A 71,036-nucleotide genomic window follows, 5' to 3' on the forward strand; every position below is an offset into this window, starting at 1 on the left:
GTGGATATTACAATTTTCACTAACTTATAAACATTCATTCATTTGGTGAACACTCATTCACCAAACTGATGATCAGTTTTTATTAAGACAACATTGATCGTTTTATACTAAATATTTTCATATATATATTTCAAAATATAAGTATTTCATGCTTTTCAGAAAAATGTAACGCAATTATGAGCTTGTTTTTATAATATTTTAAAAGTTCCACATGTTCTTGTTAATGTTGCCAGAGTTAGAGATTGTCTTGCGAGACCAGTTAGTTGAGAGTGTGTGTTCCCGGGTCCGGTTCTGTTGTTGTGGTTCTTACGGTGATCCACAGGTCACAAACGATCTCTGTGAGTGGTCTAATAAAGAAAAAAGACTCGCTATAACCAAGTCTATCATTTGAATGTGTGCTTGCCTACTGTATATTGGAATAATAAGAACACAACTTTTGCTTCCTTTGATGCTCCTATTGCTGTATCTTGATCATTCAAATGTAATGACAACACATTTTACACCATGCCTACATGGAAGTTGAATGAATGTATTTTTCATTTTTTAGCTTATGTTTCTAAAGGCGGGACATGCCTGTTGAATCAAAACTAATACTTTATAAGGAATCCTGGATCCAGATGGTAACCTGGATCACACCAGATGTAAGGGTCCTGTACCGTTATTTATTTTACAATATGCACTACATACACAGATGTTTACAGTCCAGGAAACATAGAGAAGAGAATAGCAGTCAGGTTGTTGGGGTACGAGAAGGTCAGATGTGGTTAGGACTCTTCTCCGCCTAAGATCTAGGCTACAATGAAGTTTGACATTAAAGCACCAAACATGTTAAAATATCACTGCAAACGGTGTCATTTACTAAACAGCTGTGTATGTTATGTTGACTGTAATCTTTCATCACAGATAGTGACCTGGATGTCTAAAGTTACCCAGTCACATTTGTGCAAGAGCGACTCTCGCACCAATAAACATGTCACAAGTAAATCTGCAAATGTCTTGTAATAGATATAGATATACATCTGCAGCAGAAGTCCAAGCGTCATGAGAAACTTATCCCAAATAAAAATGATCAAGACAGAAATAGCTTGGTTTGTGCTAATACTTGTCTGGGCAATGTGGCCTCTGTATTCCTCCATGTTTACGACTCTTCAGGCTTTGGAACGAGGAGGCAAATGTTCAAACACCTGTCACGCTTGTTGCTACTGGACTTTCCCTAAAAAAGCAGCTCACAACCAGTCAAACTGCTAAAATGAAGTTATTCTCTGAAATGTCACGAATCTGTGGGGAGCAAACAGGCTCCACGCAAACACACAGTTAAAGTCACAGACAGGCTTTTAAACCTTAAGTCTCCGGTTGCATTCCAGCAATCTGGCTCCAGTTTAAAAATAGTGCTGCAAGCTTGACCTTTACCCTAAGGAGCATGTCCAAGTTGTAAGTGAGGCTGGATCAAGAGTGTGTGCACAGGAGAATAAAGAAGAGATCAAATTAAATAAATCAGGAAAAGCATAAAAGTGAACATAGAATTAACAACTAAGAAATCTTGACCAGATTTTAATTGTTTTAATCATTGCCATTGATTGAATACTATATGTTTATTAAGGTTATTTTCTATCAGCAAAAGTATCATTTTTCATATAAAAACATAAATGATGGTCACACACTAGATCTTACATGTTCTGGCGATGACAGACTGTTTTTTAAGTAGCATCACTGACACATATGACATCACTCTAGCAGGCGCCATGGTCTCAAGCAGGCAAGATTTATTTGCTCATTCGGTACTTAGATTAACCTCACCACCCCAAAGAACTGAACTGATCCTTATTTTATTTTTCTTAAGTTATATGAAAACAGTTTTGTCTTGTCATAATACTAGTCTCATGTAATTGTTCACCAAGTCATTTGAGTGCCTCATGTGTGAGGTTAGTATATCTCTGTACATTGTAGGAGATGTAGTTAATCCAATCAACGTTTTTATTAATCTGGACCCACGGTGTTATCATCTCGAGTCCTGCTCTTCTCTCGTCTTGTGTTTTATATTCTTGTGGAACACCCCGTGGTGATTCTGCCCAGTTCATATATGCGGAAATGTATCCTTATCAACCTCTCTTTTATGCCTTTTCAATGTATCTAATTGGCCAGTTATTTTCAATGCATCTTATATTCCAACATACACAGCCGCTGCAGACATTCTGAGTCGAACCAGTGCACATAATCCCACCCAGTAAAGTGGCAACGCGTTGAGCAAAATGTTATCTCCACACATCCAATAACTGTCCGCAATCACTATAGTTTGCGTTATCATGAATGATGGTATCGGGTTAGTCCTTGTTATCTTTTCACAATTCTGGTCTGACTTCGTGTGATTCTCATACCATACTGGGGTTCCTAAAAGTGTTGGTCTGATGTTTGAATGTTCGAACGATGATATTACCCATGTGACTTCTCAATTAACCGTTGTGTTTCCGTTTCATATGCTCCACTCGTTTAGCATGCATATTCGAGTAATTCATTTACCTCATAATTTACAGGCGGTTCTTCCTGTGTTGTCTAAATTTTAAACTTTCGGCATATTTCCTTAATTCTCTCATCTAGCTCCATATACTTAGGGTTAAGTTTAGATCCGTACAACATTCTGCATCTTATCCGACACATAGGAAGTTGCAATATTGTGTGAAATGCCGATTTAGTTATACGAACAAATTTACCATTCTCATATTGCTGTAGTAGTTTTGTTGGCGCATGTGTACAAATTATGCATTCTTCGTTTGTCATTCCTTTTACCCCGTACCATGCACGCATGTAGCACCCATTTAGATGGGCCTTTCCCTAAAGTTTGTTGTTCTTTGGTCTGACAGTCCTTTGTTTTGGAATACATTTTTCATTTAGCGTAGTCACTTCCTCTATTACTTCCTTCTCTGTATTCTTGTAGTCATCGTGCATGAAAGAAAATTTTCCTTTTTTAACCTTGTGTTTGTGTGCTCGCTGTTGTTGTTGTTGTGATTGGCTTTTAGTTGGTTTACGTGTATCTATTACAGTTCTGGGTTGTAGAATAGGTACTGCCTTTTTTACTGTACTTTCCTTCTGTGTGTTTGCTCTTATTGGTTGTGTTTTGTTTTAACTGTTGACACCGGTGCTACTTTGGTTGTCGATTTAGTCGTAGTATGTATTGTTGCAGAGGTTGGCTTAACCGCTGTTATCAGTGCTCTTTTAGAGGTTGGTTTAATCGTTGTTGTAGGTATCGTTGTAGAGGTTGACTTAACCGTTGTTATCAGTGCTCTTCACTTCCGCTTCCGGTGAGCCTTTGATCAGCCTGCTTGAACGTGAGCTTTTGCAATAATTACCGAAAGCAGTCGTTTTAACGACTACTTGCTCATATCACTAAAGATATGTCTCAAGCATCTCGGATCTATGATCGTGATGCTCTTTTCAACATCAGAGAGTCGATGGAGGATTTTAATCGCAACAGTTACCAACGTCCGGTGAATATGTTTCCGGCTCCGCTTCTCATCGACTCGGACTCTGTGGAATATCGTTTGATCTCTCGGGTACCGGGTGATTTTCACAAGCAATCGAGTCGGTCTGGAGTACAGGTCAGGATGAGACGCGCAGTCACGACTGCTCGGAAGAACTCTGACGTCATCGGACGTCATCGATGTCTGATCGACATCCCTCTCGCTGAAGAGCGTGACGAAACGCCAGCGCTGCCGTCTGTCCAGACATCAACGAAAGGTGGTAAAATTTCCTCTCTTTCATTCGGCTTTTACTACCGAGTTGAACATGAGTGACAACTGGTACCCACGTGACCGCTGCTGTTCGCTTCAAAATATCCCGCTCTGCGCGCCTTACAGTGACACGGCGTCGTCAGTGACGTCATCGGAGCTGAATGTAGGACTTCTGAATGTTGGCTCCATTACTAATAACTCCTTTATTCTTAATGATCTTTTCACAAGAGTTAATTTGGATTTATTATGTCTTTCTGAGACTTGGCAGAGAGAGGAAGAGTTTATTCATCTGATCAAACTCTGTCCAGTAAGGAGCACTGTCCTGGGGAAGCCTCGCCTCTCTGGTCGTGGGGGAGGTCTTGCTACAGTCTTTAGGGAGAGTTGTTCTTGCAAAGTGATTCAGACACAGGAATTCACTTCTTTTGAGTCTCAGATGATCTTGGTTGGTTCTACAAGACTTTAATCTTCATGTTGATGACGTCACATCTTGTTCTGCTAAAGTACTTTTAACTTTAACGGAAGCCTTTAATTTTGGGCAACATGTTTCTGAACCCACTCATCAAAAAGGCCACATTTTAGACTTAGTTTTTACTCTTGGCCTGGGCATTTCTAATGTATCTGTACATGATGTCCATCTGAGTGATCATTTTCTTGTCTTGTTTAACCTGGACTTCATCATCTAAGCCTTTGAAAGTTAGGTCTCAAAGGCGTGTCATCTCTGCCGATACTGCAGACAGTTTTTCTGCTATGTTTGACGCTCTTTCCTTTGATGACTGCCCAGACGTGGACAGTTTGGTTTTTGTTTCACTACTCATTGTGTTGAAATACTGGATCAAGTGACACCTGTTAAATCGAACTTGAAAATTCAGAAAAAACGGTGCCCTTGGACAAATGAAGATCTCCTGAGTCTGAAGAGACTTTGTCGAAAGACTGAGTGTCTCTGGAAGTCCACTAAACTTGAGGTGAACAGACTTCACCTCAGGGATCTGATGTCTTCTTACAATGAGATGGTAGAGACTGCTAGAGCTGATTTCATCAGAAAACTGGTAGCAGCAAATAAGAAAAACCCCAAAGTTTTGTTTGACACGATTAATTCACTCGTGTCTCCTGCTCCTCAAATCACGCCTGTCTTCTGTGAAGCTGACAGCAATGCATTGTTGAGATTTTTCATTGACAAAATTAAATTGATCAAAGAGAAAATCTCTCCCCCTTTGTTTGGAACCCCTACTGTTTCTGAGCCCCTCTCCTCCTCTTGGTCCTCCTTCACTGCTGTATCTTTGGGTGATATTTCAGCACTAGTGAACAAGATGAAACCCTCCTCTTGCTCAGATGACGTCCTTCCTTGTAGGCTTTTTATCAAAGTATTTGATGTAATTGGCCCCTGGGTTACCAATATGGTGAACCTCTCCCTTTCCACAGGGGTTTTTCCAAATGCATTTAAACATGCCATTATGGAGCCTCTGCTCAAAAAAACAGGCTTAGACCCAACTGACCTCAGTAATTTCAGGCCTATTTCTAAGCTCTCTTTCTTGTCCAATATCTTGGAGAAGGTGGTGTCTGAGCAGCCGTCTTTGTTCCTGGATCAGAGCGACATCCATGAGAAGTTTCAGTCTGGCTTCCGTAAACATCACTCTACGGAGACAGCTTTATTGAAAGTGGCCAGTGACATCATGATGTCGGCTGACTCCGGTAAATCCACTGTTCTGGTTCTCTTGGATCTGTCCTCAGCAGGATCTGGTGATCAACTGTGTCAAAGGCTAAGTAGACTGAGGGATGAAGTGGGACTGTCTGGGTCTGTGTTAGAATTGTTCTCATCTTACCTTTCTGGGCGCAGTTTTAGTGTATCTGTTAAATCAAATGAGGTCTGAATCGGCAGATCTGTTGTGTGGAGTCCCTAAATAAAAAGTAAAGTAAAATCAAAATCACTAAGAGATTTCCTGATGTTTCTTATCACATTTTTGAACTGAGCCCCAGAGGCTGAACAGCTTAGTCAATTGTTTGCTAGAAATCAAACAATGGCTGAGTGAAAACACTCTACAGCTAAATGTGGACAAAACTGAAACTCTGGTGATTGCTCCTGATGATAAGGTTCCAGGGTTGAGTCAATACTTGGGTGACTTAGGTCAGTCTGTTAAACTGAGCCTGAGAAACCTGGGTGTTGTATTTGATAAAGACATGTCTCTTGTTCAACACTGCAGAAAACTGACCAGAAACTGTTTCCTTCACCTGAGAAAAATCTCTAAACTTAGGAAAATGTTGTCGGAACATGATCTGGAGCTTGTAATCCATGCGTTTGTTTCTTCTCGCCTGGACTAAGGTAAGGTAAGGTAAGGTAAAACTTTATTGATCCCTCAGGAGGTCTCCTTCGGGAAATTGTTTATTGTAACAGTTTGTTTTCATGTCTTAACAAGAAGGAGCTGTCTCGCCTGCAGTTTATTCAGAACTCTGCAGCGAGAATTCTAGCCCGCTCAAGTAGAAGAACTCACATTCTATTCATGGTCAGGCTCCTCCTTACATCACTGATCTGATCCAGCCTAACACCCCAGCTCGGGCTCTGAAGTCTGTGGATCAGAATCTACTGATGGTTCCACGCACACGGTTGAGGACCAGAGGAGAGAAATCTTTTCAGGCTGTTGCTCCTAAGCTTTGGAACAATCTTTCTCTCTTTGCGCTTGATGGAGTCCACTTACTCCTTTAAGAAACATCTTAAGACGTTTTTATTTGTTCAGGCTTTTCCTTGATTTTCTGGAACTCCTGTTGTGTTATCAGTTTTATCTTGATCTTTAAAATATATACTTTATTGAATATTGTTTTGATTGTTTAAGCACTTTGTGACCCTGGTCTGGAAAAGCGCTATATAAATAAAAATTACTTACTTACTTACAGTTGGTGCGACACAGAATATACACCGGGGATGCACTGCCGATGAAAACCCGACCTCGCCACCTTCCCCTGGTTTATCGCAAAGCTGCAGTAAGAGCAGTGGAAGAAGTGCAGCAGGCTGGCATCATAGAACCGTCCGACAGTCCGTGGGCCTCTGAAGTGGTGATGGTATCATCAGAAGTGGTGATGGTATCAAAGAAGAACAGCGCCAAGATGAGGTTCTGTGTAGATTATAAACCACTAAACTATGTGACCAAAAAGGTCTTTGGACATGGTTTTCTGGGTCCACCTGGTTTTCATCACTAGACCGGTGGAGTGGATACTCGCAGGTATCTCTTAGTCCATCAGCGAGAGAAAAGGCTGCATTTTGCACAGACGGGAGCCTCTGGAAATTCCGGGTCTTGAGTTTTGCTCTCTGCAACGCTCCAGCAATCTTAAAGCGGCTCATAGACAATGGTGCTTGCAGGTATTCCCCGTCATGAATGCCTGGTGTATCTGGATGCCATTCTGGTGCACCTTGTTCTTTTGCCGCTGTCCTAGGGACTTTGAAGCAGGTCCTACAAAGAGTGGAAGCAGCAGGTTTAAAAATTGCACCCCAAGAAATGAGATCAATGGTCAATCTGATTGGTCGACTGCTAGGTTTAGCTAGCGAATCAGCCCAGGACAATGAAACGGAAATGACTATTGTAAACAATAAGCAGCGATGGCATGGATGAAACCACAGTAATATTATCATGTGAATGAAGCAGATCAATGCAGCAAAGTCTAGACATGGTAATCTGGTCCTTTCACATGCATCCAGCATACATTATCATAACATTGGAACCCATCTAATAATTATACAGAAGGGCAATATTGTTGACATGACTCTAATGATCATTCTAGATAATCACATTATTTCTCTATATCTTGCTTGACACAAATACAGAAAAGCCCTCCGAGCTGCCGCTGTTCCAGGACTTCACCCACTTAATGCGTTTTTCCTGCGACGTCTTTCTTCCACAACAAGAAGACAAAGGACTGACAATGCCAGTCACTTCATATTCATTTTGTTATCCATCGTATTTTTAAATTATCTTTTGTTCAACAGGTGAAAACAAAGACCGTTCTCGACTAGTCTCAAATCATTTCCAGTTTCCACTTCTCTCTGACGTCAACATGCTGCAGCATCACTCACTGTCGCACATGCGCAGAACATACACTTTTGGCATTTTTTTCGAGAGACGGGGGCAAAATATGTCAGACCAAGAGGACAATCGTTTACCTGGTCACCAGAATGCCAGCAAGCCTTCATCTCTCTTCAGGCAGCACTCACAGTCTCCCATCCTTGCTTCCCCTGACCCGGAATTGCAATTTGTCCTCAACACAGACGCTAGTAACATGGGAATGGGCACGGTCCTGGCACAAAATGGAGCTGAAGGTGAGAAGGTGGTGGCATACTTCAACAAGTCCTGAACGGCGGTTTTATGCTGAACGGCGATATTGTGTCACAAGATGGGAACTTCTGGCCTTGATTTCAACCATAAAACACTTCAAGTATTATCTGTGTGGCCAACCATTTGTCGTTTGAACTTCATATTCTGCACTGCAGGGGCTAATGTCATTCAAGGAGCCAGGTAGCGCGGTGGATCGAAACGCTCCAGTCCTATGATTTCACAGTGGTGCACAGGGCCGGAGCTAGACACACAAACGCAGATGCTGCGAAGGAACCTGCTATCGGAGTAGAGAGGTGGCAGGTGATAGTTCCTGCCTCAATGAGGGATGATGTGCTGACTGTTGGTGCAGGTCATTTCTGGGTAATGAAAACAGTCTGTCGGCTTCGACAAGGATTTTATTGGGGCAGGATCAGACGTGATACAGATGACTTTTGCAGATGATGTGATCTTTGTGCAGCCTACAAAGGACCACCTGAGCATTTCAGAGCACAGCTTCAGCAGCAGGCCGCCGGGGCTCCCATTGAGAGAGTGGCTGTCGATGTCATGGGTCCATTTCCCTGTACGGACAAAGGGAACCACTACATCTTTGTAGCTATGGACTATTTTACAAAGTAGCTTTGACATGTTCTTGTTAATGTTGACAGAGTTACAGATTGTCTGAGTTGAGAGTGTGTGTTTCCGGATCCGGTGTTGTTGTTGTGGTTCTGACGGTGATCCTCATGTCACAAACGATCTCTGTAAGTGGTCTAACAAAGCAAAAAGACTCTCTATATCTGTTATTTGAATCCTGCAAATATTTAAGTAGCAGTCTAATATCTATATTTATTTAAACTACTGATTTACAGTTTTATTCTTGTAAAACTCAATTTTAAGATATTTCAAATAAGCCCATGATCGTCCCTGTAAATAAAGTATTTGTGTTAATAACGGTGTATGTAAAATATAAACATTTTTGTTGTGTTTGCATGTGTGGTGGTGGTAATTAATGTTAAAAAATAAAGTTTTCTTTATTTTCTCTTTCTAGCGATGTATAGTAACTGTATGTCATTGTTCATTTTAAATAAAGTTTTAGGTCATGTGACTAACACATAGGTACGTGCATGAGTGATGAGGGGGGAGGGCAGATGCATACTTGATTCAAAGCACACGACGAACAGAGAATGCAGCATCTGTATTACTCTCCTCTCCCCTTAAAAGGCTGCTACACACGTCTGCACTAATTTAAATTTCATTTCAGTTCAGTTTATAAGTATGTGATCCATTTTAGAAATGTTTAAATGAACGAATATATACTGTTAATCCAGTTAAAATTCATGTTTTTATTTGTTTTTTTCTGATCGCGGAGAGAAAAATCTCGGACTCTGGTTCATTTAAATATGTAAATTAGGGCGTGGAAAGGGACGAACAAGGCTGTGATTCATTCCACTTTGATTGGGATGTACAAAGGAATTGTGCTTTATTTGTGTGTACGTTCAGATTCATACATAGGAATATAATTGTATGGGCCCCATTTTCTGTATTTGAGTGCATGACCATTTTTAGTAGAAAATCCACAAACTTATTTGTACATGAGGCCCTGGTCTCTGTTTAAGCAGTTATATACATATTGTTTCTCATCTGCTGTTAGAACAGGATAACAGCAAAGTCATTGCTCCCCAGTGCGAAGTTTATCATTTTATCTAGAAAGGACTGTTAGTACGTCATAAGAAAACTTGTTCTCTGACCCAAAGCAATTTGGTGGTCATGTTACACTCACAAAATCTCTAGCCGGGTCGTCCAATTTATGAAGTGAACAACATTCAAATAGCTAAAACGTTTCAATGGGAGTCATGACTTGAACAGACCATATACAGCTAACATAACACAAAATGTTATTCATGGCCATTAGTTGTTAATTTAGATAGATGTACTCCTACATATTCTCACAGCGCACACACAACAAATAATAGAACCAACACTTTTATTCTAGTAAGTGCCTTCATCTATACTTATACAAAAGGTTATCATAGAAAAAGGATACAAAAAAATCAGTGTTCAGTAACTATTTGGCAATCTACTCTCAACATAATCTTTTGAGAATTTGTGTGATTTTTAAATCAATATTTGGTTGTTAAGATTAATAACAATTGATTAAAATGTTAAAGGAAAACTGCTGCTACAGACAGGTGCAGTTGAACTGCTTCACCAGAAAAAGTGCAACTTTTACTTTTTAAAAACATTTGACAAGCTCAGTAGTTATAGCAACCAAGGTAAACAGGTTTTTTTTCTAAACATTTGCACTTCAACATAGGCTGTGAATCCCAAGACAAAAAACTTTAGGGTGACATTTATGACCTAGTTTCTTGGAACATATTGTAATGATTTTATCTAAATCACTGCACTTCTTTGTTTGCCCTGTTTTTGTTTAAATATAATGAAATAATGGTCATCGCTGCTCCTCCAGCCAGCTTTAATCACGCCCCACTTTGTTTATAAAATGAGACCTTTGGAGGTGGAGAATTCCGGGATTTAAGAGGCACAGTGACAATCCTTGATACCTGACCAATCATCACAGCTGAGTGGGTGTTGTTATGGTAAACAAGTTTTCATCTGCAGGAAGTGTTTTCAGTGGGCGGGGCTTAAGATCATTTTCTAATGTCATTATTTCAATTAAATGAGTACAAACATATACACATACTGATGAGTACAATAGAGCTCCAAGATCTATTCAAGACACACTTAAATCAAGACATTAGTTGCCCTTTATATGCTTAATATAAAAATAATTTTCTCTTGCAGAGGCAGCTTTACCACTAATGCTACATATTCTGTAACCTAAATGTCCGGGTGAGAGAAAATATCCCTCCTGACAATCTTAAGGCACCATGAATTTAAATGAGTTAATGATAATAATTAAAAATCAATAAAGCTATACTCCAATGCACGACCAGTACATTTTAACTAGTCTTGTTTCCATCCAATGCCCACAGTTCATTAGAAATTGTCCGTTTAATATTTTAATATTAACATTATGTTTATCGTCATTATCTTTTGTTGTCAAATTTAGTGTTGTTTTTATTCAAACATATTCATATTCATGTGTGAATAATTTATTTTTGCCCATTTGTAAACATGACAAAGTAAGTGTTCTTGTTGAAAAGCCTTCTCAAAAAACTGATGACTTTAGTTGGAGGAACAAACAATAAAAGAAAGCAATGATACACCCAACGGTATTAAAACTAAGATGACATTGAACGTTGTCACCGTGTACCACAATAGTTGCCTATAAAATACTATAGGAATAAAATATAGCTTTTTGTTGGACCCTCACACAAAAACCTAACTCTCAAGAATAAACATGATCTTGATTAAAAACGCATTATAAAAAAGTGATAGTAAAACAGCTCTATTTGAAATAAAAAGCCATTTTGGTAGGTCCAACATAATCCAGCAGAGGGAGTCAAAGAGTCAGTATGTTTCCATCTTTTTTGAGTTCAAATAAAAAAGGTTGTGCCTACATGAATAACTTTCTGGGGCTTGAGCCTCTGAGGAAAAGCCCTCATCGCATTACTACGACAACAAGGACACAGTTGACGCCCCTAAAGACAACCCTGAGTCACAACGGCTGTAGGAGCTGTGACCCTCTGCAAGTCCTGCAAACGTGGAGGAGGAAGAGGATGATGGAGAGGATGAGGATACAGGTGATGAAGAGGAGGTGCTTTGTGTCCTCAATATGGCATCGGCAACACTACAGTGGGGTCGCGGGCCAGGTTCAGGTGTGTAAGTGAAGGTCAGAGCAGTGGAGTAGATTATCCCATCATTCCGGACGAGAGTGACGGGAACCTGCACCGGCTGTCTCACCCAGCGCCAGCCCTCCCTGAAGGCTGAGATGTCTGGTACCACACAGAGGACACTCTCGCCACATCTGAGAAAAGGTTAGAAATACACTCAGGAATGAAATCATCAAGACTAATACAAACACAGTTCTTATTAAATATAAATCCCTTTGTTGCCATCTGTTTTTACTGCTTAACCAAAAGTTAGTGCAAACATTATGCAATCCAATTTCAAAATGACAATTCAAATAAATAATTAAAATTTTGGGGTCATTATAAGTGAGCTGTGCCACCGAGTAGCAGTGAGTAAAACCAGGGGAAAGTGTCAACGATTCAAATGATTAACAAATTATTAACAATGAATTATCAAATGATGCCATTATTCTTTAAAACACAAGCTGAATCATCGATGTTATCACCGAGATCCCCCTTCCTGAACAGGTGACGCCCGGGTGAACAAATTTACCTGTACATCGTGTCAGCCTCGATGTCACCGAACCAAACTCTGAGATTTGGAGTGAAGTTCTGTCCCGTAAGCTCCAACATGGCTACGTCTCCGCCGCCATTTAACTACAACCGAAAAATACTTAGTTTAACAAAGAGGTTATTCGAGTGTAATAGAGTAAGAAAAACTGACATTTTGAGAAAATGTGGATCCTGGGACCAAAAAAAAGACTAGTACAATTTGGTGAGGTCGCAGTACCAAAGATCATTTGATTATGTCTATTTGTAGTAGCAGTAGAGAGAGCTGACAGCACAAGCTCAGACAGGGTAGGCAGGTGAGGCAGTGTCTCAATGCGCAATCCATCACAAACTGCATTGATACATGCAATTGACGTTTGCTGTATCTCTGAATGTCGCCAATATAATGCTCACAGATACGTTTATTTGCCTCGGTTTTCTACAGTCTGTTTGATGTCTTTAACCAATAACGTTTAATGTTTGTAAGGGTCTTGTTTAGTTTCGCTGATCGGAAATACAACCGCAGTGAAAGGCAAAGCTTGAGGCACACACTAATGAGCCTCATCAAACTACGTCACATCTGCAATGAGGCGGAGAGACTTTTAAAACTATAAGAAATAAGGTGGACTTTTATATCAAAGTAACGGAGGTTTGTGTGACAAAAGATAGATACATGGACTTAATCTACAGATAAAATTGAGACCAGAAACGGTTTTAATTTCAATCGTATAAAAAAGATAAAAGACTAAGGAAAATACAATAGAATATTTAAAAACTACCTTTTGGCTTTAAATAATTTATTCTTTGTTTAATATGAACAGCAGTATAATAAAATCATGGAAATCGTATTTAAAAAATTTAACCCATGGGTATGTGTGCGTGTGTATGCGTGTGTAAAGAATGCTATTAAGATATGAAATAACCAGTAGCCAATTGAATAAGTTACCCTTTTGGGTTTATATACTTGTAAAACTGACACTAAGGTGTCAGTGTCTCATCAACCATGAACCTCTGGATAAATCGGGTTTAATGGAATATTTGCTGGGTGTGAAGGTCAGGTTGAGAAAATCTTTGTATGCAAGGGTTTTGGAAAAGAGTTCCTCATGTTCCTAAGAATGAGTTACCTGTAAACTCTCCACAACGGGTACAGGAGTGACAGCTGAGGGGACGGGACCCATTCCCTCGAAGAATGTATATTCAGCCTTTTCTGTGCTGATGATGGTCCAGGAAGCTCCGTCATTTATAATGTCTTTGTTTGCCTCTTTTGAACATGGTGTGGCCTGAAATGTAAAAGGAATGCTCAAACGAAGTATAGCTGAAGTGGTTATAGTGCTAATCAACTTCAATATCTTAACATTTATTTCACTGCGATGAACACGTCAATATAGCGCTCCCTGGGTAATCACTGTGCAAGCGCAAACAACTTGACAACAGCATGATTTGGCTTAGTTGTGCTAAAATGTTGTCAGGTTACAATGACCGGACCACGCATGCAAGTATTGATGATGTAACGAAAGATAGACACCAAGACCTGACACAAGGTTACTTAAAAATAAGCACAGGCTGGTTTATGAAACACATGTTTCCTTATACTGCCATCTGTTGGTTAGATCTCGCTATTATAGGCAGATTTGTTTGTGGTCATCAGCTGTTATTTACCCTCAAATGGCCAAAGACCCCGTGACCAGGCACCAACAGTGACATAGATGATTTCTAACACAAGACCCGCAAGAAAATTCTAATAGTACCAATTTTACTTTTTGTGTCTTCATAACACAAGTGTTAATGAATGACAAAAGAAGTAGGAAAAAAATTACTTCTTGCCTACCTGAAACTGAATGATCCTCTCCTGTGACAGACAGAGATACATTCGTTCTGTATCTTTGAGGTAAAAGGCACATTTGTGAAGCTGCGACACTGGATCATCAGCATCTAACAATGCAGTTTGCTTGTCCACTTTACGAATAACCTGAGAAAAATTAACATCATTTAATAGATCTCTTCACGGCAGGTACATTTGTGAATGTTCATCAAAAGCATACCAGTCTGGGAAGAGCCATGCCAGTAACAGAACAGACCAGTTTGACCGTCTGCCCGTAGTGAATGTAGCCATCTCGAACTGCAAACTCTTCTCCCTCTGACTCTTCTTCATCCACTTAAAGAGAAAAAGTTTGTCAACTACTTTAAACTGTAGAATGCTGCAAGGCTCTTTCAACGTTGAAACTAAGTTAATAATAAACATGCAAGAAGGCTGAGTGTTTCAAGAAGTTATCAAGAGATATTCGACTCACAGAGGTGAATGTAGAAAGCTCCCCACTGTTGGGAACTGGCATGAAAGTTACCTCCCTCTACATGGAGATACCTGGTGCTCACTGTCTGCGAGCGCAGGCGGTTAAACAAAGCAATCTTTGTTCCCGATGCTATACACACTGAGAAAGCAAAGGGGAAAATGCCTTATTTTACTCAGAATTCAGAAAACAGAATGCGTTCCAACTGTTTCGCCAACTCACATTCTGCATTTTTTAAGGACTGTTTCTTCTTGGAGGGCTTCGAGATGACTTTGATTCTTTTGCTCAGAAACAGGCCGATGTTTGCGCCGCTTCCATACTGCATCTTGACAGACAGCATGAAATGTTTTCTTTTATCAGAGTCACTGATAAATAAAGTCTTTGCCGTGCAGAAGTGCTAAAGGAGAGGAAACATGTGGAGGTTAATACGGTTTTGCTTAATTCATATTTTAAAAGTTATACTTTATGCATGCCTTGTAAACTCATAAATGCAGCTTTAAAATGTGAACAGCACAAATTATATACATTGAGGTTTTGAAGGATATTTTTCACACTAAACATTTGCCAACTGAAACTGGTAATTTGAACTTATAACTATAAGCCTCAATGGGTCGGGGGGGGGGGTTTAATTGGAAAATGATCCAATGGGCCGCTTTCTTGGCCGTACGGGTACTTATAGCTTTCATTAGATCAACCTGCTGTCAATAGGTCTCTTTTGGTGTCACCACTGGCAAAAATATTGTCTGTGCTGTGGGCCTTTATTAGGTTTTGTCTTCATCTGCAGTTTACCCATTTACGTTGAATAAAGGTAGCATTAATACATTTTCTAAATTATATTAAGAATTATTTTTAAATCTCAAGAGGATTTTTAGATGTTAACTGCCTTACATATCAGATTTTAGACCGTTACCTCATCAATAAAAAGGAGTCAAAGGTACACTTGCGTGCCATATTTCACTCACTTTTCCCTCTAGATTGAGCTGCTGCATCTCTTGCTCGCTGTTGCCAATCCCAATGAATGCACATGGCTGCACCTCCTGCTCAGTGCCGCCCTCCTTCTCCATTTTCTCCAACTTCTTCTGCCAACCACTGCCCATCAAATACACACAGGGTGGCGGACAGAAGAACCTAAAATGAAAAATGTATTGATGAGGATACATGTTACACTCTTTCAAGAAGTATTCTTTATAAAGGAAAATTGACCTTTTTTCGTTTCCGTATGACTTTTGTGCAACTTTTGCATGAAGTATAAGCACAGTCTGGTCATCTTTCTCTTTCAAATAATTCCTCATTGCCTCCCTTTAAATAAGAAGAAATGTCAGCAGATTGAGTTTTGTTTTAATATGTGTCAAGGGATTTACAAAAGTCTGGAAATTTAAGCATACCTGGTTAAGCGCTGGTGTTGTTGTCTGTCAGCAAACTTTCTGCAAGAAAAATAAATATATATTATTACTTCGTTAGTCGTATTTTGAGGTTCTCAACTTCCTCTTCCGGCTGAGCTGAATTGACATTTGGGCATTATATGCATATCCATACGACGGTCGTGAAAAGGGGCTCACTTTTCTTCGTCCAAAAAGAAACACCAAATAATATCCAAATACCGCCTGCATATTTGTAACACACCTTTTATTGAAGCCCGACATGAAATATCGTCCATTAGATCAGTCTAGAATTTAAACTTGTTTTAAGCGGAAGCTTTCATTGTCACATGGCTGTAAACTAAGACACTTGGAGCTCCCCGGGTTCATTAATACAGTACATCATCAGCCTCAGTTTTAATCCACAAAGCCTCTCTCTGGTTGGTTCACAAACACCTTAGAGACAAGACACATACTCTCATTTGTACTTAAATATATCTCAGTTTTATCAAGTTTCTTGATACATTTTGACATATAAATCTGCCTGCGCAGAACAACATAGACACTTTCCTATTTCCTAGCCTATATGTTTTAAGCTAGTGTGGGCCCCATAAAGAGAAGTGGCTAGCAGGATTTGAAGTTTGACATACAGACAAGGTTTCTGAACAAAGTTGTCCTATTTGACTATTAGGTGTGTGTATTGACAAGAATCTAGCCATACCATGCATGTCACAATAAAGGGTCATTAATACAATAAGTTGCAATATTGTGGCAACAATGATATATTTGCAGAATTGCCCCGGTACTTGACTCTGGCATGGTAGAATGTACCACATGACTCCTGACAAAGTTGAAACGGATTTAATGTGTTTGGAAACCCCATTTTGCCCAAACATCAGCTTAAAAGATGCAGCAGTTTACTGCATCCTCTTGTCCTCAGTCACCACCAAAATCTTACGGGATTTCATTGTTTCTTAAGCTGCCGAGGACATAATGACTGCTACTATCTAAATATAAATATATGAAAAAAAGATATACTATGATTTGAAAGCCGAAAACATTGACACAGTGCTGTTGAATATTAACAGATTATCTTGGAAAATATATGTGTATATGAATCATCACACACCTCTTTTGACTACATATCATATATGTGTGTATGTAGTTGAGTGTGCGTGTGTGACGTCACATTACCACGTACATATTATAACCAACATTGATAACGACCAATTGCGGTGGTGAATCCTTGATATAGTTTTAAATCGCTGCATAGATGAACACCAACATTAAAACTAGGTTGACAGGAAAAGATGGAAAAACGATGGGGAACGATACATAAACATTACGTTTAATGCTCAAGTTTAGTACTTAACAGCCTATCTGGGATACTTAAACATCATAAACGGAGTAGAAATAGTTCAGTTCTTCATTTCGTAGGGACTTAAACGCATCACGGTAGTTCAACAAATAGCACGGATAGCTCGCGACTGAGTTAAGAAAAGTTGAATTTAGAATACTAAACCCGAAAAGCTAGAGAGGACCCGAAAGAACTTGACGAGTCACGACACATTTTAAGAGAGAAAGTCCCTTTTCTGAAAGCAATATTCAAGAATTTAGACACTTACCCCGTAACAACAGGCGCCATCTTCCAAAAAAACTCGCTTACCCCCCTCGAAAAAACCTAACAATCGCGAGATCCGTCCCCGGCAACAGACGAAGCAGGCTGGAAGGAAAGCACGGCATGAGGGGAGGGGGCATCGGGACGTGGAGGGGTGAGAGGAGGCACTGGGAAGAGACGGCCAGAAGGGCAGACGCCTTAACAACAGCCGTGGGAAAGTTTTGAACTCGCGCGAGGTTAGGAAAACTCTCACAATAGACATACATGAGGAGAGTCCGGTTCTCTCGCGAGATTAAAAGGGACTTTCACAACCGAGTCGATCCCAGGATGAAACTCGATTCCCACGCTGTTGAGCAACAGTAACACAGACTTGGCTCCACTGATAAAAGGAAAAGGAACACAAAAGTATACGCGTACGAGGACGCACAGGGCACCATTAAAATTACATTGGTGATTTAATTTGTGACTTTGAAAAAGGCCAAGCTATTTTGGCAATGAAAATTTTAATAAACAAAAATGTTTTTCCTCCTAAAGTGAGATTTCCCGTTCATATGTTTCACCGGGCCTTGCGGTGCTCTTTCTTTAAAATTTCAAATGGGAAACGCAATTTCTTTCAACCAGTGTCCCAAAAGATCTCCTTCCTTCTGAAGTTACCAGAAGGACACACGCTGATAATATTCAATTATCTAACATATCCTATTTCACTGACACACACAGTCGTCTACCGTACATCGTTTTACATTCATCAGCTTACAGAATACAAAAAAATTAATAAGAGGTGCATTCTTAAAATTAAGAAAGAAATCAAACGTCCCTCAATTTATTGAATATTCTCTGACATTTAGAATACATCAAATCAATTCAATGTTATGACGTTGAATTAATATGATGCCAATTCAGAACAGTTTTAATTAATACTAAATAAGAGAAAAACAGGACCCAGCATTTTACAATGAGCAAGCATTTGGCAACAGGTGGTGAGGGGAAACCGCGGGCTGAACCAGACTTAGCATGGATGGCCTTCTGCTAAGACCGGCTGGGAGGGAAAGGAGAGACAGAGGAATAGAAAGAGAAGGAGAGGGAAGAGAGACAAATACAGGTAGATAAGAGAGAACATAGTGGATAATGGGTGGCAGAATCCTGATTCTGGTGGCACTGTCAGGGAAAGGCATAGAGGGATCCAGCTACTCAAGAGGTGCTGAGAAAAAAGGTTGATCACAAAGGCTCTGGGTTAGAGGGGCGAGTTAGAACTGTACAGATGATGGGACATAATGCACGAAATAACAACAAAGAGAAAAATAGAGATCTCTGTGTTACATAGTAGATTTGCCATCATTAATAGCTGGTTCAGACAGAGCCTGATTCAGTTCGATAAGCTTTATAAAAAGTTTTATGAAGACTCCTTAACATAGAGAAAGTGTCTGCCTTCTGCACTGAGGCCTGTCATTGGTTTGACAAAAGACTTGATAGCTGAAGGCCCTGGCTCCACATCCAATTTTAGAGATTTGTGGTGTAACATCTGGGTTTAATCATAACATCCTGGAAGTATATGTTTGGAATAGATCTGTGATATATGTTGGTGCTGGACAATTTGTGGGTTAAAATATTGATTTTAAATTGTATTATAAATTATACTGGAAGCCAATGTAAAGAGGAAAGCACAGGAGAATTGGATCAAGCCTCTTAGTCTTAGTCAGAACACGAGCGATTCAGATGTCATACTGAAGTTCTGAATGAGCTGAAGAGTTCTGAGAGACTTTGTTGAGTATCAGGACAGAGTTACAGTAGTCCAGCCTGAAGGTAACAGAAGCATGGATGAGCTTCTCAGCAGCATCCAAAGGAAATAAATGCCTGACTTTTGAAATGTTACGAAGATATTTCTGTTATGTGTGAGTTAAATTATAAGGCTTGATCAAAGCAAACACCCCGATGCTTTACAGTGATGCTAGCAGCAGGAGCAAGTCCATTATGAAAGGCTATGTTATATTTAGGGTTTTTAGTAGAATTTCTAGTAGAACCTTGATTGTATGATATCAGTAACAGAACATTTTGGGTCATCTAGGATTCGATATCTGTAATGCAGGATTGTAGTAGTATAAGCAGATAACTTTCATCTGGCCTCATTGAAAAAGAAGTTGTGTTTTGATAGTTAAGACTTAAACATATTATTGCAATTAACTGTTACTATGTAGACACTCACAGCTGAATGGTGACGTCAATAACTATCAAATACAGTGTCAACAAAGAACACATTTGTGGTGTTGTAAAAGCCACACATTAGCTATAGAGATTTATTTGGAAGATTACAAAAATATTAGCATTTTACAAGAGAGAGGGGTACTACACATACTTTAGTCATCATAAAAATGATTTATGACCCCCTTGGGACATTTGATGACCTTTTGACCCCTGGTACCAGTCAACTTATGATGACCCCTCCTCCTCCTATGCCCCGCCCCCTGGTACACCAATTGTGCACTAAACCATTATGAACTTAGTTTAGAATTTTAGAATTGTGCAGTTGTCAGTACCAGACATGAATGGAGTGAGCATAAGTTACTGATACAGGAAAGTGTTTTTGTTCTAGGCTACAAGAACTACACATCTGATATTAATAATGACATAGCTAACGTTAAACGTTTTTCTTCTCTCAAGAAATCACCAACCTCTTTGTCGCCTCCTTTAAGTGGAATGTTACCCTCACACGGTGAAAAAACTCCTTTTAGACCTCAGAGATTCTCCAAATACAAAAACAGAAAACGTATAGTCCACTGATAATTTCTGTCAAACTGGTAGGACTGGAGGCTTAGTCGTTAATTTTCTTATCTCACAGCTAAAACGGAGCCTCTGTGAAACTTTCCGTCAAACTTTATTTACACACATCTTAAAGACATTTGTTCTTACAGATTAAAATATCTATGCGTTTCTTTTTAAAGGCGAAATACCAAACCAGTTTTCAACTTCTTACAATATTGTAATAACTTATTTCCAACTGTCTTATTCACACACCTCTTAAAGACATTGGATTCTCATTCAGGGTACGAACAGAACAAAAACACTAATCTTGACTTCTAACTATACACAACTACACAAAAATATTAGTCAAACATTCATGTTCTAACTAGGAAAAAAATGGAGTTCCAAGTATTAATACAAAAATATTCCTTAAGAGAGAGAGGATTATTTGAGATATCTAGAAGTTCGAGACTACTATAACCGAGAAATAAGCCAATATTTTAAAATGTAACATCTGTAGTGTTACACTTACATCCTCAGAAGAAGCGTCCAACAGCTTGGACAAGAAATGAAAGCTAACTTTCGGTGCCTCAACATCAGTGATGACACAAGAAACTTAAAAATAGAAAAAGTAAAATGAAAGTTTGTGTAGTGTCAGTATAAGGTCCTACCAAAAGTTAAACAAAGGTTTTGAGTTAAATTACTGATCCAGTTACAAAACCATCATGAAGATAGTTTAGAATTTTAGAATTGGGCAGTGGTCAGTACCTGACATGAATGGAGTGAGCATAAGTGCCTCATACAGGAAAGTGTTTTTGTTGTAGGCTAAAAGAACTACACATCTGATGTGTAATAATGACACAGCTAAGGTTAAACTAACTCTTAAAGATGAAAATGAATTTTAACCCATTAAAGTAAAACAAGTTCCATTAGGCTCATTGTTGGGCAGAATTGAGTCATAGTTTAACACATGTCTCTGCAAGAGTAAGGTCAAAAGGACACCGTGCAGCAACAGGCATCCCTCTATAATATACATTTTTCCTTTTTCCTTTTTGTAAATCTTATGTTAAAAGCTTAAAACAAAACCCACATTGTATCATGAGATAAGAACTTGGGAAACCAATTTTTCATTTTTAGACTTTATGGAGGTTAATTCCATGTAAAAGGAGAATTAATTGTTTGATAATCATTGACGAGTTTTAAATTGAAATGCATGTTTTCTGTGTTTTTACTTTTTTTTTTTTATTACAAAAGTGCTCTTATACTTTTTCTTCTACAACTATGACCAAAAATCTTGAATAATGCAGACTTAAAAGTAAAAGGTACTTTAACCTTGTTTTTTTTTATCGTAATGACAAAACCACTAAAGAGAAACACAACAACGGGTTAAGAAAAGTTATCAATTATTATTATTTATCTCAACTTTTACAAATAAATTTGATTTTTCTTCCTGTTTCTGTATTCAAATGATGTACACAACAATAACTATGTAACTTTTAATGGTTTTCTCAACACGATGATGGAAACATTTAATCCATAATGTTTATCATGGCTATGATTGTAACTGTTTTTGGAATTGTAGGTTTTTTTACATGGTTTTTAAATGGTTTATTGTTTTGGTTTTATAGAATTGTGTCAAGACAAGTATCAAGTGATTGACATCAAGAAACACATTTATGTCTCTTCTAGTTTAAGTTGTTATCCATGTGAAAACTTTGTAAAAAGTTTTGTAAACCATTATTTTTCCCCCCATTGTGTTTGGAATTACATGGTTCAAATAAACAAACATCAAAAACATAGTTGCTCATCCTAGATGATGGAGAACAGGAACTCACAATAGTGTGTGCTTTAGAGTGCACAACCTAGACTGGGTGTTTCAAGGAACCTTCTTCATGATGATGTAGGCCTGACCCTGGTGTGAAACTAGTGTGTGAACTATTTTATGAGATTTTACTTCAGGTACAACAATTGTTAGACACTGTTACATGATATTAGAAGTGTAACAATGCTTTGTCATGTCAGAGAATGGAAGGAGGTATTCATTAATAAAAACTCAACATCCCTCTCATCTACAGTTTAATGTTTATTCTTATGTGTTAACATCAAAACAGCTTTTTTACAGAATCATTTGACTTATCCAAACATATGTTGCATTCACAAATCCGTCTTTGCAAACTTCCACCATTATAGGGCTTCCAGGGTTATCTAGCTCTCATTTTCACCAAAGCAGGATCGTAAAAGATTCATAGGGGTAAAAATGTGTTGGATTTCCACAACCCTTGACTTATGGGTTTACGCCACTTTAATATCAAATCGATATACAAATGAAATCTTAAGAACAATCAAGGAAGAATACTTACTTCAACACTGAACACAACATACTCTGTTGAGTGTGGAGACCTAGATTTGTTGTTGGACAATAGCAAGAACTGTAATGATACACAGAGGATTAAAATATCCCCCTCGATATGGCCCTCACCACTCCTTCATGACGCGTCAACACAACTCCACTATAAAGAGTCATCGCCAAAGACAGGATTTCACCGCTCAGATACACATTGGAGACAATCGTACCAACCATACAGAAGACGTCTAAAGTCTTCCTATTTGGGCCCTGTGTCAACCGAAAGCATGGGTGCCTATGTGTCAGCCTGGTGTCTGACCACTATGATGCCAGAGACTATTTATTCACAAACAACCCTCAAGGAACCCTTGTCTGACTCTAATGTGATGATAAAGATGTTCAGACTGCGGATGCTCCTTTCAACCCAATCCTTGTTGAGGGAGAACAAGAGACCTCCCAGACCCTTCCTACTTCACCAAAAGAGGAGGTGGATGGTTGGATGCCGGATGTCCCGCTAAAGGTTGAAGACCATCGTATTTCATCTCTTGCACCGCACTCTGCGCAAGTTCACAGAAGAGAAATGCTACGGCTGTCAAGTCTACCACCCCGGTCAGTTGTACCACAACTATCTGGAGGCCACTGGCATGGAGACTGTAGAATACTTTTACCTGCAGAAGTTTCACTCTCTGCTGAAGAGGCTGTACACTCCAAATACTTTCTGACTGGAAACAACATTGAGGCCGATGACCATTATTACAGAAAAGATTGTTTTGCTCGAGCTGAAATTTTCTAAATTCTTCTTTCCTGCGCTCATCCTTTGTGAACACAGCGGTGTGAAACTACAGATGGAGGATCTGCGTCTGAAGTCTGGGAGAGAGCTTGATTTTTCAACCACGAGCAGAAGACGAGATGGGTCAGCTCTCCGAGACACTCGACTTTATTTCCCCAGACATTCCCACTCTAGAGAGTTTGTAGGATAGTTGAATAAAGCCATTGGAAACAAATTTTCATCAGGCAAACACGTGGAATTTAAAAAGTTGGAAATCATGTTGGAACAAGTACGATTACTTCACCGACATCATTGGGATACTATGGTGCGAACCACATCCTCTTTATGTTGAGGAGGATTTTCAAAAACCTTCAAAAATATTTTTAAAGAACTTGGAAAAGAGACAATTCTCAATGGGTGGTTAGCGGATAGCGAATAAGATCTGGGCTGAGGCTGCTGCCAGTCAGAGCCTATATGGATGACCTTACGACATTGACCAGGACTAAGGCTTGCACAGTACTGCTACTTGGAAAACTCCAGGACAACATTGAGTTGGTTCGCATGAAGATTAAGCCGAGCAGGCCCAGGAGCATCTCCATTGTCAAGGGGAAGCTGTCAGACCACCGCTTCCATATCATATATCATATCAGAATCCTTTATTTGTCCCGCGAGGGGAAATTCGGTTTAAACAGAAATATACAAAAAATAAAAACACCCAGAAATAAAAATGGATATTGGTGAGGAACCCATTCCAACGGTCTCCGAGAAACCTGTGAAGAGTCTAGGTCGCTGGTATGATGCTTCCCTTAAAGACAAAGAGCAGGTGGAGCAGCTCAGGAAGGAGGTAGCCAGTGGTCTGGAGAACATCGACAGAACCCTGCTTCCGGGCAAACTGAAGCTCTGGTGCATGCAATATGGACTACTCCCACGTCTTCTGTGGCCACTAACCCTATTTGAAGTTCCGATCTCAAAGGTGGAAAAGCTGAAGAGACGGGTTAACTCATAGTAAGAAAGTGGCTTTGCCTTCCCAGATGCCTAAGCAGCATTGGGCTCTACAGCAAAGGGATGTTACACCTGCCAATTTCCAGTCTGACTGAGGAGTATAAGTGCGCCATGGTCCGACTAGAGATGATGTTGCTGGATTCGAGCGATCCATTTGTAGCCCAAGTGGCACCCATCCTGGCCACCGGAAGGAAGTAGACCCCGTTGACTGCACCTGACCAGGCAAAGGCAGCACTCAGACACAGGGACATCGTAGGCCAAGTTCAGGAGGGGAGGAGTGGTCTTGGTCTCTGGGCCAGTAACGGCTGAGAGACGCAAGCTGGTGGTCCAGGAGGTACGGCGGGAAGAGGAAGCAGGAAAGCGCGCACAAGCTGTGACGCAGGCAAAGCAAGGGCAGTGGATGGCATGGGAAGGAGTGGAGAAGAGGAAGATCTCCAGGAAAGATCTGTGGAAGATGGAGACATTCAGGGCAAGCTTTACCATCAGGGCTGCCTATGACATATTGCCCTCTCCTGCGAACCTAAGTCAGTGGTATGGCGAAGACCCCACGTGCCCCCTATGTCCAAGTCCGGCAACACTGCGGCACATCTTGGTGGGATGCAGGAGCAGCCTCACCCAGGGCCGTTAAACCTAGCGGCACAACCAGGTAAGCTAAGGTGTCTTGCAGCAGTGCTGGAGGCTCAACGTAGAGGTGAGAATGCCCTTCCTCCCCTGTAGTCCCGTTGGCAGCCATCACCATTTGTCCGAGAGGGACAGGCCAGCCTCGCCACCATAAGAGCTGACACTGGACAGCTGGGCAGAGCACGAGACTGGAAGCTGCTGGAAGACTTGGACAAGAAACTCTGGCCAGTGGAACATGGGTTACTCAGGGAGTTGGGAGTGCCGGGGAAGGCCCACAGACAGGCAGTCAATGACCTCTCTAGGGCTGCTGAGAAAGGGAGTCAGTGGCTGTGGATGAAAAGAAAGGCTCATACCTGGGCCTTCAAGTGAGCTGATGGCATCTAGGAAGTGAACCTAGGACGCTGGGTCTCACTGCTGAACCCTCTGGAGGTTTCGTGGGTGTCCCACTTGACAACCCGAAGGATGCCATCACTCACTTGAATTCCACAGTCTCTTCGGTTCCTTAAGTGTGACTGTATTGAGGGATATCAACACCTAGTCCTACACAACAGATCTGATCATCTGGTCAACCAGTGACTGCTGTGAAAGTGCAGCTGTCAGACCTTGCGACGGTGTTGCAAGCAGTCTACTCCATCAATTCCCACCAAGTCCAGAAGGCAGACAGAAATAGACCGCCTAATCAAGGAGAGGAGGCAGCTGAAAAAGCAATGGAGGAAGAACATCTGATGACCGACACCAGGAAGAGGCTACACTTTACTGAAATGCCAGCACTCAGTCCACCAGAGTACGAGCCAGACATCAGTCCGCCCAGGAGCGAAGTTGACAAAACCGTGCGTAGAGCAAGGGTTGCATCAGCCCCAGGCCCCAACGGAGTCCCATATAGGCTCTACAAAAACGCGCCAGATGTCCTGCAATGCCTCTGGAAGCTGATGAAAGTTGTGTGGCAAAAAAAGTAGATACCAACATCCCTGCAGAGGGCCGGAGGGATCCTTATTCCCAAGGAAAAGGACTCCTCAGAAATCGGCCAGTTCCGCCGGATCAGGCTTCTAAATGTCGAGGGAAAAATCTTCTTCAGCGTGGTCGCTCATAGGCTGGCAGAATACCTGCAAAGAAACAACATGATTGACACGTCAATTCAGAAAAAAGGAATTTCAGGCTTTTCAGGATGTGTGGAACACACTAGTGTCATCTGGCATCAGATTCAGGTTGCCAAGAAGGAGGGGAAAGATCTCCATGTGGTGATCCTGGATCTTGCGAATGCCTTTGGCTCAGTCCCTCAGAGTGTACAGCCTCTTCATCAGAGAGTGAAACTTCTGCAGGTAAAAGTATTCTACAGTCTCTGCGTCAGTGTCCTCCAGACAGTTGTGGTGCAACTGACCGGGGTAGTAGACTTGACAGCCGTAGCATCTCTCCTATGTGAGCTTGCACAGAGTGCGGCGCAAGAGATGAAATACAAGATATAAGATTTCATTTTTGATATCGATTTGATATTTAAGCGGCATAAACCCATAAGTTAAGGGATGTGGCAAACCAACACAATTTTACCCCTATGACTCTTTTACAATCCTGCTTTGGTAAAAATGAGAGCTAGATGACCCTGGAAATCCTATAATGGTGGAAGCTAAAAGTCTGCAAAGACAGTTTTGTGAATGAAACATGTGTTTGGATCAATTCAATTCAATTCAATTTTATTTAAAGTGTCTTATCATAACAAAGTCTCAAGACACTATACAGTTGAAATAAGACTACAGTTGATTAAGGAAAAATAGATCCCAGCAATTCAACAAAGAGCAAGAAACAAAACACTGTACAGTGAGCTGTACAGTGAGCAATGGCGAGGAAAAACTTCCTTTTAGAAGGCAAAAACCTCGAGCGGAACCAGACTCATTGTTGACGGCCTGCCGCTTTGACCGGCTGGGAGGAAGGATGGGGGGGTAGACAGATGGATAAGGAGAGGAGTGAGGGAGGATATAGTGAGAGAAAAGAGGAGAGTGTAGGAGGGTCCATGGGGGTGCTGGAGAGAATTCGGGATCTGATGACGTGGTGAAGATCCTGGATCAGCAGCAGCTCTGGAGGTGGATCCCTGGATCAGCAGCAGCTCTGGAGGTGGATCCCTGGATCAGCAGCAGCTCTAGAGGTGGATCCCTGGGGCTCCGGGAGAGAAATAAAAAGGTGTGGGTTTGGGACAAATGTATACAATACACAGGTATACAGACTCTGGTGACGGGTGAAGATATATAGAGGGGAGAGGGACCGAGTCAAGGAGATAGGGATCCACCACAGCAGCGGCGACGGAGCCCCCCCCCCAATACCCTGCGGACACGGCCAGTAGCCGGGTCGAGTGCCGCCACATGAGCCCGGGGGAGCAATGGCCAGGCACCGGCCCAGGTCCCACGGGTCACAGGGGGGCCACGGTTGTGCGGGCAGGGCGGGGGCAATGGGGCTGCAGCCGTCCGGGAACGGCCCCCAATCCTCGAACCGTAGACCGTCCCCAACAGCCGCAGCCCACCTCCCCCATGTCATGAGGGAAGTTTGGGGGGCCAGCAGTATTCCATGGGCTGTCCACGGCCTCTTAGGTGCAGAGGCCCCGCCCATCACACGTACTGACCCCCAGCCCCCGCCCCCACCCATCATGCAGCACCCAGGGGGACTCCATCATCTAGGATGAGCAACTATGTTTTTGATGTTTGTTTATTTGGACCATGTAAAGCCAAACACAATAGGGGGAAAATAATGGTTTACAAAACTTTTTACAAAGTTTTCACATCTTCATCAGTGCAATGACTTACGATTGTTCTTCATTTCAGCCCCATAAGCTTTTAACGATGACTAAGGGGCTAAATAGTTTTGAGTGGAGCTTAACTTCTTCTTCTTCTGAACAAATGGAAACCTCTTGTGGAAAAAATGATTTCTGGAAACCTTGAACATGCAAGTTTTTTCATGGATGACCTTCATTTAGAAACAGTAGTTACAAGGACAGGTGATATTTTAAAAGAAAATCTGTTTTTGACATACATTGTTTAAAGTAAAGTTAAAACGATATTGCTTTTGCATGGCTTCTGTAAAGTTACCTTAGGTCAACAAATTGATAGTAGTCTTTATTTCTTCAAAATAAAACTGAATCACCGGTAACTTTCACACACAACACATGAACTCCATATAAATTATGACTGTAAGCATTGCGTTTGTCTGCTTCAAGAAATTAGGGAGTTAACTGTCAGGAATTCGTAAGAGGAACACGACATCTGTGACCTTGAAGTAAAACAACTTGAACTAGAAGAGACAGAAGTGTATGTCTTGGCACTTGACACTTGTCTTGACACTATTTTATAAAACCAAAACAATAAACCATTTATAAACTATGTGAAAACCTACAATTCCAAAACAAAGTTACAATCATAGCCATGATTAACATTTTAAATGTTTCCATCATCATGTTGAGAAAACCATTAAAAGTTACATAGTTATTGTCGTGTACATCATTTACAGAAACAGGAAGAAAAATAAAATCTATTTGTAAAAGTTGAAAATGTTTATTGATAACTTTTCTTAACCCGTTGTTGTTTCTTTTTGGTCGTTTTGTCATTATGAAAAAAAACAAAACAAGGTTAACGTACCTTTTACTTTAAAGTCTGTAATATTCAAGATTTTTGGTCATAGTTTGTAGAAGAAAAAGTATAAGAGCACTTTTTACAGACCGGTGGCACTGACTTCGCAGCTGATGAAGACACTGTCCACAAGTCCAGCACGCGCAAGACCCCCTGCAGTTTGCCTACCGGCCAGCAGTTGGTGTAGAAGATGCCATCCTTCACCTCCTGCATCGGACCTATTCCCACCTGGATAAAGGAAGTGGTTCAGTGAGGATCCTGTTCCTGGACTTTTCTAGTGCCTTCAACACTATCCAGCCCACTCTGCTCCAGGACAAATTGACACAGATGCATGTGGACCCTGGTCTGGTCTCCTGGATTACAGATTATCTCACTGATCGACCACAGTATGTCAGGCAGAAGGACATCACGTCTGACACTGTGGTGTGCAGTACAGGAGCACCTCAGGGAACAGTACTGGCCCCTCTTCTCTTCACCATCTATACTTCAGACTTCTGCTACAACTCAGAGCTGAGTCTCATCCAAAAGTATGCTGACGACACTGCCATTGTTGGATGCATCAGGGACAACAGCGAAGACGAGTATAGGAGTCTAATACGTGACTTTGTGGACTGGAGTGAGAGGAACCACATGCAGCTGAACACCTCAAAGACCAAGGAGCTGGTCTTGGACTTCAGGAGGTCCAGGACAAAGCCACGTCCAGTGTCCATCAGAGGCGACGAGGTGGAGATAGTTGACAACTATAAGTACCTCGGCGTGTGGCTGGACAGTAAACTGGACTGGTCCTGCAACACAGACCATGTATATAAGAAAGTTCAGAGTAGACTGTACTTTCTGAGGAGGCTTCGATCATTTAACATCTGCAGGAAACTCCTCTGCATGTTCTACCAGTCTGTGGTGGCCAGTGTCCTGTTCAATGCTGTGGTGTGTTGGGGTGGGAATGTGTCCAAGAGGAGTGTCAAAAGGTTGGACAGGTTGATCAGAAAGGCTGGTTCTGTGGTTGGCATGAAGCTGGACTCACTGGTGACAGTTGCTGAGAGGAGATCACTGAACAAACTACTGTCCATCATGGATGATGACAGTCATCCTCTCAACACTGTCATCAGTGAGAAGAGAAGTAGATTGAGTGCACGAATGCTCCTTCCCAGGTGCAAAACAAATAGACTCAAGGACTCATTCATACCTCTGACTCTTAATTTGTACAATTCTGAGTTCGGGGCAGGAGTGGAGAAAAAGTATCATGATGTTCTATTCTATTTTAGTCTTTATATCCTTTTCTTTGTTATTTTTCTTTGATCTACAGTATGTTCTTTATCTTTATCTTTAGACTTAGATTGTATCATCTTGTTCTTTCTCTTTTTTTCTCTTTGTTCTTGTTCTTATTTTATTTTGATTTATTTTTTATGAAAATTGCTGTATTTGCTGTGGCTAGTTGGAAAAAAACAATTTACCGAAGGAGACCTCCTGAGGGATCAATAAAGTTCTACCTACCTACCTACCTGTAGTAAAACAACAGAAAAGTAAAAACATAACACAGCACGTTGAATTGTTCTAAGGAAATGTTTACAATTGCAAATTCTTAGAACAACAACTATAAAAACTTTATCTTTAACAATTCTTCAACCAATACAGTATCATTATTCCAACACAGAAAACATGCATTTCAATTTAAAACTCATCAATCATTATCAAACAATGATTTCTCCTTTACATGGGATTAACCTCCAAAATGTCCATAACAATTATCTAAAAAAAAATCCTAAATTCTTATCTCATGATACAATGTGGGTTTTGTTTTAAGCTTTTAACATAAGATTTACAAAAAGGAAAAATGTATAGTATAGAGGGATGCCTGTTGCTGCACAGTGTCTTTTTGACCTTACCCTTGCAGAGACATGTGTTAAACTATGACCCAATTCTGCCCAACAATGAGCCTAATGGAACTTGTTTTACTTTAATGTGTTAGAATTCATTTTCATCTTTAAGAGTTAGTTTAACCTTAGCTGTGTCATTATTACACATCAGATGTGTAGTTATTTTATCATATAACAAAAACACTTTCTTGTATCAGGCACTTATGCTCACTCCATTCATGTCAGGTACTGTCCACTGCCCAATTCTAAAATTCTAAACTATGTTCATGATGCTTTTGTTACTGGATCAGTAATTTAACTCTAAACCTTTGTTTAACTTTTGGTAGCACCTTATACTGACACTACACACACTTTCATTTTACTTTTTATATTTTTAAGTTTCTTTTCTCATCACTGAGCACCAAAAGTTAGCTTTCATTTCTTGTTCAAGCTTCTTCCGAGGATGTAAGTGTAACACTACAGATGTTACATTTTAAAATATTGGCTTATTTCTCGGTTATAGCGATCTCGAACTTCTAGATATCTAAAATAATCCTCCCTCTCTTAAGGAATATTTTTGTTTTAATACTAATATTTTGTATAGTTGTGTAGTGTTTTTGTTCCGTTTGTACCCTGAATGAGAATCCAATGTCTAAGAGGTGTGTGAATAAGTTCCCGAGTTCTCTCCAGCACCCCCATGGACCCTCCTACACTCTCCTCTTTTCTCTCACTATATCCTCCCTCACTCCTCTCCTTATCCATCTGTCTACCCCCCCATCCTTCCTCCCAGCCGGTCAAAGCGGCAGGCCGTCAACAATGAGTCTGGTTCCGCTCGAGGTTTCTGCCTTCTAAAAGGAAGTTTTTCCTCGCCATTGCTCACTGTACAGTTTTGTTTCTTGCTCTTTGTTGAATTGCTGGGATCTATTTTTCCTTAATCAACTGTAGTCTTATTTCAACTGTATAGTGTCTTGAGATAACTTTGTTATGATAAGACACTTTAAATAAAATTGAATTGAATTGAATAAGACAGTTGGGGAAAAAAGTTGTTACAATATTGTAAGAAGTTGAAAACTGGTTTGGTATTTCGCCTTTAAAAAGAAACGCATAGAGTTTTACTCTGTAAGAACAAATGTCGTTAAGAGGTGTAAAAATAAAGTTGACCTTTGTTTAACTTTTGTTAGCACCTTACACCGACACTACCGTGGTACATATTCAAATGCCTCCACCCCTTTGTTCATCATTAATGTTATGGTACAAAGGAAAACATAAGGATTTCCTACTATATGTTTTTTTAATTTTTTATTTCATTAATAAATGCTGGATTTAATGTATTTTTTCTGGCATACACGATACAGCATCAAAAAGAAAATTCTAAAACAGTACATATGTTTTAAACGTTTTGAAATGGGTCTTGAGCAAAATCATCAAGATTTGACGTTTCAAAAAGTACAATGTGTAGGTAACATCCCCTCATTTAAAAGCCCAACCCTTTGAACAAAAATAATACAGCACAATTCCCATGAGGCATATCTGAACCTTCAACATTTTTATGGCTTAAGACCCCACTATTTACAATCACAACATCTAAACCTTCCAAAATATTTTTTTCCTGAAAAGCACATATGAGATAAGGACCCAAATTGAAGTTGCTACAAGATTTTGAGCGAGGTGCTCCGCGTGTGACTGTGTGTTTGCCATGCGCCACCGAAAAGGGAAGTAGTCTTCAAGCACTTCATGTCCAATATAGATGAGGATTGAGTTCATACCTGATAAATGAGAGAAAGAAATTAAACAAATGTTAATACTTTATAAAAGTGTACCATTATTTTTGTTTATTATACTTGTATCAAGTTAAGAGCATTTTGTATATTTATATTTAGGTCATTATTGTTCATGGTTGTAAAAAATAGATTTCCAAATGTGAAAACTTTGAGATATTAACGCTTGGAAATATATGGATTTGGATAGACTGAATATTTTGGCTTAAAAGACAAAAGCCCCAAAGGAAAAGTATTCCCAAATAATAAAAGGAAGTTTCAATAAGGGGTACTATTTACCAGCATAATAGAAAGGACCTCCTGACCACCATCTCCTTACATCGACTGCGTAATAGACAACAGCGAGCAGCACAAAGGCGAAACAGCCAAGAGTCGTCACATAGGACAAAGACCTTCACAAGAAAGAGAACCAAAGAACCATTGTATTAGACAAGAATATGGAATATATGAATTTGGAAAAAGCTTTTTATAAAAATTGATAACACAGCAATAGAAAATCTGCCTATAATAATGCATGGACTACGGAAATGTACTTCGAAAGAATACATCATTTTGATTTTAATGATTCATTCTTATTATTCCACCTTATGCATATTATTTATGTTTTTATAATGATCTGAAATAAAAATAATTAAAAAAATGATAAATTGTGTCAACGAAATATGCTTCTGAAGAAAGAACCTACCAGAGATTCTTGTTGACAGGAATGATGCCCTCGTTTGTGGAACAGTTGGTGAGAACTGCCGATATGACTCCCTGTCAAAACATCAAATTAGTCAGCTTGAAATTACACGTTTATATACAAATTGAACCACAACATTGTCGCTTGTAGTTCCCATAAAACACTCCAAAATGTATCTACTTACCAATAAAAAGCCCCAAATAAGGAACCTTGATAAAATACTGTTGTGAAGATCTCTATAGTGTAAAATTATTTTTCCTGCCTGTTAAAGAGGAAATATGATCCGTATTAAAAGACATTCATGGATAGAAAATGGCACAATATAGAAAGGACCAACCTGTAATCCAAGAAACCCCAGGACAACTGAATTTATGCTTCCCAGGACTCCTTCTGGATCATGCGGCATTTGAGTTGCATAAATGACCTGAATTGAGGTCAACATTAACATACTTCTCTTTAAACAACATATGATATTTCCACTACAAGCACAAATCACTAGACATATACGTAAGTGTGTAGTCATTTAGTGAGCTTCAAAAAAGGAAGAGCAAAATGATTTCGTTCAGTTACCCTAGATGAGGGTGTCTGGTAGATGTGACTTTCCCCAAGAAGCCAACGGTCAATAAACGCAGCTGCACCACCAGTACAGTTGAAGTATTGGCCCATGTCTCCAATTCCGCCAGGTCCAAGATAACCCCTGATGAAAAACAGAAATAAATAAGGTTTAACTTTAAATGAAGAACATTCAAGCATGTTGACTTTAATTAAGTCAAATACTTTTATGTGACTTACGCTGGACAGCCTGGTACCGGAAGAAGAAAAGTGAGACAGAGCCAAAGCACCTCGAGAAGGACCACACACAACCACGCAGGCCAGTAAAACAAAATGTCAAGAAATGGCGACCACCATGCATCCTGGGATTACAACAACAATGCTTTAGTGATATCAACATTAAAACTGAGAATGAAAAATATAACATACCGCTGTAATGATATCAAGATGGCCCCGGGCAAACAACAGATCCAAACAAGCTACGACCAGGTAGGACCATGCCAAGCGCTGCAAGACGCCCGGGATCCGAAGGTTGTCCCAAGACACTGGTGTGCAAAAGCTATTAAAGTCAAACATCAAATGCCACGAGAACACAAGTGATTAAGCTTTTAACTCACATGGTCCCTGGCAGTAATTTGGATTTACGATGACGACACCAATAACAAAGAGCTGCACGCTTCTCCAAAGAACTTTTTTAAGAACGGAAAAGCGGGTAACACCAGCACGGAGTTGGGAGTTTATAGAAAGTGCAATAGATGTCCCAATTATGAACACAAACCTATAAGACAGAGAAAATAAAATTCAATGAATGTTGCTATTCAAGGTCAAATGTGAAGCAATTCATACAGATCATATGGTCTCTATGACTATGGGAGTGGTTAAATGCTATCTTTAGAACAACACAAATGCTAGTTAATAACATTCTACTTGCCAAGGGAAAACCAGGTCTGCAACTGTCAGGCCTAAGAAAATCAAATAACACAGGTTAATCTCAAAGTCAAAGACTAGCTCTTAAAGATATACTGTACATGTCTCACCATTCCAACTCTCATGTCTAAAAAACCAATATCGTCCTCCGCCATAGTTCACAAACACCATAATAACCAATGAGATTCTGAAAAAAATCCAGCAAAGATATCTTCACTTAATCAATTGACTTAAACTTATCTTATAATATACCCTCTGAAGGTATCCAAAGATTGTAGCCTTTTGCTTGGACTGGGTAGAGGAGGGAGGATTGTGTCAGTTATGGGTGGAATCCCTCTTCCAGACGGGCCCAATTCCTGGAGGATAAGGTTGGTATGAAAGGTTTGAATAACTGCCTCTGAAATATCACAATTACGCACAAGAGCCATTGTACGGAAATCCTTTATTAGCTTTAGAAGAATTTAATGAGTGATTGAAACTTTGTGTATCACGTGTTATAAAATTAGTTGTTGCATTTGGCTACTCCTTACAAAATAACAAGGATCTACATAAATGTTTTTCAAAATGTAAACTCCATGGAGCAAGAAAGCATTAGTGCCTGGAATTCAGAGATACTTACAGAATTTATAAGCCTCTCTGCTTCCATGGTTCCACTCATTCCAAGAAGAATCCTTTTTAGAAAATCTAACCTGAAACAGATAAACAACTTAGCCATACTTTTGATTAACATGGAAAAAAAAGAGAAAAATAAATGAATATCCGGTCTCACCTAGTAAGTGTTCTTGAAATAGCAAATAACAACACAAGACCAGCATATATCAAGAATGCAACCAAAAGAGCTGGAAATAGATTAGAATAGAAAATTGTTTTTTCTTCATGACAAAGCTTTATCTGGTTTGATGTGTGTGCCTGTCGGTATGGTGGACTTACGTAAATAGCTATTAATTGGGACAGCATCAGTGACGATGGTGCAATTGACTGCGGATGATTGAGAAAAACTCTTCACCCAGAGTGAGTAGTTTCCCAACTCGCCAAAGTGGAATGGAACTCTGTGGTTGAATGTCAACAGTGTGTCAGACCGTAAAACAATTGATGCATCTTCATTAAGTCGTTTTTGAAAAAATATTAATACTTTTGGTTAGTCTGATTGACTTGCACAGGTGCTCACACTTACGAGCAAAAGACTTGGTCTTCAGCGGTACTGTTAACCATCAAAGTAATTTCATGCTGTGTGCCAACAACAAAATCTCCTGAACTCTGCTGGCCAGGGGTTGGAGCTTTAGGTAGCACTCCTAATTGCTGGTACAAGCACTCGTAAAAAAAAAAAAAAAAAGTTAGCACATCATGAGAAAGAAACTGGGAAGGAGATCTTAAATGGCATCACTGATGTGAAACCTTACCTGGTGACAATGATTGGAAACCCAATACACCACCACATCACTAGTCAGTTCATTGTGAATCTTCAAAAGGGCCTCATCCATCTTTAGTATTTGGTGACGATAACCAGCTGTTGTGGCAACAAAAAGGACAAATATTAAACCTTTATATAAATACACTACTTTTCTTCTTTTGAATACGAAATGCAATTACAACAACACACAGGGGCAGGAGTGGAGTGAGAGTATCTGAATGTTCTGTTCTATGTTAGTCTTTGTATCCTTTGTCTTTGTTGTTTTTCTTTGACCTATGTTCTTTGTCTTTATCTTTAGACTTAGATTGTGTCATCTTGTTCTTTCTCTTTATGCAAGTAAGTAAGTAAGTAAGTAAGTAAGTAATATTTATTTATATAGCGCTTTTCGAGACCAGGGTCACAAAGCGCTTAAACAATCAAGACAATACTCAAAAAAGTACATACTTTAAAGATCAAGATAATACTGAGAACAACACAGGAGTTCGAGAAATTCAAGGAAAAGCCTGAACAAATAGAAACGTCTTAAGATGTTTCTTAAAGGAGTCAGTAGACTCCATCAAGCGCAAAAATGTTCTTCTTATTATTTTATTTTTTATTTATTATTTTTTATTGTTTATGAAAAATTGCTGGCTATTGGAAAAAAAGAATTTCCCGAAGGAGACCTCCTGGGGGATCAATAAAGTTTTACCTTACCTTACATTCTATAAAATATATCATCCATAAAAGAAATTAGTATGAAAAGATTGATCATCATATTAGGGGAAAAGGAAACACAAGTAGGGCTATTATTAAATAGCAGTAATATGCTCAAGGACAGTGTTTTTCAAACTTTCTTTAGCCAAGGTACACTTTTATCATTGAAAAAGCAAAAGCCACACTGCCAGCCAAAAAATTAAAAAACATTATACCGTGCAGCCTATATTAACAAAATGTTGATCACTGTTACACTAGCTAGGTACTGCACCGTCATTTTTGAAGAAAAAACGTGTTGATCGCACGTAAACAGCGAAATTGGGTGAAAGCGCCTCAGATGAGGGACCGTCTACAAATTACTTACAAAAATGTAGTGTTGAAAAATATTGTCTGATTTAAACTAGCAGACTTTCTTTCAAACGTATTTTTTCTACAAATAACTAACCTTCATATATTGTCACACCAATCGTTATATTTTCACATTTTAGTGTATTGTTTTCATTATTTAGTTATTACATATGGGTAATAAATAGTGCATGTAATAACTCCTGAGGTACAACTGTTATATGCAGCACATTTCTGCCACAATCATCCATATCATGTTTCTTTACTATTTAAAATGTCCTCTTAATTCCTTCATATCTATATTTACATGGAGTCTTTCATAAACATGTTGTAATATAAACAAATTGAAAGCGCTGATGGTCACCAAATGTATGTCACTTATGGAGTACCTTTATATCAAGTTACTACACTCATTAGTTTTTTTTAAATTCTGTAATGACTCTGTAATTGTTACAAGGTTATTAAAAAATGTATGTGAAATACTGCATTAAAATAGTGATATAAAATATTTTAGAGGAAAATTGTGAGTGTATGTGATATGAATTTGGTGACCATCAAAGTTGTAATTACAAAGCTATTGCAAAATGTATGTGAAACATTGCACAAAAATGGTGATTTTGAAAATGTAAAGATGAAATTTGAAAAACTAATGAGTGTAATAACTTGTATGTGAAGGTACTCCATAAGTGACATACATTTGGTGACCACCAGAGTTGTAATTACAAAGTTATTACAAAATGTACATGAAATATTGCATGAAAATAGTGATATAAAAGATTTAAAAAATAAACGTAAAAAACTAATAAGTTTAGTAACATAATATGGAGGCCCTTCTTTAGTCACATGAAGATGGTGACCATAGAACCTAAAATGAAGGAGTTATAAAGATGGGAATTAAAAGAAGTCAACCCTTTTTGGGTGTTCGTCTATTGGAGGACGGTCCCTTATACGCCGCCTGCATAGAGATCCGTGTATTTTATCAGGACAATATGGCGAAATATACAGTTCAAACGAGCTTGTAGTCAATACAGCAGGTGACTCCGATTAGAAACAGGTACGATTTGTTATTCCTTAGCGTTCCCGAGTTATTAACGCGTAAAGATCGAATCTGCCAATATCGAGCCTACTTGAGTGAAGGGTTGGACTTTTATGTCGCAATGTCTTGTTTAAAGCTAGTGTTAATTTAAGGACTGTAGGCGTTATTTATAAAATATAGTATTATTGTACATCAGCTTCAATAATCACCTATTTTGCAACATACCTTAAAGCTCTCTTATGAAGCACAAATCCAGACAGGCGGTTGTTTATTTGAAAAGGGTATCAGGGCTTTGGGTCTCTCATGCCGAATGAAAGCATGTGAGAAGGATGAACTGAAGGCAGCAGGAGCTGAGCGATCACATGTTGGAATAATCCGTACGAAGTTCGCCAGGAGGGAAGTTCAAAAAGAGCGATACAAGTCTCCAAAGACTTGAAGGCATGAAGTGGGTCAACGTGAACTCTGTTTAGCTTGACGCTAGTCAGTGTAAATACGGCATATTCCGGTCATCATCATTACTGGTATCAAATTGATCTATGCAGTTTGGTTTGTTTTTCAGACTTTTTTCGTGAGACACATCCGTCAACAGTTAGCTTTTAGCATGCTAGCATACAAACAGTAGCTTCAGTACTATACTTACAGGCGGAAATCTCTGCGGACAACGGTGCCACACAAACGGACACCATAAAAACAACGAATGACAAACGAACCAGCTCATATCTCCCTGGGGATGTCATTGTATTACACACTTGTGTTGTCTTTGCCGTGATGGAAGTTGCATCACAAGTTCTATCCGTTATGTCTCCATGCTTTGACATGACGCGATAAATCTTGCGCATGCGCATTATACAGGCTGTCACCCAGGCTTACAAATCGAAAACCGAGGCAGAGAAGTGTGTTGAGAACCAGGAGTTCCTGCAGATTCTTCAGTTGGATTTTAATAGCAAATAAACAAGGATTTGAAAGGTCTTTAATCGATCTTGGACCTCTATTGTACTAAAATACTTTTAATTGAAATATAGTAGCGGGTACATGGGGGGTGGTCTCTCACCCGGATGATGGGTAGTCACCCACTGAATGTTATAAATGTTTGTGCTGTGTATGACATGTGCGGTCTGATCCAACGGCCTGAAACATTTAAAGGAAAAAGCAAGCAAATTGGGACTAGCGATCCACACTCCAGACCAGTCGGTGGCGGTAATGCACCATCACGTTGTTTTCCAACCGCAATAACAGAAAAAGAAGAAGAACGCCTGGCGATTACTGATCCACAATGACGGATAAACAAAACGCCCAGAAAAGGTATAGAATCCTTAAATGGAAAATAACTAGTTCATAAATCGATCATATGTTAAAATTAGATATGCATCGTTGTTTGAGATAACGTTTTCCCCTTCTGGTCTGGGAGGCTAGCAGGTGAAGCTAGTTTACTCTCATCACAGTTACTCGTTTCTTTCCTGTGATTTCCAGCGTGAAAATAGCCACCGGAGCTGTCGTTTGTGTTGAAAGTGAAATCAAAGGGGATGTCACCATAGGTATGATTTAAGAAGTGTTTTTTTTTATATTTCTATATTCTTATAATTTGATCCCCTCACTCAGGTTCGCGGACAGTGGTTCATCCGAAAGCTCGGATCATCGCCGAAGCAGGACCTATTATTATAGGGGAAGGAAACCTTATCGAAGAACAAGCTGTCATCATTAACAGGTGTAGTGACATTCTGAGTAAACCCATCTTTCACGTAGAATTCTACTTCATCAAATACTTAACATGGTATTCATTTTTACGCAGTCATCCAGAGAACATCCCTGAGGATTCAGAAGTTGAGCCTAAGACAATGACCATCGGTGTCAACAATGTTTTTGAAGTTGGCTGTGGTATCCTTTGTTTTAGAAGCTTCAGCATAACTTTCAAATGAGAATTATTTCCTCTTAACCCACAATACAGTGTCCGAGGCTCTGAAAATTGGAGACAATAATGTGATAGAATCGAAAGGTAGGGCACTGTTTATTCTTTGAAGTGAACCTCTTAAAATGATCTTTATTGTGTCACACAGCTGACGTCGGCAGGAATGTGATCCTGACCAGCGGGTGCATCATTGGGGCCTTCTGTCAAGTGAATACTTGTGAAGTGATTCCTGAAAACACAGTCATCTATGGTTCCGGTTGCATGAGGCGGGTTCAGACTGAGAGACCACAGGTATGAAATGTTTTTTTTCCAATGACATTTAGAGTTAAATGTTCATGCAATATCTGTTGAAGTATGTATGCAAAAGCTAAGTCATTGTTTTTTTTTACTGTATTGAAATTCAATTGAACTTAATTGTTAAAGCCACTTTTAAACGGCACTCGGGTAATGAGCTCTGGGCAGCTTGCTCAGAAAAGATTGGCCTAGTAAAAAGAAAATAAGATTGAGACAAAGCAGGCATGCATAATTGGCTTGGTGTATAATTGTTTTATTTTCTGCATTAGCTGTAAGTCACTTGTGCATTCTGCAGTAAAGTAGTACGTGTCCAGAAGAGGTATGATGCAACTTCAGCCTATGATTGTATGTGAATGAAATTAGATTTTTTTTCTTAATAAAGTAATTTAAGAACCATCTCAACATCAAGCTTTGTCATCCTTTTAATGCAAATCGTAATTAAAAAAAAAACTGTACTTTTTAATTGACAAATGTTTTTCTTCTCCGACAGCCTCAAACTCTGCAGCTTGATTTTCTGATGAAGATATTGCCCAATTACCACCATCTAAAGAAAACTGTCAAAGCTACTCACACCACCACATAAGACCAGTCCTCGTCATTGAAGGCAATCAGCCACTACAATTAACAATTGTTTCTAAGGATTACTATATTAGTGTGTTTTTTCCCCCCCTATCTGATAATTTATGATTTTGCTTTTTTATAATTCATTAAACAATCTTGAAATGCCTATACTTACTGTATATTATTTTTACAATGTCATGAAAAGTTACGCAATTTGCGTGTTTAACCTTGACAGTCCAAAATACCAGATCTTTACCATGGGATGTTTGTATTGATTCCTGCACATGATCAACATTTTGTTTCCAAATGAAAATGGAACCTTGGACTTGAAGGTGCTGTTCATTATTTACAGCTCTCTAAAATGTAAATGGAGGCATTAGAAAACCCAGAGCTGCTCAAAAATTACAAAGGCAATTATCGCTTTAATAAGGAATAAAAGTCAAGCAACACAAGTTTCTTTTTTTTATATATGGTCTGAAAGCTGAATTGACACACAAGGTTAAGTATTAAAATAAAAATATATTTACAAGCCTCAGCCTTTGGGTTTTAATTTCATGAAAAACAGGAACTACAGTTATTCCAGCCCCTGCAGTTTCCGTTTCCAGGATCTTTACTGCTGAAGATAGGTAGCAGTAACCGTACATCACTTCTTGGTCGGAACACCATCTGAATAATCCTCCAGAATCTCCGCCAAATGATGATTGTGAGTCTTGAAGTGGTTTTTTCTCTGTCCACTTTGCTTCTTTCTTTTTTTAACTGGCATCTGTTCAAACAATGAAAAAGACATCATTTTTTTCCTGGTTTGTATGCATTACATCAAAAAAGCTTTGTTTGACTTATACAAATTGCGATTAGTCATGGGTATTGAATATAGCAAGAATAAGAAGAGGAAATAACCAACAAGGTTAATGTATGTAAAGGAGGAAATGAAGAGGATATATGTGACTAGGACGAATGAAAAACACTTCACTTGTTATGGCAGGTGACTTGCTGTGGAAAAGCTTATAGATGGATGGATAAATTATGGTAAAGTTTGAAAGACAAAGAAAATTCAAATTTAAAACAAGAGAATTCATCAGCACTGACCACTTTCTTTGGTCCCGACTCCTGCATGGATGTGATGCCTTGTTTTTTCAAATACTCCTCAATCTTCTCTTCATCCATAGAATCCACAGGGACACTTCTCCACAGCTTCTGAAATTCTGGAATATTAAAACATTTTTTTTAACTTAAAAGAGCAATACTTAACAATACAAATCCAAAAACACCTTTTTAAAAAGATCTAGAAATTAACTTTTTTGGGGTTAAACATAACTTACCCTCATCCACTACAAACTGGCAGTGCTTGTCATTGTAGAACAGGATCTTCTTCTTATCCGGTCTTGTCACAAATATGATTTGATCGCCCAATGCCTGTAAAATGAAGAACACTTGTATATTAACACAATACTAAGAGCTACATAGCAATAGTAAGAAATAGTAATAATTATTAATAATTTTACCTTGATGGCCTTGGCAGAGTTGGGCAGACCTTCCTCAACATCCTCCAGCAAAACTCCTCCCAGGCCCAACTGGTCATGTTTGTCCAGCAGTCTTAGTAAAGCTTTTTTGTCTTTCAGGTTGTACTTGGGTTTGAAGCCATACGTGCCATCTCGGGCGTCAATTTTTGGGTTGTTAACAAGAGCCTGATTAACAACACCGGCCAAACATTTAAAAGCCTGACCTAATTTTCCCTCAAAGAAATAGTGATGATCAACAATAATGTCAATGTATGTTCTCCCATTATATTAATCCTCCTTTGAACAGTACATTAAATATACAATTATATAAATTGACTGCATATTTTGAAATTGCCCATCCAAGTATTTTCATCTTTATGCGAAAGCATTTTGTAATTGGGTTCACTCACAACTATTGTAACATCACAAACAGTAATTTAACACACATTAAATGATGTGATAGCAGTTACGTGACAACAAATTTGATTACATGACATTATATATAGTTTGTCTAGATAGTTGTGTGACAACCACAATCAGTTTAAATGAGTATTCGCACGAGTAGTAGACATACCTCAGACATAAGCCACTGCTTCTGTTTCATGCCTATATCAAGAAGTTTGGTCTCATCCAGGATCTCCTCAAGGGTCAGGAAATGGGTGTCACCATTCTGATGCCTTGTCTAAAAAAACATGTACAAAACACAAGTTAAGGTAAAATAACAAGATGATTCAAAATAAAGAAAAATGTTGAAACATTTAACTTGGGTAATACCGTGTCTCCTACCTACAAAATACTGTGGGGGAAAAAACCTTATGGTTCACCTTGACTTTCACAAAAATAGAAAATAGACAGTTCCAAATATCCAAAATGATTCTCTATTAGGTATTTGCAGTCTCATAATCTTAAAATATCAACTAAAAAAAATGTGATTTGATGCATTTTAGTTGCTCACCTTCATGTAATTGACTATCTTTGCCAGGCAGCCAAACTTGTACCCGGAACTTGTCTTGATGTTAAAATTGCCATTACTTGACTCTGTCATGGGAAGGAGAACATTGTGTTAAATTTAAGCAGGAAAAAAAACATGTTGATAATGCCCAACAGGGATAATATAGTTAGGATAATTGGTATTGTTAAGCTCTTCAAGTTTCTTATTTGTTTTTAAACAATGCTATACTTAATGTCTTGTGGCTTCATCTCACAGTTATAAGTATAACATTGTCTTCCTTAAGAGGAGCATTTAAGACATTTGGTCTTAATCTCCATCTTAGCTAAATAATGCAGACCCACTACAGGAAACTTAGAACTGAACCCATGGCACAAACAGGAAGCAGATATTAAATCATGAATGACTCAGTGTGGGCGTTACCCAACGTTGCACTGAACACTAAGGGGGGGCAGATACTTCTTGACAGACAGTCGAACAAATGGTGCGGAGGCTAGACTACAAGGAACCAGCCGACGGTTTCAGAAAACCTGATGAAGGCGCTCGTTTAGTTTTAAGAGGAAGAGAGACAAGAGAACAGCAAAGAGAGACGGTCTAAAAAAGGATGAAGGTATAAAGGTGAAGAGAGGACAGGCTAGTTGCATGGTCATAAAAGCAAAACAAGATAAATTGGTAAGTTTACATCTTTTTATCTATCATGCCTGTCTTGCATCCGTTTGGACTATGTTACAAATATTTAGGTTTCTGAAGCCTGGCAATTTATCTTAAAATGAAGACCCAGGACCTAAATATTAATGTCTCTGTCAACTATTCTCTACTTTTAATTGACAAACAAGTGCGTTAGCAAGCATCATCAGATCGAATAAAGAGACATTTTCTGAAGTAATCATGTGAACATTGATTATTCTGTGTGCAAATGGAGGGATACACTTAGGTTGCAGCAGGTAATTGCATTTAGCAGTTTCATGGCAACCCCTTTGATGGAGTGCTTTTAGTGTCAACTACAAGAAAGACACCTTACAACTCTACATCACACAAAGGTAGTGTAGATTGATCTTTTCCATGTTTATTTTTAGCAACTAAAATGGTTAAGCATGAGGATCATTTGCCTGGACTGGCTACTAAACCGTCTCAGTTTTCATATACTTGTAATCTGGATAAAAAAACCATCTATGTCTAACAGACCAAAATTGCATGTGCTCACTTTGGAAATTATAAATGCGTCAATATTGAAGTTCTAGGTGGAATTATTATTAAGATGCAGGCCGTTCATGTCACTCATTAACTTAATATCCAAGCATTTTTTTTTTTATAAAACTAACCAGTAATTTCTCAATTTTTTTCTTAAAACAGCAATAATGGATAAGAACCTTCATGATTTCAATCAAAGTGTGTTCCCCCAAGCATTGGAGCCTATCCCCGTCTCTCAAATGTCTTTTCAAGTCCAGGGGGTGTACCCCTTTCACGATGGCTGGAATCTGGCTTGCTTCATCATCCTCCTGCTCTTCATCTTCACCATCATGTCACTGGCGGCCCTTGCTTTGCTGTACGAGTTATTGGACTGTGGCTGCTGTGCAAAGGGGACAACACAGCACCAGCTACAGGAGGATGGAATAGGAAGCTGCAGCAAATCCATAGCTGCCCTTTGCAAAGAACCAGATTCACTAACTGAGATCGTTTAGACAATTTCTTGCTATAGTATTTCAACAAATTTAAAGTTGATTCTTATGTACGAGAATCATGAAAACAAGATGCTAAATGTATATCATTGGTACACATTATCTTGTTTTGTCTTCCTTCTACTCAATCTACAAGGCACAGCATGGCCAAATTTTCTTGGGTGCAAACGTTCCTCTCCAGAACAATTTCTGAATTCCTTGGTTATATCCATAGCTTGTTTTTTTTTTTAAATTGCATTTTGTGCAACCTTGGATGCGTAAGGCAATGCAGTGATATGTAAGGCAATATATGTATATATTATTTTATAACTATGAAACTTTTTTTGTTTTCTTAACAAAGGGATATAGTAAATGTTTAATTTGGAATCTAAGCTTTAAAGTGTCGTAAAAATGTATTTGTTTTAGGTAAGAATTGGGAGACAAGTCCTTTGCTTGTACACAAGTTACATTAAAAGTAATCTGTGAAACAATGTATTTAAATGTCTATAAAGACACAAGTTATGTTTAAGATCCTAATGTTCTCTTCAGCACACATGCATGTTTATCAAAACACCAAGTGTTAAAACCTTCACCTAGCTTGTTAAATAAAATTCCATTTAAGATGTCTTATAACAGATACTTTGAAAAGTATAACCGAAATACATGTAATCATACTCCGATCCCCTTTTCCCATAAATAATCAACATAATAAACATGTTAATGTTATTCGGTTTGCGTCTCCTAATCAACTACGTATGTTAATAGCGATAATAATTCAACCCTTCAAAACATCATTGGGGGTCTCAATGGTTGACTCCTGATAGCCACGGAAAGAGGAAACTCCTGGATGTAAGTAAAAACCATTACAAGGTGAGCACCTGACCATTACCACCATTTTATTGAAAATGTGTGGTTAGCTTTATTAAAGTGATCACACAGAATTAAAACTTCACTCATTTTCTACTCCCCCTCATGTCAACCAAGGCTTGGGATTATTTTCAAAGTAATCTGTTCCTTCTTAGAGTTATTGGAAAAAAATATGTTTATTTTAATGAAGCAAATGATGCTCAGTGGCCGCGAGCCAGTGTCAACAGTAGACTGTATGGGCTTGCGATATTAACCCTACTTCCGGTTTATGTCACTTGTTATCCTTTGAACGATTCTTCTCGTCAAGGCTTCAATACAAGATGGACATTACAGGTTAGCACCACAGAGGTATTTGGATGTATTCAAGTATTTTAGTGGAGGAAGATGACAACCACTGGGCTCTTGCGCGACATTAAAATTAATATAAATGTTTTCCTGTAACTCTCAAAGGAACAGATTACTCTGAAAATATTCCCAACCCATAGTCGACATGAGGATGAGTAGAAAATGAGTACTTTGAAATTTTAATTTTTAACACTTTGTGTTTGATGCTTAATAATTATTCAAATACCCAGGCTTTATACTTTACAAAAATCACTGGAAAAAAAAATGTAGAAACTTAGGGTTGAGAATGACAGTGTGTCCAGGCACTCACTTGTCTGGGTCTGCACTATTTAGACACTGCGACCCTACTTTATACTAATGTGTTTACTATTTCCATTCACTTCGCGTCTTGTAGTTAAGGGTATACAAGCAAGGCCATGAAACGGCAACATATTTTTTGTGCCGACGGTGGGATGAGCCACACAAATATTGACAGTATTTACAATGTGTACATTGATAGAATCATCCCTTTTCTTAAGAGTTAACATTGACTGCCGCCAACTCACCAGTACTGTGTTTTGAACTAGAGGAGCTCTCCTTTTCAACTTTGGGCTTCTTCTTCTTGTGCGAGCCAGTGTCAGAAGACGCTTGTCTTTTTTCAACAACTGGGTTGGACAGAGCCCTTTTCTTGAAGAGCTCCCGTTCTCTCAGTAAAGCAGGATCCATCCTATTGAATAGTACAAAGAGAAATGTTGAAATTGATGTGATGAAAGTTAAAAGGAAGGTGACACAAACATGGTCAGTGGACGGCGATGTTCACGTGTAACAAGATAGTGAGAGTGTACAAAACCTTTTTTATTCCACGTGAATTAAGTCGTAAAAGGCATGTAAGACGTTTTTTTCGTTTGCTAGTAGTCTAAACTCTCGGTTATTTAGCTTATTCGCACGTTAAAAAGTCGATACATACATAACACACTTTGATTTAAAAAACAATTAGTCTGTTAGCTTCGTAATGTTGTCAACACTGAAAGCGAAAAACGCTGACCTGAAGTTGACGGAAATCACAGAAATAAAAGATGTTTTATCAGCTGAACAAAATGCCCCTGATACACAAATGTTGAAGACAGAAAATCGTCAGTCTCTGGCTAATTTCTCCGTGAGATCTTGGCGAACCAACTTCACACACACATCCCTTAGCCGCTTTGGTGTGTTGTATTTCCGGTACATGTGTTGAAGCTGTCGTGTATGACCATTACTGACACCTGGTGGTGAGAAGTGTAATGTCGCTTTGAATTTATCGAATTGAGGAGGCATTTTTACGTTATTTGACAAGGATGATCAATGCTCACCTCAAGTGGGCGGAAACGTAATATTGAAAGTATACTAAAACGTTGATTATTTCCACCTCTATATGGTGTAAATATGAAATATTATTATTTTCTCCCACAAGATCACCACCATCGTGTTAATTAAAACTAATAATCGATCAAGTAGGCAAAAGCCACGTTTCCTATATTAAACATTTTTTTATTCAGTCCAACTCACAGGCTGATTTTTCTTTACATTGTTCTCCATGTAGAACAAAAATGCATATGCTTCCCCACTTCTACATTACATTTAAATTATTTATTTTACAGTAAATCTATTTTTGATTTGAATCTATTGTGGGCCACTCAAAATATTTTGGTGGTCCTCAATTTGCCACTGGGCAAGATTTTGACACAATTTCTAGAATGAATATAGACAAATTATTTAATTATTAATTCATTAAGAATAAATTAGTTATTTTACTTCTTCATATCTTGTCTTCTCACCATATTAATTATCAAGGTGCAGGGGCCTATGACTCTCGTCTTATAAATAATCGACCTAACTTTCATATGCTACAGAACTATGTAGAGAAATGCCAAAGAGTTTATTAAAACTCATTGAAAAGTGTAATTTGAGGGATTCTGCATTTTTATAGAATGTCTCCTTAGATGTTCACGTTTTGTGTGTTTTTTAGGTTGAAGGAAATGTAATTAAAATGTAAATATTAATTCATTTACATTTATGAGTATTATTCTAAATTGAAATTTGTCAGAATCCTTATGTTTAGTAGGTAAGTACAAAAACATTTCATATGTATTTATTATTGAGATATAGCCATAATATAACAATATATTAAATATTAACACAAAAAGATACAATGGAGCCAGTAAAAAAACATTTGTGGTGTGTGTAGTTGTCCTTTATTTATTTATTTTATTCCATGCAATAATTTGTTCTTCGTGCATTTAAATATGATTCTTCTCCAATCTACTGAAATTGTTAAAGTTAAGTTAAGAAGCAAAGCAAAACTAAGGAAACCTTGCATGCACTGAAGGAACCCACATTCTGCTGAATCACACATTCTGATGAGGCACACATGATAAGACCAAAGCTTTACTTTGAAGCTAAAAAAGCATCCTCAAGAAAATACATTATTGTTAATTATTAATTATTCAATTAACCTTCAACCTGCTCTGTATATGGACTAAAAGATTTACAACAAATTGGGTTTCTGTATGCTTCTTCACATGAAACAAATAGATCAGTGGCATTATACAACGGCATACAACATCTGTTAACATGGTAAATCCTGTTAGAGAGGGTAAAATCCATTCAAAAATCATATTTTCCTTCTCACCTGCGCATTTGAAACTCCCCTGCTTGCTTGAATCCAGTTTTGTTAGCCACTGAAAAAACATGAAGACCAGAACACAATCAAGAATCACTGACGTTAGGTGCTGATGATAGGCTTGACTGTTTATTGATTGATTTTCCATTGTCAATTACCTGAACTTGCATCTGGTTGTCTCATTTTCTTCTCAACCCTTTCCCATGGAGGGCATTTATAGACCGACTGCTCTTTCTGCATGCTGAGATGCATCTATCCTTATTTAATGTCTGATGCAAGAGCAGAAAAAGAAGCTGGTTCAATTGCAGAAGAAAAAACATGAAAAAACAAATCACATCCACATCAAAGACACACACAAACAGAGCTGGAGAAAAAGTATATGCCTTTACTTGCATTGACAAAACTGATAGCATACATCACACAGCACAAGTTGTTCAATGGCCCAAAGAGAAACATACACACATAGAAAAAAACACACACAAATCCTAAACTGTTATTTGTGCACTTGCTTCCTAATTCGTAATATTTGAAACAATGAAGACAATCATGTTAAACAATCAATTTGTGATGACTGTAATATTTATTATAAGGTTCGTTAAACAATTTACTCATATAAAGAATAACAGGGAATGTTTCTGAAAAATACATTTTATTTTAATTACTTAAATTGTTTTTCCCAATTTACCTTCAGTTACTAGATATCAGATACACCAACTTTCTCTGTGCATCCACAAAGTTGTCCTCTGGTCCAGTCTTAGTTTAGTGGCAGTGTAATTGACTAACATACATTGGCAGAATTGTCATCGGTGTACTTTAAAGCATACATCAAAAGCCGTATATTTAAATTCCTGTATCTACTACAACACGCAGATTCCTTCGACTATAGTGTAACTAAAGTACTAGTACTATTACTTATATGCACTTGGTTTGGATTGTTACATAATGTCTTTGTGACATGATTAATGTTCATCAGGCTGATTGGATAAAGGTCCTAGTCCTGAGGTTGACTTTGAGTAAAACAGAGCAGTATAGTTTGAATCAATTTATATAGCTTAAGTTGTCATTGCGTCTTTGTTATGTTTAAATCAATGTCACTCGCTTGTTTACTTTTAACGCAGACTTGGATCATCTAATATTTATTTTATCTACAAGACAACAAAGATGTTGGACCCATGTTTTTTTCAATTTTCAGCGATAGTTTGGGCTGCCGGTGGGCAATACAGACTTACAGACTCCGAAGATTTTCTATGGTTTCGAGATCTGGAGATCTGTCAGAATGTGCATTGGAGTTAGCAAAATTCACTTAGAGGGATTAGCACCATGAAGTACAACCTTGGATTATCTATAAAAAAATAATGTATATGATATATAGGGCCTACACACAGCTATTTTCACACACCAATAGGTCTTGAAATAATAATAATATTATATAATATTATTATTTTTATTAATTCATTACCAATTACATTCCTAGGCGAGCTGAGAGACATGGCCTCTCCAGCTTGTCATGTGCCTTCCCTGTGGTCTCCTGTCAGTGGTAAAGGCCCTGGGATTCAGAAGGGATCCCTAATCAGATGCCTGAGTCCCCTCGACCAACTCTTTTAAACGTGGAGGAGTAGTTGAGAGTAGGGATGTAGATCGACTGGTATACAGAGAGCTTTGCTGTTTGGTTTAACCCGACTGGTGCAGCTTCAGCATAACTGCAGATTCTGTCTCAATCTGCATGTTGTTCTCATGCTCTTGAACTTGATCTCTTATGACAGGATCCAAACCCAGATTCATGAACCATGATTCCTCTATGACTGTCAAATAGTTTTTGGTAAGCAGGCATGTTTAGTTCCTTTAGGTCAGCTCTTAATTCTTCCATGTTTACAAAATAGAGATTTCTAAAATAAATTGTAATAAAAGATGCATTAGGCTAGATTCAATATTGAGCGAATAAATCATTTAGTATGTGCTAACCCAGTTAAGGTCCAACTACATAACAAATTAATCACACTGCTGTGCAACAACTAAAGGGGAATATAGGCATTTAATGTGAGAGAAAAATTAAAACAATAATATTATTACATTTTAGTTTGATAAAGTCAATTTGGTAGGCTACACATGCCGGTTCCAGATGATCATATATAGATATATATATATAATTTATATTTAAGTTCAGTTTTACTTAAAGTGTCAAACCATAGCAGAGTTATCTCAAGCCACATGACAGTTTAAATTACACTTTACATTCAATACGGAAAGTATTCACACCACTTGACTTTTAACACATTTATTTGAGGCACCTTTGGCAGACATTACAGCCTTAAGTGTGTTTGGAAATGATGCCACAAGCTTGGCACACTTAGATTTTAGGTATTTTACCTATTCCAGAGATTAATACTGTTTAATTCACTACTCTGACTCGGCCACTCTAGGAATTTCACACACTTGGGCTTTGTTATTTTTGCTTGGAGTCATTTTCCTGTTGAAAGATGTTTCTGTACACTGCTCCATTCATCCTTCCCTCTATCCTCCCAGTTCCTGCTGCTAAAAAACAGCCTGATGCTGCGGCCATGCTACATCGAAGAGAAGATATTAGTGAGTAAGTAAGTAAGTAATTTGTATTTATATAGCGCTTTTCCAGACCAGGGTCACAAAGCGCTTAAACAATCAAAACAAGAGTCTACAACAAAATATATACTTTAAAGGTTAAGATAATACTGAGAACAACACAGGAGTTCCTGAATATTAGCCAGGTGATGAGCGTTCCCTGGTTGCCTCCAGTCAGACGCTTGTTTTGAACATCTTCCATTTCTGAATGATAGACGTTACTGTGCTCTTAAGAACCTTGAGAATGAATCAGTAATTTGATGATGATGATGATGAAGTCAGTATTGATAATAGTGGCAGCAGCAGGTGCATGTATTTAATATCTATATACATATATTGAGACTAAAAAATGTCTCCAGTTTTTTAAACTTTATAACAATTTGTGAGTGGTTGAGGCTTTACAGGTCCAAACCACAAAATGTGAGAATTGTTTTACTTAAGCAAGTAAATGATGATTGTGTCTAAATTACAGTGTATTGATCCAAATGTTGACAAGCAGATACAGAAAAAGAGCCAAATGGTTTCTTAAAACTTAATTAGCCAAAATTGCCTTTTGTGTGTTACTTAAAGGGATCGTGGGCTTTAAAAAGATCATCCAATCAGAAGTTCTGAGTTCAGCTCCATGACATCCTCCTAGAGAAAAAGCCTCAGCGTTGACCAATGAACATCTAATTCCATTGTAGTGGAATTTGGGGAAAATACATGTAAGTAGAACTGAACTAAGTAAGTAAAGGTTATTTGTGAATCGCCTTTCTAGACCAGGGTCACAAAGAGCTTTAACAACCAAAAACAAAACACAGCTAAATTATATACTTTATAAGGCCAAGATACATAAGACAAACAAAGGAGTCCCAGAAAATCAAGGAAAAGCCTGCACAGATAAAAATGTCTCAAGTTGTTTCTTGAAGGAGTCGGTAGACTCCATCAAACACAGAGGGAGAGGAAGATCGTTTCAAACAGCCTGGAAGGATTTCTCTCCTCTGGTCCTGAAGCGTGTGCAAGGAACCATCAGCAGGTTCTGATCCACAGACCTCAGAGCCCGAGCTGGGGTGTAAGGCTGGATCAGATCAGTGATGTAAGTTGGAGCCTGACCATGAATAGCTCTGAAAGTAAGAACCAGAATTTTGATCCTGAAAGAAACATGCAGCCAGTGAAGATTTTTAAGGAACTGAGAAATATGAGTTCTTCTGCTAGAGCGGGTCAGAATTGCTCCTTCTTGCTTAGGCATGAAAACAAACTGTTACAATAGTCTAAACGAGAAGATCGGAAATGCATGGATTATAAGCTCCAGATCATGTTATGACATAATTTCCAAAATGTAGAGATTTTTCTCAGTTGAAGGAAACCGTTCTGGTCAGTTTTCTACAGTATTGAACAAGAGACATGTCTCTCAGTTTGACAGACTGGCCTAAGTCACTCAAGTACTGACTCAACTGCAACTTTATCATCAGGAGCAATAACCAGAGTTTCAGTTTTGTCCACATTTAGCTGCAAAGTGTTTTCACTGAACCACTGTTTGATTTCTATCAAAAAATTGACTAAGCTGTTCAGCCTCCGGGGCTCAGTTGGATCAAATGAGCAGTAGAGCTGGATGTCATCAGCAAGAATGTGGTAAGAAACATCGGGAAATCTCTGAATGATTTTACCCAGGGAAATCAAGTACAACAAAAATAATAAAGGACCTAGAACAGAACCTTGACGGACTCCACACAACAGATACGCTGATTAAGACCTTATTTGATTGGCAGATACACTGATCGGATCTGGTGATCAACTGTGTCAAAGCCTGATCAATTTTCTCTTTGATCAATAATATTGTCAGAGAAAATCTTGCTGTCAGCTTCACAGAAGACAGGCGTGATTTGAGGAGCAGGACACACGAGAGAAGTGAACGTGTCAAACAACACTTTGGGGCTTTTCTCATTTATTGTCACCAGTTTCCTAATGTAATCAGAACTGGCAGTTTCCATCATCTCATTTAATGAGGACATCCGATCCCTGAGGTGAAGTCTGTGCACCTCAAGTTTAGTGGACTTCCAGAGATCAGTCTTTCGACAAAGTCTCTTCAGACTCAGGAGATCTTCATCTTAATTTTTCTGAATTGTGACGTTCAATTTAACAGGTGCCACTTGATTCAGTATTTCAACACAAAGATTAGTGAAACGGTGAATCAAATTGTCCACGTTAAGGCAGTCATCGAAGGAAAGAGGGTCAAACATAGCAGAAAAACGGTCAGCAGTATCAGCTGAGATTACACGTCTCTGAGACCTAACTTTCAAGGGCTTTGACTCACGGATGAAGTCCAAACAAAAGAAGAGAATGATCACTCAGATGGACATCATGTACATAAATACATTAGAAATTTCCAGGCCGAGAGTAAAAACTAAGTATAAAATGGGGCTTTTTTGGTGAGTGGGTTTAGAGACATGTTGCTAAAAATTAAAGGCTTCAGTTAAAGTTAAAAGTTATTTAGCAAAGCAAGATGTCAGCAACATGAAGATTTAAGTCTCCAAGACTCTCCAAACTCTTCCTCTCTCTGCCATGTTTCTGAAAGACACAATAAATCCAACTTGTCTCTTGTGAAGAGATCAAAAAGGGATTTATTTGCAATGGAACGAGGATACAACAGGCCGATGCAGCACTGCAGTCACAGTGGAGCAGCGGGACCTTTTGAAGGCTACTCCAGCGGTCACATGGGTTACAGCTCAGGAGTAAAGTATAAAAGGAAATTAATACATCTGACCACCAGTCCTGCACTTTGTATGCTCCAGGATCTCCGTTGACTTGCTGTCACACACATAACGGGGAGGAATGTAGCGCAGACATCGAGTATGTCCGATGACGTCAGAGTCCAGCGGGCTGACTATTGTTTCATGAAGCAAATCACTTTTTTTTGCAACCCACCAGATGAAAATCTATACTCTTCTGTACACTTACTAAATTTAACAAGGTTAAGTGTCAACCCCCTGTAATCAGTAAAGGAAGTTAGTGAAAGATTATAACAATGTATCGACAATGTGTGTTTGTCACACTTTACTACTCAACAGCAGAAAAGTGTGTCAAAATGTTGTTTTTTTCCTCATTTTCCTGAATTTATTTACTAGACCACTTGTGCTCTTGGTATGACTATCAACTTTGATGGCGGGAAAGTGCAGTAGCTAGATGTGTCCATGTGAGGGCAGCTTATCTTCACCGGTCACAAAGCACCCTCAGATAGTCGGACATGCATTTATCTCATTCTCTGGAATGTAGCTCATCTGCTAGAATGGAATACAAAAGCTGTGTGTCTGCGGAAGCATCCGCCTTTCTTGGTCATGGATGTCAGGAGAATACACAGCTGACAATTCACTCAATTATTCATTTCCCACTGCTTAGCCATTGCTAGATCCCAGTACTATAGAATACTATAAAACTTAAGACATTCTTATTTGTGCAGGCTTTTCCCGTTTTTTGGGGGGACTCAAAATGTCTTATGTGTCTTGGACTTTTAAAGCATGTATTTTAGCTGTATATTGTTTTGGTTTGTTAAATTGCTTTGTGACCCTGGTCTAGAAAGGCACTTTCACTCACTCACTCACTCACTCACTCACTCACTCACTCACTCACTCACTCACTCAGCCAGTTTTAAGTTTGGAATATCTGAATGTGATCCCTCTTAGTTATGATGTTGAGTTTGTTTAAAATACATTATAATTACAGTGAAGAGGACAACCGGGGATCAAACACTGTGTACATACATGGTTTATAAATTTGGTGATTAGTTTGCATGTGTTGTTGGTATTATTGTATAAAAGCATGTCTACAACCGGTGTGTGCGGTGTTTTAGATAGTGCTGATTTATGACCTGGACAATAGTACTGATGGTGTCCTAACATGACAGGTCCGCTACAGGGGAGTTGGCCCTTTTGTGACATTTTAAAAAGGGCAATGGGAGCATCACTCACTCACAAATACGCTCTGTCACACATCTTTGACCTCCACACCCTCAGGTGGCAGCAGAGACCCCATACTGGAGATCAGAGATGGGATTAACATCAGGACCCAGGATTAATTTCTCATGCAGGGTTGGGATGGTGAAACACCGTTTGGTGAAACACTTCACACCACATCTCATGACTTAACACATGGCAGAGATCATATATTGATACAGATAAAAAAAAAAAGTTTAAATGACAAAAATGAAAACACAATTTAAATCAAGATTAGAAAAAATACAAAAGTGTCAATTATATAGTATTATATTGACCGCATTAGAGCTGGATAAATAGTCACTTTCACCAACACTAGTTCAGATGCGAGTATAGATGTTCATTTCTGTTGACAATAGACCTATGGGGTATGTATCGTTTATGTTCAGTGAAACTACAAAAATGGGAAATCATTCTCGGACATCTGACTGCTAGCAAAACTTCAGATGTTCCCCATTTATTTGTCCTTTTGTTAAAGAGATCTACTGGTTACAGTTTTCTGGAGTCTGTTGGAACCGAATAGGGAACACAACAGAAGCAGCTTTAGAATTTACATTTTATCACTGAAATATCTTTCTTAGACGTGTGACTCATGTGGGAGTTAATCATAACCAGATTTCTGACAAATACTTTCACCTACAGTCTGTCAACTGACTCTTTTTTGGCCCCTTGCAGCAAATGAATCAATTATTAGAAGCACTCTTTATCTGCTGGACAACTGTTGACTACCATTACCAGAGCAAAAATTTAATTGTACCAGCATTTGTGTATTTTCTAACAGCAGCTCAAGTGGGAGTAAAGACACTACATGGAGTTGATAAACACCAGGCACTGTTGCCACGTGTTGCTTTTAATGTTCGAGCTATTTTTAATTTATTTACTTTTTGAGATTGTAACTTCAATCTTTGTCAAATAAATACAACAAAGAATTCCCAAAAAGCTTAATTCGTACTACCGATGAGCATACAGTAATTAAAATGTATAATCCCATCTATGCGTATTATCCCAAAACAACATTACCAGTTATGACTCAGTTGAGGTCTCTTGGGGCCCCCTTGGAAGAGCTGGGTGATGTAGTTGGGAAGAGAAAAGTTTGGGCCTCCCTGCTGAAGAAAAACTAAAGAAAAGGAACAAGAAGACGATGGTTACCGGTTAACATTAGATTGAAAAATAGCACACATTAAAAAAAAAGCAATTTCATTAACTTGTACCCAGGGGAAAGGAGTAAACCAATATTTAAATATTGCAATTATGTTAGAAATATTACCCTAAATACTTTGACAATGTCTTGCTATTATGATGCTCTCAAACACTGCTGTAAGAGGGATCAATAGGTTTTATCTATCTATCTAAACATCTATTGTACCCATTAGTGATCGGAGTCAGCAGTTAATACCTCATAGAACCAGATGTGTCAGTCGGTTTATTACCTTTTAAAAAGTCACCAAGATTATTTAGTTAAATACCACAATATTGTAGAAGGAAAATCAATCAATTAATTTCCATGCATCGATCTTGTGATTAAATCAATTCTAAATTTAGCCTTCCTTCTGATTGTACGGATAAAACAATAAAATGTATCTTGAAATAGATTAGCTGTTTCTTGTTTGCTCTCATATACTGTATGTTAGTCGATATATGTTCGTCTCTTATGCTTATTCTGAGACTCATTACTCAAAACAAATAATGAATGCCAAGGGCGCACTTCGATTCAAAACTGGACGTTAGTGTCCCACCTCAGGATCTGAGGCTCCTGAATGGTTCTCAAGGGGTCAGCAGTTTTATAATATATTCAGGAGCCAGACTGAGACAGGCTTTTAGGATTTAAATGTTAATAATAAGATCTTAAATTATATTCTCAAGTGGACAGGAAGCCAGGGCAGTGAAGCTAAATCTGGATTTATTTGCTGTCAACCATTTAGAGTCCTCGTTGATGAGTTCTGGAAAAGATTATGTCGTGCAGGAGGGAGTCGACACGGAAAGATGATGTCAATGCCATTGAGGAGAGAGTTACAGAAGTCCACAGAGAAGACCATGAATGCATGAATACTACTTTTTCCAAGCCAGCAGGTGAGAGCATGATTCTGATTTTAGGTATCGTTTTAACTGGAGAAAACAAAATGAGACTCTACATTAAACGGGATGGAGCTATGTGAAATCAGAATTACAATCAACCTCGCCAGCAGCAAAAAAGATATCATGTTTTATTTTCATTTGAGGCGTGTCAAACACTTTCTTCAATTCTTTTAGCAATCTAAGTTGGGACCAAATAAAAATTCAATTTATTTACCTAACAGGAATCTTCATTTTCTGACAGCCAATATATCTTAATGATCTTTGTGTTCTTTATCTTCTTGACATCCAGAATCTCTGAAGGTCAAATATCAACATGCACATTAATCAACTTTGAACACCAGCTGGCCACATACACTGGCTTGGTGGGCAGCATTTGGCCCTGGGCCGTGAGTTTGACACAGGTGATCTAGAGTGTCCATCAGTCTGCGGTTGTGTGTGCGATTGGGCCATTTGGCGTTTAAAGCTCGTAAGGTTCTTCTTTGCTGAACAAGCGCTATATTATTAGGAACCATTTACTTTAATGGTTTTACAAATTGATACATTTTGACTGTAAAAATGTGCAAAATTCATCATACACAAAGATAAATGAACAAATGTCTTACCTGCATTATTTACATTAGAAAATTTGCTTAAGCCCCGTCAACTGAAAACACTTAGTCTGGAGATTAAATCTTGTTTACCATAACCACACCCACTCTGCTGGGATTGGTCGAGTGTTAACGCTTGTCCCTGCGCTTCATCGATCCCAGAAGTCTCCACCTCCAAGGGAGTATAAACAAAGCGAGCTTGATTACAGCTGGTTGGAGGAGGAATGAAGACCATTGTAACATTATCACAGACTTTGCAGCGGAGAATTTTATAAAGTAATATCTTCAAAACATCGTAACGATGAGAGACTTACTGCATCTTGGAGAGGAAGACTTATTTGTTTTGCTTACTTATGATGGTTGATGCTCTCTCTCATGTTTCATGCTTTGACAATAACAATAAAAATCCAATGAATCTCCAAAATAAATGTTCATGACTGGAAAACCAAAACATTAAAAAAAAAAGTATGCCTTAAGTTGGTTGCATCTAAACTTCAGTTGCAAAGTTTTGTTTTAATTTAACTTTTTTTAAAGTGCCAACAACAGTGTTATCTCAAGACATTTAACAGTAAAAAAAAAAGAAAAGGAAAGGGTCCCAGCATATCACAATGAGCCACAATGATGATGTAAAAACTTCCTTTTTAACAAACAGAAACCTCGAGCAGAACCGGACTCACTGTGAACAGTCTTCTGCTGTGCCTAGATGGCAAGATAAATATGTTTACATTATTCATTTATTGTACATTTTTATAACTTGTAATTGTCCTAAATCTAATATCGAAGAACTTTTCTTCTCCAAAATATTAAACTTACAATTACATTACAAAAGCGAACAAACAACAAACCCTATAGTCATATTTAGGGACTAGTAATGAATAATATGAATAAATCTAAAATAAAACTGTTAAAGGTAAATACAGTTAAAGGGCTGGATATGGTCCTCGGGCTACACTTTGCCCAGGTCTGACCCACAACCATGTCCCAGCAACTGCTTTGCATGGAATACGTGGAATTCTAAATATTATTATTCTTGTGACCTCAATGTCAAATTGTCAACGTCTTTCTTCGTACCTTAAATTAATTTTTTTCTCCAGTTATCACAACAGCTTGTATTTCGCATACTCTTCATATCACATTTCCTCACGCACACAAAGAAATCTATTTAGATGCACATCTTTGATCGCTGTGTTCATGAGAGCTTTATTGAGAAGCAGAGAGGTGGCAAGAAAAAACTGGTATAATTGCCTCAGGTGGTAGGTTATTGTAAAATGGATGAAGTGCTGGCTTGAAAAGGCTTGAGATGGTGTCAAAAACAATAAGGCTCTTTTATTACACTGATGGTCAGAGGCAGGGCATGTTGAGGAGTGATTTCTTCACGCTGCAAGAGCAACGACCAATAATTGTATAAAAAATATACATTTTCACTCCTACTTTCCGTTTGTACCTCTTGACAGTTGCATTTTTACAGAACTAGCGATGCTACTGGCTTTTTATTGCGTTGTTGCAGGAACTGTTGGGATAAAATGTATATTTTAAGTATAATATAATAATATATAAGAAAGAAATGTAAAAATTGTAAACACCGTCAACTTGTATACAAATGGGGCTCATGTATGTGCATATTGTTTTTTTTTTTTGTTGCAGCCAACCTTTAATTCTATTTACGGAGGAGCAACACATTAATGTAGTTTAGTGTGAGATTTAAAGCATTTTTTTTATTCTTTATGTCAGTGAGCTCTACAAATGAATCTCATTACTCCTTAGATCTCCAACTTTGTGTAAAAGTGTCAAAAGATGTAAAAAGTCGGAAAACCTTGAGGAAGTTATATAGATTTATTTTGCTGCTGCACCTACAGTTGAGATCTTTAATCACACAAATGTATTTTGCCAATGAGTTCAGGATCATTTGAATTATTGGTTTTGACACATTAAAAACAGGAGTTAAAGAGTTGACCCAGTGGTAAAATTGTGCAAAATACAGTTGTCTGTTACTGTAAAACTTTTCCATTCAATCCAATTTTATTTAAAGTGTCTTATCATAACAAACATTTTAAATAAGACTATATTGGAGAAAAGAAAAACAGATCAACTTAACAATGAGTAAATCACAGTGTGACAGTGGTGAGGAAAAACTCCTTTTGGAAGGCAGAAACCTTGAGCAGAACCAGACTCAATGTTGATGACCTCCTGCTTTGACCAGCTAGGAGGAAGGATGGAGGGGTAGACAGATGGATGGAGAAAGCAGTGAGGGGGATACAGTGAGAGTATAGAGAGAATATATTTAGATGACATTGTAGATATCATCCAACCCTTTGGCAAAAAAATTCCCAATCGAATGAGGTAATCTCTACAGCAGTTACCTTTCTTGACTACCTATATCCACAAAAACCTGAGTCTGAACAGCATTCTATCGAAAGCCAAGGTGTACTCCTTCTGCTATACTCATTTTCCTTGCTCTTTTGCATGCCTGCCAGAACTATCTCTCTATTTTTGGCCTTAAAATATTTCCTCTAAAACAATACAGTGTTTGTGTTTGTATGGTTCTGTTATGTAATTTATTTAATCAGACCTTGACACAACAATAGGCAGCTCGTATCCTATAAAGCGGCACCTGAGAGCCACACATTATGTTGTTATTTGATAAGTCATCTACAGCAGAAGGAGGCTTCGGGTGGGCGGCCATATGCATTGTTTGTGTGAAGAGGGAAAAAAATGTGATCTCTATGGAGCACAGTAAAACTTTTATAAAGAAATTGTATAAGCTTATTGTTTGAAATATGTAGGAGCTATAGACCATATGCTGTTGTTGCTTTTCAGTGATGTTGTCTTTAACACCAAGATGTCACCAACAAGATGAGGACAGAACATATGTTTACACACCAGTAAAACCTTTTTCCGTCCTTGGCTTGGTGCCCATTCTTTAACTACTTGAGAGCTGAAATTATGACTTTGTTTTCTCGGATGTTGTTTGATAGACAGCCACATCCTGCAATTGTTTCCTCTGTGTGATTCAGTAGTTATAGAGGGAACATGTACTGAGGTCATCTCCCCTACAGCTGGTGCCTGTGGCAGAGACTTCCAACAAATAGTTAGGTGCAAACAATTTGTAAGGCATACAAAAACTGATGAAAGAAACAGAAATATGCAAGAGCAGGAGTTTCCTTCTCACAGCACAGGCCCTTGTGACAGGTATAAACTTTAATGTGCAAATTATACCAAATATGTTGAATAATGAACTATTATCTTTCCAGCAATTGTTGAACCACTACTGTGACTTGTTTGGAAACGATAATATTAGGCAAATCATTTTTATTTTAGGGAGGGATATATTACATAACATAACATATCCCATGAAATGAATAGTTGTCTTGATGTCAAGTAGTCTTTTATAAACATGTTCACACAACCATTAGAAGATTCCATATCTTAAGTAATGAATGATCGAATGAATGAGCACATTCCGACAGATGTTGCATTCAAACCCACAGCTTTGGCTTCTTAAGCCATTTCCTACAGATTTACCCACGGTCCCCTTAGAGAGCTTGCATTTTTTAATTAAAGTGTTCTGCCGGCTGGGTTTTGAATCTTAGTTTCAATATGTCATTGATCTTAGTGTGTTGAATAACAATCACATGGTTTAAAGCAGTTGACAGCAGATGAAGATGCTAGCAGAATAAAGAAGATTCAGTATGTGTTTGAAAGTTGTGAGATATTCTGTTAAAAGTTTGTTTTTTTATCATACTGTATCGAACATAACAAATATTTGATGTGAAAAAGGTATGACATCATAAAGTTGGTTCCCACCCCCCATGGCCCTCTCAACCCCAAGACGCTGGATAAGGTCCCAGTTTGTTATAACTGCGTATCATTATTTCAAATTAATTTTGAGATTCTCAGTTTTTTTCCACATTTTTTCAATCAAAAATAACTTTAATTTATTTTTTTAATCCTTCATTCTTGTCTTTAGTAGAATGAATCGTCCACATAGGTTCGAAGAGCACAAGAGTTTGTGTGTTTCACTTTTTTTGAAGGGGAGTTGGCATTATGATGCCTGTATTGGGCTCGCTAGCCTAGCAAGCTAACTCTCCAATCAGCTAAACGTTTCCCAAAAAACTCCACAGCGTGTTGAGGATTACTCATGTAGTTTAATGGTAAATTCGTGAAACTGTAAAGACAGTACAAACATAAGACAGGTATTAATAAAGCTAAACAGTAAGCATACAACGGTAAATCTATAATCCAACACATGGAAAATAAAGATAATACTTACAGACGTTGCTTTAACAAACAAGAAGATGAAGAACTAAATCTTAATGGAAGAGCTGATCAAACTGTTGTTCCTGCATGCTCTCTCTACGTGAATAACGTGCAGGTGACTTCCGGTCACCTAACTAGCAGCCCCTCCCTTATAGCATTCCCTCTTAAAGGTACAGACACGTATCCCACACACGTTAAGAACAACATACACTTTCAATGCCAGGGGCAGAACACTCCCCGCTTGGGGTCTTACAAGACTCCACATTAATTAACAGAATCAGTCTTTGTAGACAGAAGCAGAACAACTTCTGTAACAGGGCGAAAGAAAGTCTTCTTGGTTCCACCTTTGATGACTTCCACTTCGACTTACCGAACCAGTCCATCTTCTCCTGGAAAGGTCTTGGTGAGGATGCCCATGGGCCATTCATCTCTTCAACTATCAACTCGGCGATCTCCACAGCAAGTACAGCAGCACACAGTTCTAGCCTTGGGATAGTTAGGTCAGGCTGAGGCGCCAGCTTTGCCTTCTCAAAGACAAAGCCAACCTTGGGTTGGTTTCCGTGGCTGGTCACCTTAATGTAGGCCACAGCTGCGATGGCTTTCACGGATGCCTCTGCAAAAACACAGAGTTCTCTTACTTGTGCACCTGCGGTAGAGAGCGACGTGTACGGACGAGGTATCTGGAGGTCCTGCAAGTCCTGAAGCGACTCTTTCCATCTTGTCCACTCAATCTCCATGTGTTTTGGGAGTGGTGAGTCCCAATCCTCTGCCTGCGTGGTGAGATCTCTGAGTATCAACCTTCCGTGAACAGAGACGGGTGCAACTGTCAGGGGTGGAGCGATCTCTGCATGTCCTCTGCTAAGCATGTTCTGCATGAACTCTAGAAAGTGGGCCTTCATCTGCGGCCGTTTTTCTAGGGTGCGGCGGAGCGAGAGGAGGCGGTCATGCGCTTGTCTCCTGTTGTTGGGCAGCCGTTGTCTTGGCGATCGGAAAGGCAGAGGTCCGACCCAGCTTTTGGAGCTGTCTTGGTGGAACTCGGCATCCATGATGTGAAGGAACTCTAGATCCTCCATGGAACGTGCAAGTCTGTGATCATCGGCAGTACGAGTGAAGATGGCTTGGCCTAAGCTGTCTTCTGCTAGCTTCCCTGAGCTGTATGTGAAGGTAGGTACTGGATGGTTTTGATATGTAGGTGCTTGACTGAAGACCTCTTTCACTTTGATTTGGTTGTTGCATGGCTGTAGATGGGTAGCACGACCGTTCTCCAGGATGACTGTTTTATAGCTGTTCACCTGTGGTGGTCTGTGTGCGCCTCCAAGGCAAACGTCGCCGATGACGACTGAAGTAGTCTTGAGATTCGTTGGATCCTAGAGTTAGTGAGAGACAAAGTCCGGTCCAATATAGTCTGGCAAAAAGATTTATTAAAGATGTTACACAAGACGTGTAACAACGAGAGGTGTACAGAGCTCTGAGTTACGAGTGTGAAAACACGCGCATATATTCTTACAAGGCCGTTATCTACTGTTGTGAAAACATGCGCATATATTCTTACAAGGCCGTTGTCTACTGTTGCACACAAGTCCTTATAAGGTAACATTCAGTTGGTGTTATGTCTGACTGAGGGGTGAAAGTTACAGACAGAAGTTATTGACACGTTTCCTGAGTGTTCGGGCTTGACCTTTATTGAATAGAACACTCAGCACGTGTCACCCGAACAAATACAGGTGATAAGGTTATGCAAACAGATTGACAGAAATATAATGAGGCTTCACGACCCACCCTAGGTCCAGTCTTTGGGCAAAGGGTGCATTGCCTGGACCATTAATCTGATCCCTGACCTTATGTAACCTAAGGATGTCTCTACCCAGAAGGAGGAGTACATTAGCATGAGGATCGAGAGGTGGTATTTCATCTGCAATGCGTTTCAGGTGAGTATGGTGGCGTGCTGCGTCCGGGGTAGGTATCTCAGCTCGATTATCAGGGACCTCGTTGCATTCGAGGAGCGTAGGTAGAGGAAAGCTAAGTTTCTTATCCAGTGACTCGATAGTGTAACCGATGGCTCTTCTCCCCGCTGTCTCTTTAAGCACTGCACATGTCTTGAGAGTGTATGCGTAGGAGCACCCAGAGATCTTAAAGACATCAAAGAACTCTGACCGTGCAAGGGAGCGGTTACTTTGCTCATCGAGTATTGCGTACATTTTCTTGGACTCCTGTTTGTGTCCAGTGGGGTACACGCTGACAAGACAGATCTTAGCACAGGCCCTCGCACTTAATCCTTCGCCACACACTTGTGTGCACTTTGAAGTGACCTCCTGGTCCTCCGCTTTGTCCTCCTCCCCGCAATGCTCTGACACGGGAGGGGACGACTTGGACTTCCAGGTTGCTGGTCCAGGGTGTAGTGCTGTCGTGTGGTTGGTGCTTTCACATTTCATACATTTGACATCGGCAGAGCAGTTCCTGGCAAGATGCTCTGTGGAAGAGCAACAGCGAAAGCAGATGTAATGTTCTTTGAGTAGCTGTTTGCGTTCCTCTAAACTCTTTTCTCGAAAGCCTCTGCATCTCCCCAGGGGGTGGGGCTTTCCATGTAGGGGGCAGTGTTTGCTTGGGTCTGCTGGTTTGTTACCTACTCTTGACTCAGGCTTGTCCACTGAAGAGACTTGGGTCTTGTGAACATATACAGGCGCCTTCATAGGCCTCTCCCACTTGTCCTTTTTCTCTGCTGGAACCTGTGTGAAGAGGTTGAAGCTTGGGTCTGTACGAGCTTTAGCCTCTTTGCGAATGAAGTCCACAAACACAGAGAAAGGAGGGAAACTGACTAAATGGTCACGTTTGTATTGTGATCCAAAGTAGATCCACCTTTCCTGAATGTTGTGTGGGAGTTTCTCGATTATAGGATTGACTCCTCTTGAAGTGTCCAAGTATGCAAGGCCGGTGAAGTAGCTATCTTGTTTAGCTGCTTCTAGCTCTGACAACAGATCTGCTAGATCGCGAAGTCTCTGTGGATCCTTTGTTGTGATTTTGGGGAAGCTTTCCAGTTTACCAAAGAGGGCCTGTTCGACGGCCTCCGGAGCGCCGTATAGCTCGTCGAGCCGCTCCCATGCCATAGTCAATCCAGTAGGCGGATGTTTGATATTGACCGATTTAATCCGTTTAACCTGTTCTGCTGGCTCTTTTCCGAGATGCTTGGTAAGGAGGTTGAGCTGTTCTCCAGCAGACAGGTCCAGGTTGTCAATAGCACTATGGAACGACGTCTTCCATGACCAGTAGTTCATTGGCTGTTCATCGTATACAGTTCAAGATGGCGCCGCTCACGCAGCTGCTGGTTACAACAGCTCCCTCTTTCTACCTACTTTTTATCACACTTTTTCCATTTTTCTGGCCGTTGCCGTTGTGCACAAAACGAGACCACTTTTACAACTTTTGCCTTCGGTTTTCTACTACTTTCGTCACTTTTTGGAACTCCGTCGGCAGACACGCTCAGCGGGTCTATTGTTTACACCAGGGATCAGCTGTTGGGGTTGCGCAATACCGCTCTCTCTCTCAGCGCGGAATGGACGATTCCCGTGGAAATTAAGAGGAAAAGACGCGGATGCAGAGCAGGTCGGATGAAACAAGAGAAGAAGCGTAGGTTCCGTCCCTTTATTCCATCGATCATAATGGGAAATGTACGTTCGATCGTGAATAAAACGGACGAGCTTGCTGCGCTGACCCGGCATCAGAGAGACTTCCGTGAGAGCAGCCTTCTATGTTTCACGGAGACCTGGCTGACGGAGAAGACCCCGGACTCTGTTGTTTCCCTGGAGGGGTTCAAGATGGTGCGTGCGGACCGGGACATGGACGGAAAGAGGAGAGGAGGAGGAGTGGCGGTGTTTATTAATGAGAGATGGAGCGATCCCGCGCATGTCTCCATTAAAGAACAAGTGTGCACTAAGGACATAGAGTTTGTTGCGGTGGGCATCCGCCCGTATTACATCCCGAGGGAGTTCTCACATGTGATTGTGTTCACTGTTTACATTCCTCCCTCTGCGGACGCAGCCGCAGCGAGCGAGAGGCTGAGCGCCTCAGTGTCGGACCTGCAGCTCAAACACCCGAACTCTCTCCTGCTCATTAACGGAGATTTCAACCATGCCTCACTTTCCTCCATTCTTCCCACCTTCACACAATATGTGAAGTGCCACACCCGGGAGGACAAGACTCTGGACCTTTTATATGCAAATGTAAAAGGTGCCTACACCTCCATCCCCCTACCCCCCCTCGGCCGCTCTGATCACAACCTGATACGTCTGCGACCTGAATACACTCCCATGGTGAGGAGACAGCCTGCACAGAAAATAACTGTTAAGATGTGGAATGATGAAGCCAAGGAGAGGCTGAGAGACTGCTTTGAGTCTACAGACTGGAGCGTGTTCTCTCATGGTGATGACATCGACACCTTCAATGACCATTCCACGGATTACATAAAGTTCTGTGAGGGCAACGTCACGCCGACCCGCAAGGTGCGGTGCTTTGCCAACACCAAGCCATGGGTGACCCCTCAACTTCAAGTTCTGCTGAACAAGAAGAAGAGGGTGTTTGCTTCAGGGAGCAGAGAGGAGCTTAAGGAGGTCCAGCGTGAACTCAAGAAGGCGATCAGGATGGCCAAGGACGAATACAAGAGGAAACTGGAGGAGCAACTGGCGCAGGGCAACACAAGGGATGTGTGGAAAGGCTTGAAGAACATCTCAGGTCATGGCCAGAGTGGAGCCAGAGCCACAGCAGGGGGAGACCAAAGATGGGCCACTGAACTTAACCAGTATTTCAACCGGTTTGATCAGGGCCCCCCTCCCCCCTCCACCTCTGCCCCTCACTCTTCACAAAGCTGTTTTTCCCCTGCTTCAGCCCCCTCCCCCCAACTGTTCTCACCTCCAAGCCACCTTTCTCCCCCCCAACAAGCCCTACTGCCTCAGCTGCCCAACCCCCCACAGCCACCTCTCTCTGTTACATCTGAACAGGTGAGGAGAGAATTAAGGCGACTGAAGATCAGGAAAGCTGCTGGACCAGATGGACTCAGCCCCAGACTGCTCAGGGACTGTGCTGATCAACTTTGTGAGTTGGTCACACACATCTTCAACCTGAGCCTCAAACTGGAGAAGGTCCCGGTCCAGTGGAAGACCTCCTGTGTGGTTCCGGTTCCCAAGGCGGTACACGCGAAGGAGCCGAGCCACTTCAGACCAGTCGCCCTGACCTCCCATCTGATGAAGACCTTGGAGAGGCTGGTACTCCGCGAGCTACGCACGACGGTGAGCTCTGCGTTGGATCCGCTGCAGTTCGCTGGGGGTGGACGACGCCGTCATCTACCTGCAGCACCGGGCACTGACTCATCTGGAAGCCGCCGGTAGCACTGTGAGAGTCATGTTTTTTGACTTCTCAAGTGCTTTCAACACCATCCAGCCGGCGCTGCTAAGGAAGAAGATGGAGGACGCAGGAGTTTGGACACAGCTGGCAGCATGGACGATGGACTACCTCACCAACAGGCCGCAGTATGTGAGGCTGCAGGACTGCAGGTCCGAGGTGACCATCTGCAGCACCGGGGTGCCTCAAGGGACAGTGCTGTCACGTTTCCTTTTTTCCCTCTACACGGCGGACTTTACCTATGACTCCAGCAGCTGTCACCTCCAGAAGTTTTCCGACAACTCGGCCATTGTGGGCTGCGTGTCTGGGGGGGGCGAGCTGGAGTACAGGTCAGTCATCAAGGACTTTGTTGACTGGTGTGAGAGCAACTACCTTTGCTTAAACACCGGTAAGACAAGGGAGATGGTGATTGACTTCAGGAAAAAGTCCCAACCACATCAACCGGTGAGCATCCAGGGCTCGGACATTGAGCTGGTGGACAGCTTCAAATACCTGGGTGTTCACCTCAACAATAAACTGAACTGGTCCACACATATCAACGCCGTGTATAAGAAGGGCCGAAGTCGCCTCCACCTGGGGAGACTGAGGTCCTTCGGAGTGTGCAGACCACTTTTAAGGACCTTTTATGACTCCGTGGTAGCCTCTGCTATCCACTACGCTGTGGTCTGCTGGGGAGCAGGCAGCACGGACCGGGACAGGAAGAGACTGAACAGGCTGGTCACGAGGGCTGGCTCTGTCCTGGGCCGCTCGCTGGACTCGGTGGAGGAGGTGGGAGAGAGGAGGACACTCTCCAGACTATCCTCCATCAGGGACAACGCTCTTCACCCACTGCACCTGACCGTGGAGGAGCTGGCCAGCTTCTTCAGTGGCAGGCTCAGGCACCCCCAGTGTAGGACGGAGCGTTATAGAAGGTCCTTCATCCCAACGGGTGTCAGGATATTTAACTCTCTACTTTAAATATCCTGATGCTAATCCGTAGTGTGTTTTTCTTCTTGTGTGTTTTTTATTTTATTTTTTTCCGTTTTTTATTTCTATTTTATTTTATTTTTATTCTATTTTATTTTGTTAATAGTGTCAAATTTCTAATTTTGTAAATAATTTGTATATTCTTAAGATCGTTTTTATTTTATTTTGTATTATCTCTTTTATTATTTCTTTTTTCCTTGCAAAGTGTGTTTCCCCTCTGGGGATGAATAAAGCTTTTCTATTCCAAATTTTCTATTCTATTCTAAGTCCTGATGTCACAAGACGGCTGCGGGCCAGATATTTAGCGAGGGCATTGGTGGTTTGAGAGTGGTCGCATCCAACTCCACAGGGCGTTCCATAGACAGGCTGATGCACAGAGGATGGCAATGTGAGATTGTTACCAATTATATTAGCTGGCAAATTAACTGCAGTCATACTGGCTTGCTCTGTCACGTAAGCAGCAGTACGCTCTTCTTTGCTTTTTTTTGATACTTTACTGGAAGCCTCACTGACCGTTTCGAAACCCTGTTCTCTCAAATAAGCCATCAGAGAATCAGCCTCTGCCATGGCAGCATCTTTTTCTTTCTCTTCGTTTAATGCATCAAGAGTGGCGTTAATACGTGCTTTAATTCAATTTCCTTTTTTGAATGTGCTGCTCTAGCTTGCGCTGCTTCAGCTTTTGCTTTGGCCATGGCCACAGCCATAGACATCTTTGAGCTGGACGATGTACTGGAAGAGCGAGAGCTCACGGAATTATTATCTCCGTTTTCTTTGTTTTTACCGTTAGCTGCTGACATAATGACGGTGCGTTTTTAATACCAGCAACAGGTATGAAGGCGTACAGGCTGTATGGATGTCTTTCCGTTAGCCGCTTAGCAATTTAGCTCCGTAGGATGGTTTGCAGGCTGGGTGGATTTCTTTCCGTTAGCCGCTTAGCAATTTAGCTCTGTAAGATGGCTGTCTTCGACTATCTTGTTAGTTGTGTTGCCGTCTTTTCACTGTAATGGGCTCGCTAGCCTAGCAAGCTAACTCTCCAATCAGCTAAAGTTTCCCAAAAAACTCCACAGCGTGTTGAGGATTACTCATGTAGTTTAGTGGTAATTTCGTGAAACTGTAAAGACAGTACAAACATAAGACAGGTATTAATAAAGCTAAACAGTAAGCATACAACAGTAAATCTATAATCCAACACATGGAAAATAAAGATAATACTTACAGACGTTGCTTTAACAAACAAGAAGATGAAGAACTAAATCTTAATGGAAGAGCTGATCAAACTGTTGTTCCTGCATGCTCTCTCTACGTGAATAACGTACACTTCCGTTCACCTAACTAGCAGCCCCTCCCTTATAGCATTCCCTCTTAAAGGTACAGACACGTATCCCAAACACGTTAAGAACAACATACACTTTCAATGCCAGGGGCAGAACAATGCCCAAAAAGTGCCGTATTTGCAAAAATCAAATGTTATATGCCAGCTGCAGGGATATTTGCTGTTTTTCAACAGTAGATCTGTTTTGTGTAGAAATGGCATGTTGATAAATAAATGGCACTGTGATAATGACTCTTATTCAACACAGATATTTCACAATAATCTCACATAGACAGTTGATATCAATCTCTGATGGCTTACAGACTTAAGAAATGTTCTTGAATGAATAGTTTATACCTGCACATAAACTTTATCACATTGTGTGGTCATGTCCAGGAACAACCAGGAGTGTCCTGTCAGCAGAAAGCCTCTCCTGGTGGACCATTTGACAAGCCCAGAGAATCACCTCCCCATGAGACTTGTGAATAGATTTACTGTAGTAAAAATAAACCCAAGGTTTTGTTATCAGTAAATGTTCTGAATGTTAACCTTCACAGCCAAGGGGTGAAGACCTAAAGAAAGCCTTATTTAGGGTTTCCTGACTCTGACTATTGAACTATGAACAATACCCCGGGTAATGGTTCATTCCTGCATCCTTACTGTCCTTCCTTATCAAAGATGATAATTAACCCTGTGTAGTTACAGCTTCTGAAAAAATATGTATTTGCCAAGAGAGAATATTTAAATTAAGCTTAAAGTTTTGGTGATGTCAAAGCAGGATAGTTGCAGCTGTGTACATGAATTTATCTTTCTTTATCTGAAAAGTTTGGATCATAATTCAATGAAATGCAAACACCCTGCACTGCCTCTCTTGCTAAATTTACTTTTTAATTTACAAATTAAATAATTAATTACCAATCATTATCATAAACAGTCCTTATAAATTGTCTTAATTTAGTGTGTGTGTATGTGTGTGTGTGTGTGTGTGTGTGTGTGTGTGTGTGTTTTGTCATTCTGTGCCAGATGACTACACTTCTGATTGGTTGTTGTGCATCGTTTCTTTTAGAATTCCCAATCTCCAAGCACCTATTTTTATGTGCAATCTGTTGTCCAGCTTCCCGTTTTTCATTTTAATCTGTGTTTGCTCATATTAAAACAACCCTTGAGTGTCAGGCCAAACATAGGTGACATGTATTCCATTTTATGGAACTGAGAGGAGCAGCAC

At 39.7% G+C, this 71,036-nt stretch overlaps 5 protein-coding genes across 7 annotated transcripts; 2 read left to right on the plus strand and 3 right to left on the minus strand.

Moving 5' to 3' along the window:
* Nucleotides 1-9,460: 9,460 nt before the first annotated feature.
* On the minus strand, nucleotides 9,461-17,818 carry LOC148088661 (recombining binding protein suppressor of hairless-like). The gene is made up of 11 exons (XM_087798376.1): nucleotides 17,593-17,818; nucleotides 15,995-16,033; nucleotides 15,813-15,908; nucleotides 15,572-15,737; nucleotides 14,832-15,006; nucleotides 14,613-14,750; nucleotides 14,364-14,476; nucleotides 14,150-14,290; nucleotides 13,446-13,601; nucleotides 12,326-12,429; nucleotides 9,461-11,948 (listed from the first exon to the last, which is right to left on the minus strand). Exons 1-11 carry the CDS (start codon nucleotides 17,610-17,612, stop codon nucleotides 11,594-11,596), a joined length of 1,503 nt encoding a protein of 500 aa, XP_087654502.1. The 5' UTR covers nucleotides 17,613-17,818; the 3' UTR covers nucleotides 9,461-11,593.
* Nucleotides 17,819-31,800: 13,982 nt separating this feature from the next.
* hgsnat (heparan-alpha-glucosaminide N-acetyltransferase) lies at nucleotides 31,801-38,845 on the minus strand. 2 transcript variants are annotated; one of them, XM_087798377.1, is made up of 18 exons: nucleotides 38,583-38,845; nucleotides 35,858-35,964; nucleotides 35,632-35,768; nucleotides 35,388-35,506; nucleotides 35,227-35,296; nucleotides 35,077-35,146; nucleotides 34,710-34,813; nucleotides 34,568-34,644; nucleotides 34,462-34,492; nucleotides 34,148-34,308; nucleotides 33,960-34,075; nucleotides 33,771-33,892; nucleotides 33,549-33,675; nucleotides 33,316-33,402; nucleotides 33,163-33,240; nucleotides 32,982-33,052; nucleotides 32,576-32,688; nucleotides 31,801-32,284 (listed from the first exon to the last, which is right to left on the minus strand). In XM_087798377.1, exons 1-18 carry the CDS (start codon nucleotides 38,785-38,787, stop codon nucleotides 32,103-32,105), a joined length of 1,977 nt encoding a protein of 658 aa, XP_087654503.1. In that variant the 5' UTR covers nucleotides 38,788-38,845; the 3' UTR covers nucleotides 31,801-32,102. The 2 variants fall into 2 exon arrangements, with proteins under 2 accessions (XP_087654503.1, XP_087654504.1); XM_087798378.1 differs by lacking the exon at nucleotides 38,583-38,845 and adding an exon at nucleotides 38,168-38,576.
* Nucleotides 38,846-39,076: 231 nt separating this feature from the next.
* LOC148088663 (dynactin subunit 6-like) lies at nucleotides 39,077-41,234 on the plus strand. The gene is made up of 7 exons (XM_087798382.1): nucleotides 39,077-39,244; nucleotides 39,413-39,477; nucleotides 39,542-39,647; nucleotides 39,732-39,817; nucleotides 39,888-39,935; nucleotides 39,997-40,139; nucleotides 40,633-41,234. The coding sequence occupies exons 1-7, from the start codon at nucleotides 39,216-39,218 to the stop codon at nucleotides 40,723-40,725; spliced, it is 570 nt and encodes a 189-aa protein (XP_087654508.1). The 5' UTR covers nucleotides 39,077-39,215; the 3' UTR covers nucleotides 40,726-41,234.
* gtf2e2 (general transcription factor IIE, polypeptide 2, beta) lies at nucleotides 41,152-48,926 on the minus strand. Of its 2 annotated transcripts, XM_087798381.1 has the most exons (9): nucleotides 48,818-48,926; nucleotides 48,669-48,717; nucleotides 46,567-46,727; nucleotides 43,158-43,240; nucleotides 42,777-42,884; nucleotides 42,206-42,388; nucleotides 42,023-42,116; nucleotides 41,790-41,905; nucleotides 41,152-41,466 (listed from the first exon to the last, which is right to left on the minus strand). In XM_087798381.1, the coding sequence occupies exons 1-9, from the start codon at nucleotides 48,909-48,911 to the stop codon at nucleotides 41,347-41,349; spliced, it is 1,008 nt and encodes a 335-aa protein (XP_087654507.1). In that variant the 5' UTR covers nucleotides 48,912-48,926; the 3' UTR covers nucleotides 41,152-41,346. The 2 variants fall into 2 exon arrangements, with proteins under 2 accessions (XP_087654507.1, XP_087654506.1); XM_087798380.1 differs by lacking the exons at nucleotides 48,669-48,717; nucleotides 48,818-48,926 and adding an exon at nucleotides 47,046-47,197.
* Nucleotides 43,612-45,464, plus strand: smim18 (small integral membrane protein 18). Its single transcript, XM_087798383.1, has 2 exons — nucleotides 43,612-43,823; nucleotides 44,505-45,464. The coding sequence occupies exon 2, from the start codon at nucleotides 44,510-44,512 to the stop codon at nucleotides 44,831-44,833; it is 324 nt and encodes a 107-aa protein (XP_087654509.1). The 5' UTR covers nucleotides 43,612-43,823; nucleotides 44,505-44,509; the 3' UTR covers nucleotides 44,834-45,464.
* Nucleotides 48,927-71,036: the final 22,110 nt, after the last annotated feature.

Source organism: Callionymus lyra, chromosome 1, assembly GCF_982586985.1.
Source record: "Callionymus lyra chromosome 1, fCalLyr1.hap1.1, whole genome shotgun sequence".
NCBI lineage: Eukaryota > Metazoa > Chordata > Actinopteri > Syngnathiformes > Callionymidae > Callionymus > Callionymus lyra.

Excerpts from the sequence above, each read along its gene's own strand:
- smim18 (XM_087798383.1), top strand. The coding sequence starts at position 44,510 with ATGGATAAGAACCTTCATGATTTCAATCAAAGTGTGTTCCCCCAAGCA.
- gtf2e2 (XM_087798381.1), bottom strand. The coding sequence starts at position 48,911 with ATGCATCTCAGCATGCAGAAAGAGCAGTCGGTCTATAAATGCCCTCCA. Across the intron at positions 48,718-48,817 it reads ACAACCAGATGCAAGTTCAG|TGGCTAACAAAACTGGATTC; the intron begins GTAATTGACAAT and ends ATGTTTTTTCAG. Across the intron at positions 46,728-48,668 it reads GGGGAGTTTCAAATGCGCAG|GATGGATCCTGCTTTACTGA; the intron begins GTGAGAAGGAAA and ends ACTATTCAATAG.
- LOC148088661 (XM_087798376.1), bottom strand. The coding sequence starts at position 17,612 with ATGGCGCCTGTTGTTACGGG. Across the intron at positions 15,909-15,994 it reads CAACACCAGCGCTTAACCAG|GGAGGCAATGAGGAATTATT; the intron begins GTATGCTTAAAT and ends TCTTATTTAAAG. Across the intron at positions 13,602-14,149 it reads AGAGGATCATTCAGTTTCAG|GCCACACCATGTTCAAAAGA; the intron begins GTAGGCAAGAAG and ends TTTACATTTCAG.
- hgsnat (XM_087798377.1), bottom strand. The coding sequence starts at position 38,787 with ATGCGCATGCGCAAGATTTATCGCGTCATGTCAAAGCATGGAGACATA. Across the intron at positions 34,076-34,147 it reads AAATTACTGCCAGGGACCAT|TGTCTTGGGACAACCTTCGG; the intron begins GTGAGTTAAAAG and ends TTTGCACACCAG. Across the intron at positions 32,689-32,981 it reads CCTGTCAACAAGAATCTCTG|GTCTTTGTCCTATGTGACGA; the intron begins GTAGGTTCTTTC and ends TTTCTTGTGAAG.
- LOC148088663 (XM_087798382.1), top strand. The coding sequence starts at position 39,216 with ATGACGGATAAACAAAACGCCCAGAAAAG. Across the intron at positions 39,818-39,887 it reads TGTTTTTGAAGTTGGCTGTG|TGTCCGAGGCTCTGAAAATT; the intron begins GTATCCTTTGTT and ends CCCACAATACAG. Across the intron at positions 40,140-40,632 it reads TTCAGACTGAGAGACCACAG|CCTCAAACTCTGCAGCTTGA; the intron begins GTATGAAATGTT and ends CTTCTCCGACAG.